At 44.8% G+C, this 70,797-nt stretch overlaps 2 protein-coding genes and 1 pseudogene across 5 annotated transcripts; 1 reads left to right on the forward strand and 2 right to left on the reverse strand.

Annotated features, from left to right (window-relative positions):
* Nucleotides 1–5,246: 5,246 nt before the first annotated feature.
* Nucleotides 5,247–30,658, forward strand: LOC114598598 (flavin-containing monooxygenase 1-like). Of its 4 annotated transcripts, XM_077928305.1 has the most exons (8): nucleotides 18,598–18,732; nucleotides 20,561–20,749; nucleotides 22,046–22,208; nucleotides 23,606–23,748; nucleotides 24,519–24,718; nucleotides 25,941–26,296; nucleotides 28,009–28,081; nucleotides 29,190–30,658. In XM_077928305.1, the coding sequence occupies exons 1-8, from the start codon at nucleotides 18,601–18,603 to the stop codon at nucleotides 29,530–29,532; spliced, it is 1,599 nt and encodes a 532-aa protein (XP_077784431.1). In that variant the 5' UTR covers nucleotides 18,598–18,600; the 3' UTR covers nucleotides 29,533–30,658. The 4 variants fall into 4 exon arrangements, with proteins under 4 accessions (XP_077784428.1, XP_077784430.1, XP_077784429.1 ...); XM_077928302.1 differs by lacking the exons at nucleotides 28,009–28,081; nucleotides 29,190–30,658 and adding an exon at nucleotides 5,247–5,401 and having other exon boundaries at nucleotides 18,596–18,732; nucleotides 25,941–26,340; XM_077928304.1 differs by lacking the exons at nucleotides 28,009–28,081; nucleotides 29,190–30,658 and adding an exon at nucleotides 5,515–5,662 and having other exon boundaries at nucleotides 18,596–18,732; nucleotides 25,941–26,340.
* On the reverse strand, nucleotides 21,124–21,566 carry LOC144327681 (mitochondrial import inner membrane translocase subunit Tim13 pseudogene; annotated as a pseudogene).
* Nucleotides 30,659–33,407: 2,749 nt separating the features above from the next.
* Nucleotides 33,408–42,981, reverse strand: LOC114598408 (complement factor H-related protein 3-like). The gene is made up of 3 exons (XM_077928107.1): nucleotides 42,914–42,981; nucleotides 36,575–36,789; nucleotides 33,408–33,717 (listed from the first exon to the last, which is right to left on the reverse strand). The coding sequence occupies exons 1-3, from the start codon at nucleotides 42,979–42,981 to the stop codon at nucleotides 33,455–33,457; spliced, it is 546 nt and encodes a 181-aa protein (XP_077784233.1). The 3' UTR covers nucleotides 33,408–33,454.
* Nucleotides 42,982–70,797: the final 27,816 nt, after the last annotated feature.

Here is a 70,797-nt window from a genome sequence, read left to right on the forward strand (position 1 = left end):
ACATCTGAAGGCAGCGCTGTTTAGGGAAGCTTTTAATATTTAATAGACTATTGTATTTTAATATTTTGTTGGAAGCCGCCCAGAGTGGCTGGGGAAACCCAGCCAGATGGGCAGGGTATAAGTAATAAATTTTTATTATATTATTATAGGGCTTGATATATGGGTTTTATTTATCTGATGTGTTATATCACAGTTTGAAAGGTAAAGGGTAAAGGGACCCCTGACCATTAGGTCCAGTTGCGGACGACTCTGGGGTTGCAGCGCTCATCTCGCTTTATTGTTACTGCAAATCAAGGTAACAAATGGTATAATTGATATGATATCCCAGTCTTCAAGGGCAAGACCAGAATGCATTTTCCATGTTTCTTGATCCTTTTATAACAGGTACGTGAGGAAGGAAGGGGAAAAGGGGGAGTTAAACAGCCTCTTCCCTCTCTTCAATTCCCCCCCCTCCATTTTCCCTTCAGCCATCCTCTGAAAAAAGATGTGGGGCTCAAATTTCATTTCATGCATTCAAATGCAGGTCTGGGTAGAAGTTTCTAGAGGACAATTGCCATTCTCTGATAGAAGTAAACTCTCATCAATACACTGACATTAGCATTACAGGTTGGACATGGGTTGTTGGGAGTCCTCTGCTGTCAACGTAAAGCTTAGTTCCCACCCTTAGATTGATATACCATATTTTTCGCTCTATAAGACGCACCAGACCACAAGACGCACCTAGTTTTTGGAGGAGGAAAACAAGAAAAAAATATTCTGAATCTCAGAAGCCAGAACAGCAAGAGGGATCGCTGCGCAGTGAAAGCAGCAATCCCTCTTGCTGTTCTGGCGTCTGGGATAGCTGCACAGCCTGCATTCACTCCATAAGACGCACACACATTTCCCCTTACTTTTTAGGAGGGAAAAAGTGAGTCTTATAGAGCAAAAAAATACGGTACTTTTGTCTTCCTTAGCTTACTAGAATAATGCAAAAGTAAATACTTCCATCAGTGAGTGATAAGTAACTTTAGAATCACTTTCTGAGAGGGGCCGGGGGGGGCAGAACAGTGTAGTTAGTCCAGTTTTTGTACATACTGAGGTACTATATTACAAAGGGCTTAGTACAAAGGTGTGTGGGTTTTCTTCCACTTAGAATTCTCCATTTTTGCCCATCGGTAACATTGCCAAACACCTCCTTTCAAAGCTAAAACCTGATAGTCCCACCCAGCTGGGAAACAAATTCTTGGCAGCTAAAGGAGCCTAGTTTGGGGCACTTGTGCATAAAAGAATGGCAGCCAATTCTTAGTTTTGCACCTGAGGAACTAAACATTCACATTCCAGAGATGTTGCTGTGTTAAAACTGTTGAAGCAAAACTAACAAAAGGTACCGCTGGCACCTTAAAGACAAACATCTGAAAATATCTCACCAGGCATTCTTAAAGCAACAATATCCACTCAATGAAGTGAAAAAGAAATATATCAGTGAGGTGAAACAGGTACTCAGGATGAATCACCTAGAATCAGAAGTGCCATAACTGTGTCTCCATGTTTCGCCATCTCCTTTTGCCTATATTTAGATCATCTGCCTCCTCTCACACATAACCATCTTTAAAGGTAGAAAGTAATTGGTATGAATCAGGGCCGGATTTAGGTTTGATGAGGCCCTAAGCTACTGAAGGTAATGGGGCCCTTTATATGTCCAGCTGTCCTTTGTCAACAACAAATTGTCACACACTTTTGTGCATCTTCCATCCCAATGTGTTTTATTCTCTCAGAATTGCGAGTTCTGGTCTGATTTATTTGTCTTAGTAAATACTGGGTATGCTCAGTTGCACCCACCTGGAGAGGGTGACTGGGGACAGCAGAGGACTTCAAGATGACAATGTGCATTGGCCTGTTTGTCTTGAGCTAAAACAGATTAGTAAATCACCTTTAACAGAACAGACAGTAATGAAAGAAAATAAGTGCAGGGCTTCTGTCCAATTGCAGTATTTTAAAAACAACGCATGTGGAACACCAACAGTGACATATCGTGAAATGTGACAGACTATGCCTGCTTCACAGCAGGCAGTTGTGATGTGAAGCAGGGGAGCAAGTCTGAATGTCCCCATGAAGACTAACTCAGGGAAATGATATTACATGCATGGGGAGCACCAAGAAGATCAATGTACACTCATGTCCATCTCCAGCATGAAAACTGCAGCTTTTCCTTTGAATTAAATTGCATAGACCAGAAGGTACTGGGGGAGGACATATGCTTAATTTTAGAATACACACATATGTACAACCCAACTAAATCTGATGGTATTAAATTATTTCCTGGTGGATCAGATTAGCTCTGTTAACAACAGGAAACGCTATAACAATGTTAGAAAGTGTGACATTTGGATTACTAAGACTAAGTACAATGACACAAAGAGAGCGACCGTGTGTGTTTTTAAATGGCCAAAAGGCATTTGACAGGGCTAGATGGTCTTTTCTGCTGGATGTATTCAAATATATGATGTTGGGACTAAATTGATTCAATGAATTTTTCTCATTTTCAACATTCCAAAAGCAAAGATTCTAGTAAATACAGTGGTACCCCGCAAGACGAACGCCTCGCGAGACGAAAAACTCGCAAAACGAAAGGTTTTTTCGTTTTCGAGTTGCCTCGCAAGACGAATTTCCCTATGGGCTTGCTTCGCAAAATGAAGCTTGCCCCGGGGACAGCGGGTCTTCTCTTTTGAAGCAAGGGGCGGCGGGGAGATCGCTTCTCCCCACCGCCCCTTGCTTCAAAAGAGGTCTGCCCCCGGACCTCTTTTGAAGCAAGGGGCTGCAGGGAGATCGCTTCTCCCGGTGCTCCGAAGCGGGGTGGGGGGGCGGGAACACCTGCCCCAGCCACCCCGCTTCGGAACGCTGCTCCGAAGTGGGGGGGGGGCGGGAACACCTGCCCCAGCCGCCGGGCTTCGTAGCGCTGCTGCGAAGCCGGGCGGGGGGCGGGAACACCTGCCCCAGCCACCCCGCTTCGGAACGCTGCTCCGAAGCGGGGTGGGGGGGCGGGAACACCTGCCCCCGCCCCCGGGCTTCGTAGCGCTGCTGCGAAGCCCGGCGGGGGGCGGGAACACCTGCCCCAGCCACCCCGCTTCGTAGCGCTGCTGCGAAGCCGGGTGGGGGGCGGGAACACCTGCCCCAGCCGCCGGGCTTCGTAGCGCTGCTGCGAAGCCGGGCGGGGGGCGGGAACACCTGCCCCAGCCACCCCGCTTCGGAACGCTGCTCCGAAGTGGGGGGGGGGCGGGAACACCTGCCCCAGCCGCCGGGCTTCGTAGCGCTGCTGCGAAGCCGGGCGGGGGGCGGGAACACCTGCCCCAGCCACCCCGCTTCGGAACGCTGCTCCGAAGCGGGGTGGGGGGGCGGGAACACCTGCCCCCGCCCCCGGGCTTCGTAGCGCTGCTGCGAAGCCCGGCGGGGGGCGGGAACACCTGCCCCAGCCACCCCGCTTCGTAGCGCTGCTGCGAAGCCGGGTGGGGGGCGGGAACACCTGCCCCAGCCGCCGGGCTTCGTAGCACTGCTGCGAAGCCGGGCGGGGGGCGGGAACACCTGCCCCAGCCACCCCGCTTCGGAACGCTGCTCCGAAGCGGGGTGGGGGGGGCGGGAACACTTGCCCCAGCCACCGGGCTTCGTAGCGCTGCTGCGAAGCCGGGCGGGGGGCGGGAACACCTGCCCCAGCCACCCCGCTTCGGAACGCTGCTCCGAAGCGGGGGGCGGGGGGCGGGAACACCTCCCCCAGCCGCCGGGCTTCGTAGCGCTGCTGCGAAGCCGGGCGGGGGGGGGGGGGCGGGAACACCTTCTGAAGGCGGGCGGGGGGCGAAAGTCTTTGTCCCCCCTGCCTGCCTTCCCAGGGGCTTTTAAATCGCCCCGGACAGCGGAGAAGTCCTCCGCTGTCCCGGGGCGATTTTAAAATGCCGCCCGCCAGCATTTTAAGATCGCCCGGACAGCGGAGAAGTCCTCCGCTGTCCCAGGGTTTTTTAAAATGCTGGGGGTGGGAAGAAAAGCCCTTGTCCCCCCCCCCCAGCCTTCAGAAGAGGTCCGGGGACAGTCTGTCCCCGGACCTGGTCTGAAGGCGGTTTCCCTACGAACGCATTAATTGATTTTCAATGCATTCCTATGGGAAACCGTGCATCGCAAGACGAAATAACCGCAAGACGAAGAGACTTGCGGAACGAATTAATTTCGTCTTGCGAGGCACCACTGTAGTAGTCAGAAAACGCCATACCTTTAGAAAACAAACACAACTGTATATAACGAAAAGTAAGATTATATGTATTGGGAAAATTTTGGGAAACAACACACAGGGTGAGTAATATGGAAATAAAAGAAAATGGGGATATGAGGGAAGTCCAGGGAGGAGTGGGGGAAATATGGAAAACTGTTAGAGAAATATTGTTAGAGGGTGTATACATGGAAAAAACATTTTTTTAAAAAAAAGAAAAGAAAGAGAAACATAACTCCAAAATTAATTGGGATTGCACAGCTGGTCACATGGTGCTTCGATCTTTATTTCAGGAAGGCTGGGATTCCTATGGTTATAAATGCAAGCCGGACTGGAGAAAAATTGGATTGGGTTTCTCTGTGAATAGTAATAAGCCAAATTCAAAATGATGCTGGAAGTGCTTATATGCATCTCTATCATCTTCAATTATTTTTTCCTCTTTAAATAGAAGCGTTCGGGACTATAGCCTGGGGAGAGGGAGGTGACCAGCAAACTTGTACCATTTCAGCACTGAAAATCTTGCCTCAGCTGCTACTTGCCACAGCTGTGGGGGAAACATGTCAACACCTCCATCTCCATCGCAGGTTTTGTTTGGCTGTCAGGGGTGAATATTTTCGCAGCATGGAGGTACGTACTAATGTTTCTAACGTCTATTCTTTAAGGTTCTGCACAAGTGGTTCTGCGCAAAAACCAGTTACAGAACTTGGCAGCTCCTGGGAATCAAGTAACTTGCAGGACTAGTTTGGAGATCACCCCTCCCAGCTAGACAAGTTGTTATTTAGATTTTAAGATGTCACAACAATATGTTTCGCAAGAGCAGCCTGCCCCTCTGGTTCTAAGCTCTGGTTAACGTGGTATTTGGTGTAGTCTTCCCATTGAAACCACAAGGAAACAACCTAAGTGATGCTAATTTTTATTTGTTTTTTTACACATGCCTTTCGTCATGTTAAATCTGGACAGTGATCAAAGGGTTCCCTTTCCACATCCCAACAAAGCCAGCCAACAGAGTCTGATTATGTAATGCTCTCCAGAAGGACTTTTGTGCATGAGGGATGTTATTCATATGCCTTTCAAAAGTTGATCGGCTAGGATCAGGAACAAATCCCTCCAGAGGTGCCTGGGAAAGCTTATGAAATTTCTGCATATTCCAGTGCAGGTTGTAAAGTTGAGGTAAGAGAGGGGTAACCTATTGCTCTTTCAGTGTAGACAGTTCAGAGGAGGAAAGTGAGCCTAGGACAGGGGTCTGCAACCCGCGGCTCCGGAGCCGCATGTGGCTCTTTTACACCTTTGCCGCGGCTCTGGGGCGGATACTAGCGAGGGGAGGAGGCGCATTGTGCGCCCCGACACTCCCCACTGTGGTGGGCGCTGTACTGGCTGTGACGTCGCATGGGGGCGGTGCGTGCGTTACGATCCTGTATATATAGCATTAAGGTAAGAAACAATATATGCAGTGTTATATTTGTTTTAAATGTCGCAATGGTTTTGCGGCTCCCAGTTTTTTTTTCTTCGGAAACAGGTCCAAGTGGCTCTTTTTGTCTTAAAGGTTGCAGACCCCTGGCCTAGGAGGAATATGGTCAAACGCTATGTATAAAGTTAGAGGCTGCATCCTCAGAGGTATAATGAAAATAGGGACCATAGTTGCCTTCTGAACAAGAAAAGCAGCCTTTTTTTGTCTCCAATTGCTGTCATAGGAAAAGGTCTCTTGTTCCAACATTGGCCGAAATGAGCCTAGCAGCCCATGCCAATCCCAAGGGAACTTTTTACTTTTTGAAATGGTTCTGGAAATTGGGAGAGTTCGGTGGGTGATACAGCAAGATTTTATTTGGGGGAAAGAGAGGTCCTGAGGGATAGAAAGACCTGTCCGTTTGGGTTCTCTCTCTGTTTCTCATTTTTCCAAACTTAAATCCAGCTCTCCACATTTCTGCAGGGTTTTGTGATTTAAAAAATCCTCATGATAATTCATTGTAATGCAATTTTCTCTTAATAAACACTGTTGTATGCAGTTTTGACTAATATGCACATTTCTGCAGGCATTTCCTCCTAATAGCATGCATTTTTGTTTGTTATGTTCACTGTTATGCACACTTTCCCCTAATGTATAATTTTTAAAAAAATATATAATTTGATTGGAAAAATGCATTGTAAAATTTGGGAAAGTGCACATTTCGGATGGCTGCATTTTGGTACAATATGTTTCCGAAAGTGAAAATCTGAAAAAATGCGGCTTTAAATGTAAACTGAATCAAATTTCTCCCCCTTTACTACCTGGAAGTAAATCCTGTTGAATGCAGTGGGAATTTCTTCTTACTCTTAAGTAGAAATGTACAAGATGAATGCATGTCTCCTCCTATTTCCATCTTGCATTCTCTTGCCTGAAGTTCTCCACAAATACATATGTCTGTATTTCTCCACTTTAAATTTAAAAATTAGGGTTTCAATTCATAGTTATGTTATTTAAATCTGTCCATTCTTTAGCTCTTGCTTAGCATTCACTTCTATCTCTAAGTTATGACGATTCCCTTCTGCTTTGCATCGTTCTCTTATGGCTCTCCTTTTTGCTAGTTGATTTTCAGTTAATCGATTCTCTGTTGCCTGACTCGTGCATTTCAGCATGCTTATGAATAACGCGTTGTGGTTTTAAGTTTCACACTCCCTTCCTACAGGTTTTCATCAATTTGTGTTCCATTGTTTTTCAAAGCCCATTTGAACAGGGCCGGTCTTTCTAAGTCAATGGCTTTCAACCAGTGTGCCGTGGCACCCTGGGGTGCCTTGAATGATGGTCAGGGGTGCCGCAGGCAAACACTAGCCTCTGTCCCACTTCCCTTCCCTCTCTCCGCTGATACCTTCTTGTGTTTCTTCCTCCCAATGGCTTGCATAGCTCTTGGTTGCAGCAGCCATGCCTACAAGCTCTGCATGCCAATGGTGCCTCTGGGGCTGCTCAGCCAGTCCACCAGCCCTTGCTGTTGGGAATGGTCAGACAAGTCCCAGGCCCCTTTGGGGCAGTGTGAAGAGGCACCTCTCTTGGGGGTGGGGGCTCAGAGACCAGGGACGGCAGCAGCGAACTCCCAAGGAGAAGGGAGAGGAGAGAGGCTGAGGGAACACCTGAAGGAGCACCTCCACCCCCATTGTTCTGCCCAGACACTGAGGTCCAGCGCTGAGGGCCTTCTGGCGGTTCCCTCCTTGCGAGAAGCAAAGCTACAGGGAACCAGACAGAGGGCCTTCTCGGTAGTGGCACCCGCCCTGTGGAACGCCCTCCCAGCAGATGTCAAAGAGAAAAACAACTACCAGACTTTTAGAAGACATCTGAAGGCAGCCCTGTTTAGGGAAGCTTTTAATGTTTAACAGACCACTGTATTTTAATACTCTGTTGGAAGCTGCCCAGATGGGCGGGGTATAAATAATAATAATAATAATAGGGGAGGGTGTTCGAAAAAGGGTGAGAGGCTGCCAGCTCTGCAGGCAAGGGATGGCATAACTGCGCTCCTGAGGGGTGCCTCAGAAAGAATGCAGTTGGTCAAGGGAGCGGTGGACTCAAAAAGTTTGGAAACCTCTGTTCTAAGTGTTTGTATAGCAGCTGTCCCCCCACCTGGTGCCCTCCAGATGGGACTACAACTCCCATCAGTCCTACCCAATGCCAGTTTGAGATAGGCTGTTGTATAGCATCTAGGTTTTTCTTACTGTTCCTATGATGATTATTACCATTACTACTGGAGATTGTGGGACGCGGGTGGCGCTGTGGGTTAAACCACAGAGCCTAGAACTTGCCTATCAGAAGGTCGGCAGTTCAAAATCCTGCGACGGGGTGAGCTCCTTTTGCTTTGTCCCAGCTCCTGCCAACCTAATAGTTCAAAAGCACGTCAAAAGTGCAAGTAGATCAATAGTTACCACTCCAGCGGGAAGGTAAACGGCATTTCCATGTGCTGCTCTGGTTCGCCAGAAGCGGCTTAGTCATGCTGGCCACATGACCCGGAAGCTCCTTCGGCCAATAAAGCAAGATGAGCGCCGCAACCCCAGAGTCGGTCACGACTGGACCTAATGGTCAGGGGCCCCTTTACCTTTACCAGAGATTGCAGAATCTAAGCACTTATTGCTACAGTTAAGCCAACTTTAACAACAGCAGTGCAGACAATGTTTGCCTTCCAAACCTGACATTTAAACGCACATGTATTCAAAAGATGTGTCTACTTCTAATACCATAGAAGCAGCATCAGGACTGAAGCAAAGTGGAGCCAAAATGAGAACTAGCGTGGTATAATGAATGACAAGTTTACACTTAGGACACTCAGAAATTAAATTTCAGCCTATGAAAACTCCTAATTCATGCAGTGACTCATAACCTACATAACAGGGTTGTTTAAGTTATCCCTCTGGAATAGAGTTGAAGGAATGTTAAGCTGGGTACACATCAAAAGGTTTGTGTTCTTTCTTCCGATGACACTTCCGCTTATTAAAGAATGTAGTAGATGAGTAGACACTGTAAATCTTTAATTAGAGGATAGGCGGGTCTGGTTGAACAAGGGCAGGCAATAGCACTGGTTGGAAAAAACAAGTACCATTGGCTTAAGCGGCGGCTGCTAGCCTGGTTCTTCTGAAATCAGGTGGCACTCTGCTCGTGACAACAGGATTACATTGAACGCATGCTCAGTTGAGACTATTGACATAGCTTGATGTGGACCGTAACATTTAAATGATGACTCTGAGAACTTCAAAAGACAGCTAAGAGAGAACCAACTGGTTTTCCACATCCTCCTTGTCCTCCCCCACTCTGGGGAAACCCATAGCAAAGACTTCTGGAAGTGTGCTGTTTAGCCAGGTAAGTCATGGGAAGAAGTCTGGAGAGGGTTGCACTGAGCTCACAGGTTGTACAGACAGCTATAGTTGCTGGGGCAGAAGGTCAGCTCGGCTCTGAATAAGACCTTCCTGACCTGATTTCTGGGTGAGGAGCCTTGATATGGTCTATGTCACTTTTATAAACAAATTATTTATGCTTTTCAGGTTTCTACATCTCACTAATTTTACAATCGTTTTAACGTTTCAAAACTTGACTTCCTTCTTTCCGCAGTTCCTTAAATTTATGTTTAATATTTTCTGCATATCCAAATTAACTCAATTTGCTCGTTTATTCATCTGCTTTCAATATCTATATCCTGCCAGTGTTCTTATCTGTTCACAATTTGTCTGTAAATATTCAATAAACCATTTCCATCATTTTATAAAAAGTTTGTTATCTTGATTTCTTCTTCTGGGAACTTTCACCATTTCTGCATATTCCGTAAGTTTATGTATCCATTCTTCCTTTGCTGGGACTTCTGCTTCTTTCCATTTGGGGGCAAGTAACGTTCTTGCCGCTATAGTAGCAAACATGAATAAGTTTCTATACAGTTTGAATAGTTTTGTCCCTATAATTCCCAATTTTTTAAACAAAAGAATGGAAATGGTTTACTGAATATTTAAACCAATAAGAACATCAAAGGACCTGTTGATGGCATTTTACCATTGTACTGTTGAGAGTGTATTAACTTATGGTCTGTGTGTGTGGTTTGGGAGCTGCACGGGGAAAAACAATGTTGTCCAGGGTTGTAAATACTGCGGAGAGAATAACTGGGTGCACTCTTCCCACATTGGATCAAATCTATGCTTCCAGGTGCCATAAGAAAGCTGCAGAGATAGTGCAGGACAGTACGCACCCCAGAAATGATCTCTTTCAGCTTCTGCCTTCTGGAAGAAGGTACAGGGTTATAAAGACTAGGACTAGCCGCCTGAGAAACAGTTTCTATTCAAATGCGATTTTGGTTTTAAACGCATTGTAAGGTAGTCTCTATGGGAGTAAATTGTATTTAATTATGGGGTATCAGAGTTTTTAGGGGGCTAACCAGGCTGGGATAACAGGCTTGCTGGTTTCTGAATGTCTGATGTAGATTTTCAATTTCGTTGTTCTGTATGGGACAATGACAATAAAGATTATCGTACTATCGTACTTATCGTACTTTCAACATGGGCAGGATTATTGTAATAACCTGCAGCTTCATAAGAGTATATATTTAAAGAGATTAAATAACTGAGCAAATTTACGGTAAGTTAATTTGGATACGCAGAAGGTATTAAAAATAAATTTAAGGAACCACAGAAAGAGGGGGAAGGAAGTCAAGCTTTGAAAGGTCAAAAGGATTGTAAAATTAGTGAAATGTATAAACTTGAAAAGTATAAATAATTCTTTTCTTCTTTTTTTTAAAGAGACAAGGCTGGTCTCGGAGGCGGTGTTGGGGACTCCCAGACTGCTGGTTATGGGGGACTTCAACATCCATAGCAACTGGCTTTGGGGTGGCTTACAACTTCATGGCTGTCGTAACGATCATGGGGCTGTCTCAACAGGTCATTGGCCCAATGCATGTGGCAGGCCACACTCTGGACCTAGTCTTCTCAACTGGGCAGGAAGAGGTTGATAGGAAAGTGTGCTTTATAGGAGTCCTACAGAATCAGGGAGGGACGTGGGTGGCACTGTGGGCAGTGGCGTAGCGTGGGGGGGCAGGGGGGCAGCCGCACCGGGCGCAACATCTGGGGGCGCGCGCTCGCCGCCTCCGGAGTCGCCGAAGAGCCTCGGGCGCAGGCTGTAGCAGAGCCCCATGTCTCGCGGAACCGACGAGCTGGCAGCGGCTCTCAGCGCTCGCCGCGGTCCCCGCACGTCAGGGCCGCGGAGGGCGCGCCAGGCAGCCCCTCCTCACAGCCTCGCCGCCGCCGCCGCTGCTGCAGCTGCTGGGCCATGTTGCATTTTCCTCGCCTCTCTGCCCTCCTCCTCCTCCAGGCAAGTGGCATCGTTTGGGCGCCAGCGGCAACTCGCCTCAGATCACCTGACACGGACCCGCCGCCGCCGTCATGGCTACCTTACCATAAATACCCCAGCCCAGGCAGCAGCAAGAAGAAGCTGGCAGCGGCAAGCAGGTTAGGGGTTAGGGGGCGCAAATTACTTGCCTTGCCCCGGGTTAGGGAGCGCAAATTACTTGCCTTGCCCCGGGTGCTGACAACCCACGCTACGCCGCTGACTGTGGGTTAAACCACAGAGCCTAGGACTTGCCGATCGGAAGGTCAGCGGTTCAAATCCCCACGACGGGGTGAGCTCCCATTGCTTGGTCCCTGCTCCTGCCAACCTAGCAGTTCCAAAGCATGCCAAAAAGTGCAAGTAGATAAATAGGTACCACTCCGGCGGGAAGGTAAACGGCGTTTCCGGGCGCTGCTCTGGTTCGCCAGAAGCGGCTTAGTCATGCTGGCCACATGACCCGGAAGCTGTACACTGGCTCCCTCGGCCAATAAAGCGAGATGAGCACACAACCCCAGAGTCTCATTGGCCCTGCTACCCTGTCTTTTAAAGTAAGCTCTGTAAGTCTGCAATGCTCCCAGGAGCATCCCCTGCTCTCACAAGGTCCCCTGCAGGCGCCTTTTGGTGCTGCTTGAACATACCTGTACTGTGGTTTTCCAGTCCTCCTTGCCACATTTCTCAAAACTTGTCGCTGTGCTGGCACTCACAGCTGGCTGGTCTTACAACCCACCCACTCCCCCTGCTTGTGAGAAATCAGGCTGCTTTTATTGTGTTACTTCCAGCTCCTGTTACCCAGGAATTTGCATCCTGGAGCTCGGAATTGGGGTGTGTGGGTGGGTGTGATCAAACTGGATATCAGCCAGAGAGTCATGTTACTGAAGGGTGGGTCTATAAATTGACTATGGTAAATAACAGTCTGGCACGATTACAGGTGCCACATACTACTTGTTCGGCATCTGCAAGATATCAATCATTTAGTGTGGGAGCACCTACACTGTGGAACTCCCCACCTATTGACACTGGCAGATGTCTTCACTACACTTTTCAGCTCCTGATGAAAACATTTTTGTTTAGACAAGTCTACCCAGGCATGTAGGGTGCTGAAGTATGTTTTAATCTGTTTGTTGCTGATTTTATCTGTTGAATGTTTCAAAGAACTGTCTTCACTAATGATTTTATTGTTTTATTTTTACTGTAAACCACACTGAGGGTTGTGGGGTTGTTGTTGTTTTACAATCTAGCAGTATATAACATTTTATGCAATGCTGATCTTAAGTCAAAAGTAAGCCCAACTGAGTTCAACACTTTATTTCCAAAAGTATGTACAGGATTGCACCTTACATTGATTACATAGCAATTTAACTCTTGTTGGCTAGTCTGGCATGTTGTAAGATTCAAAAAGCAATCATGTCTTTCTACAGCAGATGAAAGAGACCACAGCTTTAGTAATGAGTGTTTACTGACGTAACAAGCTTAACGATCCATATATATATATTACTTGGAACCTCGTGATTTCTGTATGCTGGGTCCTGATTCTGGTATGGAAATTTGTTGCTTGTTTTCAGAGCTGGCTATCTGTTCATTTCTTTTGTCTTTTTCTGCAATCTAAATTGATTATAAATATTAAAAATAATAGCAATGCACTTTGATGTACTTTTAATTGAAAGCATGCATTTTATGTGTACTCCCTCTAATACGTACACTTTTTGTTGTTGTTGGAGAACTGCAGGTTTCAAAGGATAGTTGTGGTTTCAATTAGGATTGTTTTCAGATGTGTGGAGTAAGTAGAGTCACATTCAAGTGTGAACTGAAGCAAAGCTATGTGCTTTCTAGCCACTCCAAACAGTTCTTTCCTGCGAAACGGAGAATAAATTTGGCCTGTATCACATGTAGCGCTAAGTAATGGGCCCTTCAGCACAAAGATTTGTGATTGTGCTATGGACTTTTTCTGCCTTCCTCCCCCCTTGTGTTCTGGGGGCTCCATCAACCTCTGGAGCAGATTTGGGGAGGGTGGGGTGCACATTAGGAAGAGGAGAGGGGGGGAGTCTCATTGTGCAAGTGGAAATACTTGCAATGATGGAACCATGTCGTCGTCAAGGCCATCTCACAAAATTCAGAGGATTGTGGATTCCGGAGTGGCTCCATGTTCTGATCCACAAGGTGCAGGAGTTCTGCAAGGGAAAAGTTGCCAAATGCAAGTAGAACCCTTTTAAGGATGAACAAACACCAGACATGGGGTAATCATGTTTATGGCTTTCCCACAAACCTTTTTCAGTTCTGTAGATACCTGCCTGGCCTTCTGAGATTCCTATCTTGAAGGGAGCAATTAGATCCCAAAGTTTGGAGGGAATATTTACTTTCTCTGTTGAGGAAGTTGATAAAATGCATATCTGCTGGCAGAAAGACCCCGGTGCCATGAGTACTTTGGCCAACCTACTTGACATATTTTAAAGTCCACAAGCTTGAATAGGTCACGCCCAAGAACTCAAGGATCTTCACTCAAGGCATTCTTTTGTGAAGGACATTCCATAAGGCTGGGAACAATCTATTTTCAACTGGACATGAAAAGTCTGTCAGCATTCAGGTGAAATAATTGGATGTTGAAATAGGACTTGCTTAAGAACAATGATGGTGGTAATTTCAGTAGAAGACAATATGGAAATGCCTGTCATTTCAGTCTCCAGAGCTGTCATATCAGGCAACCATTGTACAGATTCTACCCAATATGATAAGTGAGATAGAGGGACCAGAGGGAAATGATTATACAGACAGGTTATACAGCCTTTGTTATCTAGGAGAGAGAAGCAAGTTGCACCTGCTGAAATTTAGTGAGTTCTTAACTCTTAAAGCTCCAGGAGCCCTACCCTCCATGTCTTCTGTCCAACCTCTGCTCTTGGGCTGCTGGTGCATGCATGCCCTAATCCGACATTTATTCATTTCTAGCCCTCATGCTTACAGGATGGGAAACTATTAAAATTCAAAATACATGCCCCTGGAGCATCTGAAACCATGACCATGTAACTCTCCTCATTTGACTCTTTCACAAGCTCTTCCTTCCATTTTTCTGCCCAATCGGGGGGGGGGGGGTTTCTCCTGGTTTACAATGCCATGTTAGTGACTTATGTGATGTGGTAAGGTAAAGATAAAGGGACCCCTGACCATTAGGTCCAGTCATGGCCGACTCTGGGGTTGTGGCGCTCATCTCGCTTTACTGGCCGAGGGAGCCGGTGTACAGCTTCTGGGTCATGTGGCCAGCATGACTAAGCTGCTTCTGGCGAACCAGAGCAGCGCACAGAAATGCTGTTCACCTTCCTGCCACAGCAGTACCTATTTATCTACTTGCACTTCGTGCTTTCGAACTGCTAGGTTGGCAGGAGCATGGACCGAGCAACGGGAGCTCACCCCGTCACGGGGATTCGAACAGCCCTAGGCTCTGTGGTTTAACCCACAGCACCACCCGCTGATGTGGTAGCTGGATACAAACAGGCTTTTTTCTCCCACATCATCATGTCATTCACAGTCTCTTCCATCAGTGGCATTGCGGTTGCCCCATGCGCAATTGTTAGGGCCACAAAATTTCAACAACTAATGCTTCCTCAATATACCTGGGTGCTTGCATCACTGGGCTGTCGATAATGGCTTCTCCATGCAAGTGACCTCTCCAAACAGCAGAATGACTCTTCTTTTCTTTTCTCTGTGGCTGCAATCTCCTGGGTGATGCAGATGCCATTAGCCAGTTGAATGCATAAGCATACTCCACCTGTTCCACTGCCTCCTATTTCAGCATGGCCCCGGGCACTGGCAAACCACGCTATGCCACTGTCTTCCACATCAGGCTGTGTTTATCAATTAAGTGGGAAGCCAGCCAAGGCTGAGCATTGGCACAGCCTGTGCACATCTAGAGGCTGTTGGGCTCCGGCTCCCATCAGCCCCAACAAACATGGACAATGATCAGGGATGAAGGGAATTGGAACCTAACAACATATGGGGTATCCCTGCTCTATACTACTGGGAGATAGAAGCTGCAAATATTCAATTTTCAGCACATCACATTCACTTACATGACCAAACAATGCATGCTATGGGATGGGAAGCCCCTGACTACCACTTCTGGCCTGATCAGCAGGAACTCTTTTGCAACCAAAAATTCTGCCCGTGTGTAGTAATTACTCCAGAGCTTGGCAACAACAGCCAGAGCAATAGGTAAAAAGGAAAGGTACCCCTGACCGTTAGGTCCAGTCATGGACGACTCTGAGGTTGCACGCTCGTCTCACTCTATAGGCCGAGGGAGCTGACGTTTGTCCTCAGACAGCTTCCTGGTCATGTGGCCAGCATGACTAAGCTGCTTCTGGCGAGCCAGAGCAGCGCACGGAAACACCGTTTACCTTCCCACCAGAGCAGTACCTATTTATCTACTTGCACCTTGACGTGCTTTCGAACTGCCAGGTTGGCAGGAGCAATAGGAGCTCACCCCGTTGCGGGGATTCGAACCGCCGACCTTCTGATCGGCAAGCCCCAGCCTCTAGGTGGGGTGGGTGGGTGTGTACGCAAATGCATATGGGTCTTTGACCCAGGTGAAATAAAGCTTAGTTTTGCCTCTAGCAACAGCACCCTTAGTTATGTCACAGCAGAGTATTTAAAAATAACACTTTATGCTAAATCATAACAGGCCAGATTCAGGTAGGTAGTTGTGTTGGTCTGACGCAGTCAAAATAAATAAATAAATTTTAAAAAATTAGCACCTTAAAGGTAAAGGTAAAGGTACCCCTGCCCGTACGGGCCAGTCTTCCCAGACTCTAGGGTTGTGCGCTCATCTCACTCTATAGGCCGGGAGCCAGCGCTGTCCGCAGACACTTCCGGGTCACGTGGCCAGCGTGACAAGCTGCATCTGGCGAGCCAGCGCAGCACACGGAACGCCGTTTACCTTCCCGCTGGTAAGCGGTCCCTATTTATCTACTTGCACCCGGAGGTGCTTTCGAACTGCTAGGTTGGCAGGCGCTGGGACCGAACGACAGGAGCGCACCCCGCCGCGGGGATTCGAACCGCCGACCATGCAATCGGCAAGTCCTAGGCGCTGAAGTTTTACCCACAGCGCCACCCACGTCCCCTTAGAGCACCTTAGAGACCAACTAAGTTTATTCTGGGTAGAAGTTTTCGTGTGCACACACTTCTTCAGATACTAAATAGGCATCTGGGCCACTGTTTTCCATCTGAGCTAAGATAATAATAATTGCGCACTTTGTGGCTTGTGGGGTTGCAATCTGATCTGTACTTACAGATTGCAGTCAGCCTGTGGCACGAAGTGCTACTGGAATCCTTTCACAAACAGGGTTGTTAGGAGAAATTCAATTGAGTTCACATTTAGGGCTCATGTAGACTTCCTTTTGTGCTGTGTTTGCTTTTTCTGTTTGTTAAATTAGTTTTTATTGAGGGTTTTTTGTGTTACAAAGCAAACAGATAAACAGGGAGTGGTGCACCTGTGGTCTCCATTTTTAATTCATAGTCTTTTTCACAGTTCGTTTACGTTTGGTGAGAGGCACTTTTGTCTTAGACATCTTGCCGTTGGGGGAGAGGAGTGGGGGAAAGAGATGGGGGTCTTGTTCTTTCATTCTATTGCCTATTCTTAGTGTAGGGGGGTTGTGTCAGCATCACATGGGGAGGTCTTTTGTCTGTATATTTAAGGGTAAGGACAACCTTTTTCCAGCTTGGCTTGAGAAGACTTGCCATTTGCTTCCTTCCCTTGCCATGTTCGCCAAACTCAGTCCTCAGATTCTGAGCACAACCATGTTCTACCCTTATTCCTGTGCTAGTGGCAGCTAGACTGGTGACTGGGAGCGGCCGCCGAGACCATATAACACCGGTCTTGAAAGACCTACATTGGCTCCCAATACGTTTCCGAGCACAATTCAAAGTGTTGGTGCTGACCTTTAAAGCCCTAAACGACCTCGGTTCAGTATATCTGAAGGAGCGTCTCCACCCCCATCATTCGGCCCGGACACTGAGGTCCAGCTCCGAGGGTGGTTCCCTCACTGCGAGAAGCCAAGTTACAGGGAACCAGGCAGAGGGCCTTCTCGGTAGTGGCGCCCTCCCTGTGGAACGCCCTCCCACCAGATGTCAAAGAGAACAGCAACTACCAGACTTTTAGAAGACATCTGAAGACGCCTGTTTAGGGAGGCTTTTAATGTTTGATGTAGTACAGTATTTTAATATTTTTTTGGGAAGCCGCCCAGAGTGGCGGGGGAATTCCAGCCAGATGAGCGGGGTATAAATAATAAATTATTATTATATTATTATTATATTATTCAGTGCCCCAACCGCCACTGTTGACATCTGTCTCTTCAGAACATGTACATGGTTACAGATGCTCATTGTGTTCCTAATTTTTTCTTTCTTTACCCACTCGACGCCAAAAGCATACTTATTCCCAAGCAAATGGGTTTAGTAAACAACTACCAGACTTTGAGAAGACATCTGAAGGCAGCCCTGTTTAGGGAAGCTTTTAATGTTTAATAGACTATTGTATTTTAATATTCTCTTGGAAGCCGCCCAGAGTGGCTGTGGAAACCCCGCCAGAGGGGTGGGGTATAAATAACAAATTAATTATTATTATTATTATTATTATTATTATTATTATTATTATTATTATTACAGTGGACGCTCGGGTTGCGAACGTGATCCATGCGGGATGCATGTTCGCAACTTGCAGTGTCAGCAACCCACAGCAGTCCGTCTGTGCTTGCGCAGGTTGCGATTTGGCACTTCTGCACATGCGCAAAGCGTGATTTAGCGCTCCTGCGCATGCGCGACCGCTGAAACCAGGAAGTAACCCATTCCGGTACTTCCAGGTTTCGGTGGTCCGCAACCCGAGAAAATGGAACCTGTAGCGTCTGTAACCCGAGGTATGACTGTATTATTATTATAGTATCAGGGCAGCAGAAGCAAGCTCTGCAGTCCTACCTTGGTTCTCAAACAGAATGCGTTCCGGGAGTCCATTCGACTTCCGAAATGTTAGGAAACCAAGTCGTGGCTTCCGATTGACTGCAGAAGTGTCCTGCAGCCAATCGGAAGCTGTGGAAGCCCCACTGGACGTTCGGCTTCCGAGGCAAAGTTTGCAAACCGGAACACCTACTTCCGTGTTTGTGGTGTTCGAGTTCCAACTTGTTCGTGAACTAAGCTGTTCGAAAACCAAGGTATTTTATTTCTGCAGGACTATAGATGGTGCTATGATTTAAGTGAGCTTAAAATGTGAAACTGCACATGTTCAGAGTATTATTTTTTTTTAATCATAGTTGGCAAACAGCTTTTTTTGTTTTTAGTGTTTGCTGTAACATAACAGGAATGTAGAATGGACGGATGAGCCCCCCCCCCCCCCCGCGATAGGACCTTCCCCCCTGTAAGACCATTAAGTCTAACTGCACTATTGTGTACATATATTCAAGTATGTGTCAGGAAACAGACTTTAAAGGTGTAGCTTTAAAATCTAAATTCAGCAAAGCAAACTCACCCTTAAAAAACTTTCTTTCTGTGTTTCTGTTCTTTTCTCCCTCAAGAAACCATGGCCAAGAAAGTAGCGATTGTTGGGGCAGGAGTGAGTGGATTGGCCTCCATCAAATGTTGCCTGGATGAAGGACTGGAGCCCACCTGCTTCGAGAGGAGCGATGACATTGGGGGCGTGTGGCGATTCACGGTAAATTGAGGAGGGGCAATATGGCTTGATCTCTGACTAGGGTTGCTGAACTGAAGAAACTCACATTTGGGTTAAGCAGGGCTAGTCAGTCGTCAGTAATAATCCTATTCAAAATAAACAAACTAATTGAGCAAAATCCTCTGCAAATTGTGATGACTATTCAGCATGTGATTCCAAAATAGTAGCCAAATATTTAATATTTGCATTTGGCGTCTGTTAATTTTGGCGTCTGTTAATAAATCTATAAGCACTTGGATTTTGCAACACATTCAAAACCTGAACCAAAGTTTTGTACAGTTTTAAATTTTTGTGAATATTCTGCCCATTCGTTGGGTCCTCTGACAGAAACAAATTATGAACACTTTCTCTTCTACTTGCCTCTCCCCCCCCCCCCAAAAAAGCGTCCCAGTTCTGCAATACAGGCCACATCCTGACCACTAACAGGTGTAAACAAGTTCTAGACCTGCTGAAGCATGGAAATAAACCATATTCCAGCTGCAGGCTATCTTATTTATGAGCATCCTAACCACAAGCCATTCTAAATATAAATGTAAGCAGGTCTGCATTGTCTGCGGCTATCTAGCAGTTGCAGCATTTTGGCTTTTTGGTGAAAAAGCAACATTAGCATTCCTCACAGTGGTGCTTGATGGGATGGTTGGATCCTGGATGGGGTAACTGTGCCCCTGAAGGAGCAGGTGTGCAGCCTGGGAGTCATTTTGGACTCACAGCTGTCCATGCAGGCGCAGGTCAATTCTGTGTCCAGGGCAGCTGTTTACCAGCTCCATCTGGTACGCAGGATGAGACCCTCCCTGCCCACGGACTGTCTCGCCAGAGTGGTGCATGCTCTGGTTATCTCCCGCTTGGACTACTGCAATGTGCTGTATGTGGGGCTACCTTTGAAGGTGACCCGGAAACTGCAACTAATCCAGAATGTGGCAGCTAGACTGGTGACTGGGAGGGGCCACTGAAACCATATAACACTAGTCCTGAAAGACTTACATTGGCTCCCAGTACATTTCTGGGCACAATTCAAAGTGTTGGTGTTGACCTTTAAAGCCCTAAACGGCCTCGGTTCTGTATACCTGAAGGAGCGTCTCCACCCCCATCGTTCAGCCCAGACACTGAGATCCAGCGCCGAGGGCCTTCTGGTGGTTCCCTCCCTGCGAGAAGTGAGGAAGTGAGGTTACAGGGAACCAGGCAAAAGGCCTTATCGGTAGTGGCGCCCGCCCTGTGGAAAGCCCTCTCATCAGATGTCAAGGAAATAAACAGCTTTCAGAAGACATCTGAAGGCAGCCCTGTTTAGGGAAGCTTTTAATGGTTGATGTTTTATTGTGCTTTTAATTCTGTTGGAAGCCACCCAGAGTGCCAGCCAGATGGGCAGGGTATAAATAAAGAATTGTTATTCTTGTTATCGGAGAAATTTGAATTAAATGGGGAGAAAGTGCAGGCTGCCACTTAGATGAGGATGACAGGAAGAACATGCACACCTGAGGTGAATTGAATCCACTTTGAACTGCCTTGTGCACACATCCAGATGGGTGGATCTTCACCTGAATTCTGAGCATCCTCACCAAACCATAGTTCCCAGCATGTGGAGGGGGGCAAGGTTAAGTATGTCTATAGTTTGTGATCTTTTAGGACCACATTTGGTCCATACTTTTGAATATCTTGGCAATCTTGTAATACAGTATATACAACTTTTGGTATGTGAGGTGGATGAAAAGAAAGGCTCTATTTAACGGTGTTTCCAACACTTCCTGTTGATTTCTGCATAATAAGGCAATTGATAAATAATGAGAAATGTTTCTTGTGCTATTCTGTGGGCCAGGAGGATGTCGAAGAAGGAAGAGCCAGCCTCTACAGATCAGTGGTCAGTAACACCTGTAAAGAGATGTCGGCTTTTGCTGACTTTCCATACCCAGAAGATTTCCCCGTCTTCTTACCACATGCCAAGCTCCTGGAATATCTTAGGATGTATACAAAACATTTTGATCTTCAGAAGCACATTCAGTTCAAGGTAAGACCACCACCCCCAAAATGAACTGCTGAAATTAACATGTTAACATTTCAGAATATTTCTATGTAAGGACCTTGGTGAGAGCCAGTGTGGTGTAGTGGTTAAGAGTGGTAGACTCGTAATCTGGTGAACCGGGTTCGCGTCCCCGCTCCTCCACATGCAGCTGCTGGGTGACCTTGGGCCAGTCACACTTCTCTGAAGTCTCTCAGCCTCACTCACCTCACAGAGTGTTTGTTGTGGGGGAGGAAGGGAAAGGAGAATGTTAGCCGCTTTGAGACTCCTTCGGGTAGTGATAAAGTGGAGTATGAAATCCAAACTCCTCCTCCTCCTCCTCCTCCTCCTCCTCCTCTTCTTCTTCTTTTCTTCCCCCCCCCCACAGGTTTGTCATTTTATTTCCTGCCACCCAGACCAAAATCCTGCCCACCCTAATTAAACCACCTTGCTGGGAGGCCAGGATAAGTCCCTCGGCCAAGTCCATGGTGGGGCTCCTCAGAAACCCCACTGCCCCCCATCACATGTTGGCTCTCTCCCTCTGCAGCCGGGAGTTGTAGGCCCTCGAGATGGTGTTCCAGGCATCCATGTAGCGGTCCATGCACATCGCGACGCATTTCTACTCGGAGTTGTCGAGGGAGCTCCCAGGCTTCCCAATGCACTTCCGGAAACATTTGTCCGTCATCCTCTGCAGCAGCTCCTGCGCGTTGGCCACGGCGATCTGCACCTTGACCTGCTCCATCAGGGCCCCGGGGTCCAGGCGACCCCCCGACGCGAAGTCCCCGTTGCCCAACGCCATGGCCCGCGCCAGACCCCCTTCTTCTTCTTCTTCTTCTTCTTCTTCTTCTTCTTCTTCTTCTTCTTCTTCTTCGTTTTTTTTACAACTCAAAACCAAAGCATCTGAAACTCAGGCTGAGAAATTGCTAGGGTATGCAACAAACCTGGCTCGAATCATAGAATTGCAGAGTTGGAAGGGACCCAAAGACTCATCTTGTCTGACCCCTGAAAAGCAGGGATCACAACTAAAGGATCTCCATCAGATGAACATCTAACCTCTGTTTAAAAGCTTCCAATGAGGAAGACTCCTTCTACTGTCCAACAGCTCTTACTGTCAGAAAGTTCTTCCAGATGTTTAGTTGAAGACTCCAATCTTTCACCCTGCACTGCCCTAATCAGAGAAACATATTTGTTTCTAGTTCGAAAAGACGCCTATGACCTTAGTAAAGCCAGACTCCTAAATCTTGTTCTTATTTTCAAGTCCACTAGTTCCTTCTTGCAATTGGTTCTTTCCTTGAAATATTTCAGAGTACCGTGATCAGCGTAAGGAAGTGCCCCGACTTCTCTGCCACCGGCCAGTGGGACGTTGTCACGGAGACTGATGGGAAACAGAAATCCGCCATCTTTGATGCTGTCATGGTTTGCATTGGTTATCTTGCCGATCCCTCAGTGCCACTCAAGTCTTTCCCTGGTATAGCTGATCTGGAGTTTCTTTCTGTTTAGTGTTTGCTTTAAAAAGCTCTTGCATGCGTTCAGGAAGAAAAGCAACACATGCAGAAGCAAAGTGCATATTGTTTCCATGTATCCGAGGGTCCAAGGATGTGTTTGTCTTCCTAAAAGAGATAATTTGAAGTATAAATACAAGCAAAACTGCACATGTCCCTCTCGGGATGACAGTTCAAAGTGATTGATTACATTTCAGGATTTTTGAAGCACCATGTCCAACAAAAATGATTCCTGGATGCAGAAAATCAGCATGTTTCTTCCATGATAGCGTGAGGGGACCTTTCCCCCGCAAAAACCCGCTCTTTAAAGTTGAATTGGAGCAGACAGCAATCTCTGAATTGCAGTTTGCTCCAATTTAGCTTTAAAGAGCAGATTTTTTGGGGGGGGGGACAGCTCGGAGAGGGGGGAGCACTCAGACATGGAGCAGGGCAAAAGGCAAGTGTGGAAAAGCCCATCCAGGGGGTTGGCACATCCCTTCTGCCCAAGGGTGGCTCTGCTGTAATATAAATAATGTATGTTTAGCACCTTGTACACTAGACATGCACTGCATAAATACAAGGTGTGCAGCCTGGGAGTCATTTTGGACTCACAGCTGTCCATGGAGGCGCAGGTCAATTCTGTGTCCAGGGCAGCTGTTTATCAGCTCCATCTGGTACGCAGGCTGAGACCCTACCTCCCCACAGACTGCCTCCGCCAGAGTGGTGCATGCTCTAGTTATCTCTCGCTTGGACTACTGCAATGCGCTCTATGTGGGGCTACCTTTGAAGGTGACCCGGAAACTACAACTAATCCAGAATGTGGCAGCTAGACTGGTGACTGGGAGTGGCTGCTGAGACCACATAACACCGGTCTTGAAAGACGTACATTGGCTCCCAGTACATTTCTGGGCACAATTCAAAGTATTATCGCTGACCTTTAAAGCCCTAAATGGCCTCGGTCCAGTATACCTGAACGAGCGTCTCCACCCCCATCATTCAGCCCAGACACTGAGGTCCAGCTCTGAGGGCCTTTTGGCGGTTACCTCAATGAGGTTACAAGGAACCAGGCAGAGGGTCTTCTTGGTAGTGGTGCCCGCCCTGTGGAATGCCCTCCCAGCAGATGTCAAGGAGATAAGGAACTACACAACTTTTAGAAGACATCTGTTTTTATATGTGCTGAAAGCTGCCCAGAGTGGCTGAGGCAATCTAGTCGGACAGGCAGGGTATAAATAATTAAATTAAATTAAAAGCTGCAGTCATGGGCCCTTGTACTTGAGAGTAAACCTTACCCACGGGGTTGACTTCTGAACAAACATGCAGAGGACTGAGGTATAGGTGCTGTTTCAGTTATTATTTGCCGGGGCATGTCCTCATTTCCACACAGGTCTAGACAAGTTCAAGGGGCAGTATTTCCACAGCCGCTACTACAAAAGCCCCGAGGTCTTCAAGGATAAGACAGTCCTGGTGATTGGCATGGGGAATTCTGGAACCGACATCGCCGTGGAAGCAACTCAGACAGCTAAAAAGGTAGCGTCCCTCAGACCAGCTGCACGTTTTAAACTGGGCACCTTCACCCACCTTTTAAATACAGAATTGCTGTTCTTATTCAGGTTAGACATTTCTGAAGCTAACATTTTCCAGACACTGAAATACTCTTATTTTAGACAATTAAGCTTTGCAACTGGGTTATGTAAGTTTTTATTGCTGTAAGGAAAGCACAGCTTGAAAGCTCATCTGGAGATGTGGTGGCCCCACCTAGTGGGAAAGGTTGGGTATGGCACTGTAAATATTATTTGTTTCCGTAGTTAGTCCAGAGCATGGGTAGGCAAACTAAGGCCCGGGGGCCGGATCTGGCCCAATCACCTTCTCAATCTGGCCTAGGGATGGTCCGGGAATCAGTGTGTTTTTACATGAGTAGAATGTGTCCCTTTATTTAAAATGCATCTCTGGGTTATTTGTGGAGCATATGAATTCGTTCATTTTTTCCCCTTCAAAATATAGTCCGGCCCCCCACAAGGTCTGAGGGACAGTGGACCGGCCCCCTGCTGAAAAAGTTTGCTGACCCCTGCCCAAAAGGATCATCATCATTATTAAATCATTGCTGATTGGCATTTGCTGGATAGATGCCCGTTTCAGGCTTGGGATATGAACATCAGTAATGTCCTCTTCTGCTTTAGTTGGAATTCTCTGACATCTCCCTTGCTCCTTTCTCTAAGTACCAAACTTCCTTTTTTAAAAAAACAACAACACAAAACTGAGTCTACTCCATAAACTATACCAGGCTGTTTTCTTTCTAGGTGATGCTCAGCACAGAAAGAGGTGCTTGGGTGATAAGCCGTGTCTTTGACAATGGCTACCCGTGGGACATGGTGTTCCTAACCCGCTTTATGAACATTGTTCGAAACATCCTCCCCGGGCGCTTCACAGGATGGCTGATTGAGAACCGAGTGAGCCAGTGGTTTAACCACGCAAACTATGGCTTAATTCCAAAGGACAGGTACGTGGCGTCAACACAGGTTTGAAAGTGGGAAAGAAACAGAAATACAGTATATTCCCCCCCAAAAAAACAAAACGTAACCAAAAGCATTTTCTAAGAAATCTACGGAACCTCCTCTCCTGATATGCCCCGCAGAGGACCTTAAGGTCCATGAATAACCATAGTTTAGAGGTCCTGGGCCCTAAGGAAGTCAGAGCAAAGGAAGGGAGGAAGGCTGCTGGCAAAGCTGCACGGCTCCCCGCCCCCCACCCAGGGAGCAGCCCACCATGGGTGGCTCACTCCACCCCATGAGCTTCTCGCCCCCTGGGCAGCTCGCCCCGCCCCCATGGCCCCCGCTCCGCCTCTGGCCACAAGTTGTGGTGATGGCTTCTAGCTTGTCTGCCACATTCGTGGAGGATGAGCTATTGGCCATGAGAGGTACATGGAACCTCCAGGTTCAAGCGCAGTGTAGCTTTGAACAACAGGTGCAGGAGACAACAGGTGATGGGTGGTCGTCCTTATATGATGCTTATGGGCTTCCCAGGAGCATTTGGCTGCTGAAGGGACTGTAATAAAATGAAGGGCAGAGGAGGAAAGCGAGTAATGGGGAGAGGGGGCTACCACTCGTTTATGTACTGAGTTGAATAGGATCCAAACTGCAGCAGTCTGATTGGTCCTAGAACAATAGGATCCAAAAGGCAGCAGTCTGATTGGTCCTAGAACAATAGGATTCAGAATGCAGCAGTCTGATTGGTCCTAGAACAATGCAGCAGTATGATTGGTTGGCAGGAACTACCCAATCATGCTCCAGATAGAAGTGAATCCACAACCTGATTGGCTTACAGTATAATTCCGGAATTAGCCAATCATGTGCAGCCCATTGTGTAAATAATGTATATAAAGCAGATACTTTGAGGGGACTTTCATTCATTCCTCCTCACCACTATGAGCTGAATGAAGAGCATGAAATCACTTTGCGACTCTGAGTATATTTCACTGGCGACGAAGGTGGGATTCCGCTGAGCTGACTGCCACACACAGCACCGCAGCACCGCCACCTGCCGCACCTCTGCCTCGCACCCTGTATCCAGGCTTTAACCAGCATGGCAACAACCAATGCTTTTTTCTGGGGGTACTCAAAGGCATGCAGAATCAAAGCCATGGCAACAACACGCTGAACCTCTCTCTTTTGTCTGCAGCTTCCTTATTTGGCAATCTTTCCCATTCTTCCTCCTCCCTGTAGGACGGTGACGAGAGAGCCCATTTTGAATGACGAGCTTCCATCCTGCATCATCACTGGGAAGGTCTCTGTTAGGCCCGAGGTGAAGGAGTTCAGAGAAAACGCCGTTGTGTTTGTGAACGCTCCTGGGGCAGAAGAAGTGGACGTCGTCGTCTTCGCCACGGGATACAAAGCTTCTTTCCCTTTCATCGACGAGTCGATTGTCAAGGTGGAAAACCAGCAGGCTTCCTTGTACAAATACATCTTCCCCCCTCGGCTGGAGAAACCGACCCTCGCCTTCATCGGCTTCCTCAGGCCATTTGGGGCGGTGATGCCTGTTGTGGAAACTCAAGCGCGCTGGGTCACACGCATCTTTAATGGTAGGAAGGGGGAGATACCAGCACCCTAGGAGGCCAGGGGGTGCTTGGATGTGTGTGGAAATCCTGGGGAAGCTCAGCCTGTCATCTGGACCAGGCAGTTACTCTCGGTGCCATGGGTAGGGGGGACCTGTGGCCCTCCAGATGTTGTTGGACTCACCCTTTCATTGGCCCTAAGTAGCATAGCCAATGGCCAGAGGGGATGAGGATTTTAGGCCAAGAAACCTGGAGGGCACAGGTTTGTGCTGTGCCACCTTAGCTTTTGCCCAGCTCTTTCTAGGCACTGGTTTGGGCTTTAAAGCCCCATATCCAAGCACAGGCATCCCCAACCTTTGGCCCTCCAGATGTTTTGGACTACAACTCCCATGATCCCTAGCTAACAGGACCAGTGGTCAGGGATGAAGAGAATTGTAGTCCAAAACATCTGGAGGGCCAAAGGTTGGGGATGCCTCTCCAAGCACCACCACCACCACTTCTTCTTCTTCTTCTTCTTCTTCTTCTTCTTCTTCTTCTTCTTCTTCTTCTTCTTCTTCTTCTCCTTCTCCTCCTCCTCCTCCTCCTCCTCCTCCTCCTCCTCCTCCTCCTCCTCCTTCTCTTCTTCTTCCTAGCCAATTTCCCCAGGAAAACCTGCTTTTAAACACTCGATCAGAACAAACAAACATCTATTCAGGTTTTCTGCAGATTGCCATTTGCGCCCATTTAGCAGTAAAGAGCGGGTTTCCGCAGGGAAAGCTCTATTTATCTACTTGCACTGATTGGCAAGTCCTAGGCTCTGTGGTTTAACCCACAGCGCCACCCACATCCCTTCCATTATGTAGGGCAATAATCTTCAACTTGTTTTAGTGCAGCCTCCACCACGCTGCTGCTCCCTCCTCAGGGGTCAGCAAACTTTTTCAGCAGGGGGCCAGTACACTGTCCCTCAGACCTTGTGGGGGGCCGGACTATATTTTGAATGAAAAATGAACGAATTCCTATGCCCCACAAATAACCCAGAGATGCATTTTAAATAAAAGGACACATTCTACTCATGTCAAAACACGCTGATTCCTGGACCATCCGCGGGCCGGATTTAGAAGGCGATTGGGCCGGATCCGGCCTCTGGGACTTAGTTTGCCTACGCCTGCTCCAGATGCTTGGTGTAATAAGAGCACTGTTTCGCTAAAAACAACCCTACTTCCATAGGGCAATTGAAAGCCACCTTATGTTGGACCAAAGCATTGGTCCATTTAGTTCAGCATCATCAACACCAACCTTCGCCAAGTGGGTGCCCTCCAGTTGCTGGCTGGGGGTTGATGGGAGGTATAGTCCAAAACCTCTGGAGAGCACCCAGTAGGCGAAGGTTGGTGTTGATAATGCTGATCTAAATGGACCAATGGAGATGCTTGGGGGTGAATCTGGAACCTACTTTGAAGCATTTTGAGGGAAATAGACTAGCTTTCCTAGCCCAGTTTTGAGGCTAACCAGGATTCTCACCCCATTGGTGGACAATACCACGATTGTCTCTATGTGAAGGGGTCTCTCACACATGCAATGTGTTGTGTTTGAAACCCTGCTTCGTCTCACACCAGGCAGAAAGGGATGCTACTAACAATTGGACAGCCTGTACTTCTGCTTGGAAGGCACATGTTCAGTTTTCACCCCCCTGCAAAAAGAAAGTCCCTTTTGATGAACCTCAAAAAAAGGTGACTCACTGAAAAATCCTTCCTGTCTTCTAGGCTTGTGTAACTTGCCCTCAGTGACTGAAATGATGGAGGAGGTCAACGAAAAGAAGAAAAACAAGCTCAACTGGTAAGCTCCTACATATGACCTGACAACGGTGAGCCCAGACACTGAGTTCCAGGGCCGAGGGCCTTCTGGCGGTCCCCTCGCTGCGAGAAGCCAAGTTACAGGGAACCAGGCAGAGGGCCTTCTCAGTAGTGGCACCCGCCCTGTGGAATGCCCTCCCACCAGATTTCAAAGAGAAAAAGAACTACCAGACTTTTAGAATACATCTGAAGGCAGCCCTGTTTAGGGAAGCTTTTAATGTTTAATAGGTTATTGTATTTTAATATTCTGTTGGAAGCCACCCAGAGTGGCTGGAGAAACCCAACCAGATGGGCGGGGTATAAATAATAAATTTATTATTATTATTATTATTATTATTATTATTATTATTATTATTATTATTATTCATTGGTCAGATGGAGGTGCATGAGGATTGCCAGCTGATCAGAAAGAAAGCCTGAGATGTTCTTGTGCCTTCAGCTGCTGTTTGATCTTTAGAAAACAGGGGGTGGAGATTTTCACATTACAGACGTAACTATGTGAGTGTCTGCCCACTGTGCCACAGCTAAAGGCATGTTTGACAAAGCCTGTAACAGACCCAGCTACAGCTGCTGTGAGCTGGAGACTGGTGCTGTGGTCTGAACCACTGAGCCTCTTGGGCTTGCCGATCAGAAGGTTGGCGGTTTGAATCCCTGTGACTGGGTGAGCTCCTGTTGCTCGGTCCCTGCTCCTGCCAACCTAGCAGTGCGAAAGCACACCAGTGCAAGTAGAAAAATAGGCACCGCTCCAGTGGGAAGGTAAATGGTGTTTCCGTGCGCTCTGGTTTCCGTCACGGTGTTCCGTTGCACCAGAAGCAGTTTAGTCACATGACTTGGAAAGCTGTCTGTGGACAAACGCCAGCTCTCTCGGCCTGAAAGTGAGATGAGCACTGCAACCCCATAGTCGCCTTTGACTGGACTTAATCGTCCAGGGGTCCTTTGCCTTTTACCTTACAGCTGCTGTGCAGTTGGGTGGGAGAAAGGCAAAACCAATGAACACACAACAAGCACAAGGGCTTGTCCACACTTGTGTTATGTGCAGCTTCAAACCATTTCACTCCTCCCCATTTCCCCTTGTATATTGTTTCCTTCAGGTTTGGCTTGTCCTTTGACGAGGTTTTGAAAACAGATTGCCTTGTATACATGGACCAACTCGCTTCCTACATTGGCATAAAACCGAGTGTGCCAGCCCTCCTTCTCCAAGATCCAGAACTGGCCCTGAAGATCTTCTTCGGTCCCTGCTCCGCCTACCAATTCCGCCTGAGTGGACCAGGGAAGTGGGACGGGGCCAGAAACGCCATCATGACCCAGTGGGAGAGGACAGTGAAGCCCACAAGAATCCGAGTGGTGGAAGACTCTGGAAGTTTCCTCACATACCTGCTGAAAGTCCTTGCCATCTTTGCTATTTTTGTCGGGATTTTCTTCAGTTTCAATTAGTTCTGCCAGTTCAAAAGCATTATTACCTGTATCTTTCCAGATGCATATGTTCTGCCTACGTGATACTTCACCTTGCAGAAGGAAGAAAAGAAAGAAGGGCCTTTTCTTAAGTACATACTCAAATCTAAATGTGGACAATTAGACATTTTTATACCCGAGGGTTAAAAAAAATCAAAATGGAAGCACAAATCTTTGACACCCGAACATGAAAATGTGCTCTTGTTGGCGCACTATTTGCACGCTGCTGTGTGCAATGAACAAAGAAATCTGCTCTATATGCTTCACTATTATAAATGCACAGAATTATTATTTTGATATTCATTTACTCTGTACGACATAGTGCTCTTTATCAAAGTTATGCTGCTACTTACATTGAGGGCATAAGAAGACCCCTACTAGAGGAGATCAAAAGTCCATTTAGTCCAGAATTTGGCTTTCAACAGTGTCTCAGATACCTCTGGAAAACCCACCCTCAGGTCACAAAGGATTGCTGCCTTTCCAGCAAATGGTATTTATGCTGTCTCTGTGGTGAAGGTTTTCTTTAGGTATTCTGTTTAATAGTCCCTGGGTGCTTCCAGAGAACCTGTTTATTGAACATTCATTCTGATCTATTCATAGGGAGATTAGGCATCATTAGCTATTTAATGAGCATTCATTCTGATTTATTATTATTATTTTGAAGGTAGCTTAGATATTGTTACCTCAAAGCAAGTGTCACTGCACACTTTCCAGGGCATTCCCGACCACTTTCCTTATTGCAAAAAGTTTGATCTTTTGAGGAAGCAGGTATGTCATGCAAGACTTCCAAATCAACTTTCACCATGCGACCTGAATTTGCCAGTATGTGATCAAATCCCACCTGAAAATAGTGACAGTCTGGAAGTGCCCATTCACAGGCCTCTTCTCTATGAATTTGTCTAATCATTTTTTAAAGTCACCTGAAAGAACATCTTAAGAGAGTCAGGTGCATCCATCTTCTCCCACTAAGCTGAGGCTTGTCTGAGATTTGCACCTGAGTCCTCTTTCACCCAAACCAAAAATCATAGCCCTAGTGGATTCATAGCATTAGGACTTGTCAATTATACAGCTACAACTTTGCGACTTTGCTCTGCAAAAAAATAAAATAACGTATTTTATTATATAGTCAAAAGAATCATGCTTGTTTAAATTATATTGATATTTCTATCAATAAATGGCAATGAATAGAATTCAAAAGCTTGCTTTCCTTCTTCCCTGCTTTGACTGGACACCAGTAATTTTGTGGTTTATGTATCCTTTAGGAGTAGGAACCACAGGAACATGCCATTTAGAGACAACTAATTGGTTGCATATGTTAAGAAATTTCAAAGAAGGACTTCCTGATTTTATAAATATGTTTAAATTTCACAGCAAAGTATTTTATTGGATTTCATGGGGGATATCATACTTCATCCTTGACTCTTACATAAGCTGTTTTTTCTTTCAGCAGACTCATGTTTTTTGATAGGCCTGTCAAATATATATGAATTAAAATCACCATTGGCCACTGGTATAGCAGTGCCAGTTCTTTTTTACCAAACTATATTCTGTTATCCTGGAGAGAGAAAATAATACATTAAATCTATCTATTAAAAATGCTAAACATGATTAGCATTCCTGGATCCGGGAGTCTGGCACCCCACCCTGAACACATAACACAATCGTTTTCCAGGTATTTTTGGAGCTGGATGATTTTACCCAATACCAGGCATTCTGCTTGCACAGCAGCTGCACATTTAAAAAGTGTGAACTTTATTTGCTTTGCGAAGCCAGCTCCATTAGGGTGGCGCTGTGTGTTAAACCACAGAGCCTAGGACTTGCCAATCAGAATGTCGGCGGTTCAAATCCCCGTGACGGGGTGAGCTCCCGTTGCTCGGTCCATGCTCCTGCCAACCTAGCAGTTCGAAAGCACGTCAAAGTGCAAGTAGATAAATAGGTACCACTCTGGCGGGAAGGTAAACGGCGTTTCCGTGCGCTGCTCTGGTTCCCCAGAAGCAGCTTGGTCATGCTGGCCACATGACCTGGAAGCTGTACACCGGCTCCCTCAGCCAGTAAAGCGAGATGAGCGCCGAAACCCCCAGAGTCATCCATGACTGGATCTAATGGTCAGGGTTCCCTTTACCTTTTACCTTTAAGGGAAGAGAAAAATGAGCAAGTATTAAAGTCAGGCTGCACCGAAGAGATCTGCTGGGCAGGCACAGGTTAGAGAAAAAGGAGCCATATTTCTTTTGGGGGCTGAGGGGCAGGAAGTAAATGCATTTTGGGGGGATCTCCTGGGGAAAGCAAATGAGTGTGGAGGAGGTTCATTGCTTTGGGGGTTTCATGCTTGGAACTCAAACCCAGTCTCTGCAGTACAGTTTGCGGTTTTGGATAAATTACTTTCCTATTAGCTTTGTTTGTTTGCCTTCTGTAAAACAGACGCTTTGGCAGAAACATGAGAGGTTCATATCAAGGGAGTCTTCTACTCAGTTTGCTGCTTTGTAAACTGCCCTTTGTGAACTTATCTTCACATAGAACAACAATATATTTTCCAGTAGGGGTCATCTAAGAACTTCTGGGAAGACCACTTGCAGGAAATGAGGGGCAACAATGTGCAGAGGTCTACTGCTAGGGTTGCCATCTTTGGTCAGGCAAAATAAGGCATAGTTTGGGCAAAATATGGGGCAAGTCAGGAGGCAGGAATTGGGAGGCTAACCATTACTTTACCTCAGGCATAGGCCCTCCAGATGTTTTGGGACTACAACTCCCATCATCCCTGACCACTGGTCCTGTTAGCTAGAGATGATGGGAGTTGTAGTCTCAAAACATCTGAAGGGCCGAGTTTGCCTATGCCTGCTTTGTAAACTGCCCTTTGTGAACTTATTTTCACACAGATCAACAATATATTTTCCAGTAGGGGTCATCTAAGAACTTCTGGGAAGACCACTTGCAGGAATGACTTAAAAGCCATCCATTACAATTGTTTCCAGCACTGGTCAAGCTCATAGAGGAGACCTGACAAAATTTATGGATCTAAGTTAGCAATGCACATTCCTTTCAGTGACACACATCCTTCCCAACTGCTGAATTTCTGCTTGTCAGGAGAATGGCAACTGTGTGCCAAGTCTGAGTAAGCAAAGAGGGCATTAGGCGTGCATAGAAGAAGAAGAGGAGGAGTTTGGATTTGATATCCCGCTTTATCACTACCTGAAGGAGTCTCAAAGCGGCTAACAATCTCCTTTTCCCTTCCTCCCCCACAACAAACACTCTGTGAGGTGATTGAGGCTGAGAGACTTCAGAGAAGTGTGACTAGCCCAAGGTCACCCAGCAGCTGCATGTGGAGGAGCGCAGACGCGAACCCGGTTCACCAGATTATGAGTCTACTGCTCTTAACTACTACACCACACTGCTGCTGTATTTATGATACCAGCTGAGATTTTTTTTGGTGTGTGTGTGTGAATTATGGAACTATCTTGGGGAATATTATGAATCCATTCATTCAGAGTGAAAGAGCAACAAGAGATGCTTACTCCACAACGTGACGATTCTGATTCTTAGGAGCACTGAAGTTTAAATGGTCCTGGTGAATTTATTCTAAAGGCTGAGTAAGGAAGCGCTAACACACTTGTGGCATTTCATACCCAAATGTGGATTGTGTCATGGCTTAATTTGGGCTTTACTTGTGGCAGCAGAACTACTTTTTTCTCATTTTAATTCTGTCTAGGACTTTGAGAGAGAAAGGAGAAAACAGTGAAAGAAAGGGAAGGTGAGAGGAGAAAATAAGAGATAATGAACAACAAAGAAGATGAGAACAACTCTGGAAGATGAGAAAAATGGGTATAGATGGGGGGGGAATCGAAAATCTGCTGTAGAGCAAGAAAATTTCAAAGACATTTATTTTGTAATGCACATTGCTTTCTATAGCTTAACAAAAATCACAGCTATGTGTGTTGAATTTTCTGTAATTATGCTTTAACTGCAATGTACCTACAGGTATACATCTTGGGTAGTCCAACTTGCCCTCTCTACATTGGGCTCTGAAGGGAGGCGAGGATGGATCTTTCTGAAAGCCCCTTTTGCAGTCAAACTCTGTCACGTCTCCAGATGCGGAATAGATTTTATTAGCGTATTTCCACTTCAGCTGTATATTGTTTTGATTCATATCTTCTTCAGTTGCTGTACAAGGAGCTGTAGAAAGGCACAAATCATGTCATCTAAGAGATTAATTTGACAACGAGGAAGTCACTTGACCAAAACAAAAAAACAACTCTTTGGATTGTGTCCAAAGTTAGTCATACTCAATCAAACCTACTGAAATAAATTGAGATTGATAATGTGGTCCCATCAGTGGGTCTCCTCTGAGGAAAAATAAGTAAAGCTTGGGGCCTACTATACCTAAAAGTTCATTGACTTCTGTCAAATGAATAAATAAATAGCAATTTGAATATTTTCCCCATTAAAACCAATTGGGAGTCACAAGCTTTAGATTTTCTGAGTTGAGAACCAGTCAACATGAAGAAAGCATCAGTAGCAGTCCACATTTAATTGGGCGCTTTCTGAATTGGGGTCTAATACCAATATTATTATACATTATATAGCAGTATGTGGTTTACCAAGTTATTCAAGAAGACCTCAGCACTTTTTATTCCAACATGACCTTTTTGGTGGGGTGACAGAAAGGGCACTTGGTAGTGATTTTATTGACAGTCCTTCCATTGTCCCATCATTCCATAGGGAAACTAGGGGCTTCACAGCATTGGTAGGGAAATCCCCCAGAGCAAAGGGAATCTCTCGTGTTCTATAGGTTTCCATGGGCAGACCATCCCAATGATCCCCTACTCCCCCCTGCAGGGAAAACCTGCTACCACAAAGTCAACTTCACCAGGACATAATCCACCTGTGACAACCGCTCCCACCAATGGGACATTCACAATCTGCTTTAGGACAAACGTCAAATTGAAGGTATGACATAAGTCGGGCCCACATTGTACTGATAGACCCCTGCTGTTGTCGTGGCAGCTATGAGGTCCTTGAGTCAGTCTAGACTATGCAGCCTCAGCATGTAAATAAAGTCTCCAAGCACAAATATCACAAGGGCTGTCACGTGGGAGAGGGAACAAGCTTGTTTTTTTCTGCTCAAACCAATGGCTTCAAGTTACAAGAAAGGAGATTCTGACTAAACACCAGAAAAAAAACTTTCTGACAGTAAGAGCTGTTCCACCTCCCTCGGGAGGTTGTGGACTCTGCTTCCTTGAGGTTTTTAAGCAGATGTTGGATGGCCATCTGTCATGGATGCTTTAGCTGAGATTCCTGCATTGCAGGGGCTTAGACTAGATGACCCTTGGGATCCCTTTCAACTCTATGATTCTATGGAGTGCTTGGGGATTCTCCAGAACAACTCCCCAGATCATCTCCACTAGCTTAAACAGAGAGGCTGGTGAACATCAGATCAAACAGTACAACAACAGGATCTCTGTTGTGTGTCTCTGGCCCAACAGGAGGAACAACTCAACCCTGGCTCCCAGGTGGACTGGCTTCTTGGTGAGGAAGATAGCAGGTCAGCCCCCTCATCCCCGATCAAGTCATGGAGGAATGTTTTATTGTGGCCTATCAGGGCATTCAGTAACAGCAGAACAAGATGTGAGGGTTGCCAGTAATTATTAAGTAGTGGGTTGACAAAGCAGACGATACAGAGATTTCTCCAAGTGGTTCTTTATAGTAAGCTGGAACTGAACTGAACTGAGCAGCTCAGCCGGCCGGCCTTTATAGGCAGCCAGCTGTCAACATTCTAACAACAACACCCCAGGGTTTCCTGCCTAAATTAACTGATGTGGACCTGAGTGAAAACTATATACACAATACCCCTGGTGGCCAGGGTGAGCACTTCAATACATAACAATAATGACAGCCCAAATTTTGTCAGAAGAGGCAACAACCTTAAGATATCTCCTGTCCCTTCTCCTTATCTAGGGTAAAGAACAATATGGTATCCACAAGTGGTTATTGTTAATGTTCTTCTTAAACTATTGATTTTTGTCCAAAACATTACAGTGGTACCTTGGGTTACATACGCTTCAGGTTACAGACTACGCTAACTCAGAAACAGTACCTCGGGTTAAGAACTTTGCTTCAGGATGAGAACAGAAATCGTGCGGCGACAGCGGGAGGCCCCATTAGCTAAAGTGGTAGCTCAGGTTAAGAACAGTTTCAGGTTTAGAACGGACCTCCAGAACGAATTAAGTTCTTAACCTGAGGTACCACTGTACTACAGAAGTTTATAAGTACTCAGTTCCAATCACACACTCTTGCAGGAGATACTTTCCTGCAGACCACATGGGTATACAGTGGTACCTCAGGTTACAGACGCTTTAGGTTACAGACGCTTTAGGTTACAGACTCTGCTAACCCAGAAATAGTACCTCAGGTTAAGAACTTTGCTTCAGGATGAGAACAGAAATCGCGCTGTGGCAGCGCAGCAGCAGTGGGAGACCCCATTAGCTAAAGTGGTGCTTCAGGTTAAGAACAGTTTCAAGTTAAGAACGAACCTCCGGAACCAATTAAGTACGTAACCAGAGGTACCACTGTACAACGTGAAGTTTGAAGGCTTGTTATAGATATGATTAACCTTGAGGCCCATCTAATAGTTTGTTGATGTCCTAGCTGTTTGCAGGGAGAGGCATTGAGGGGAATTTGAATTCACAGCTGCGAGGAAAGTGGAAAGTCAGAGTCTGAGAGGAAAACCTTGCAAAGGGAAAGAGCTTGTGCATTCTGGGGGACTGTTAGACCACATGGCTGCCTATTTATTATTAGTAAAGGCATCCAGAGTTTGGTGGATGGCTCACTTTGCTTCATGAGAGAACTACCTGTAGTTCATGGGAGGAGCAGGGATGGAGGGTAACTAAAAGTGTGTAGTAAAGCAAAAACACATATAGTACAATGCCAACTGCTGGCACCACACTGGTGCCACTAGGTCACAGGTTTTTGAATTTATTGAATATCCTTCAATAGAACAGAAAAAGCAAAGATTTAGAGAAATTTCCTGTACCTATGCATGTTGGTGTATCTGTCCAATGCCCGTTGACACATCGTACATATTCATCTCCTTGCATATTGTAGAGAGCTTGGCACTTATACCGTACACGTGCCCCTGGCATATATTCCAAAGTTGCCAGGCCCAGAAAGTCTCCATTTTTAACAGGAGGTGGAGGACCACATTTTCCTGCAGCATCTGTCATGATGCATTGAAACAGAAAAAGGAATCTATTACATGGCACTTACTAGGATTACACATATGGCTGCGCACACAAGCATTTCTATAATTCAGCTTCTACATCAGGAAAAAAGAAAAGTATCACGCAAAGATTTAATTTAAAAAGGAAGAAAAGTTTTAATATACGTTTTATTGAGCTATGTATATCTGCTGGGTGAAATAATCAGTGAATTGTCTTTCTAATGTCTCTTCAAGTGTGGCTGACATTCCATCAGCACCTCCTTAGTTGGTCAAATAGACCAATCATTAAAACAACTAGAACCTATTTTGACATGGATGGGATCTCATTGGGGGGAGGAGCCGGCTGTCCTCTGAATTTTGCTCAGCTCTTCACTATCAAAATTTATCATATTCTGCTGTTTTTGAAAATCTCTTTCAGTATCTTGCAAGTGTCTATTTGTAAAAATTGATTCTGCAGAAGCATAGAAGTTTATAAAATGCTGGTTCCTGAAGGTCTTGTGTTTTCATAAACACCTCTGTTAGTTTCCTCCTTTCTGCCTGCGATGTCTGGAACTCCTGCCCCAAACATGCAATTTGGGGGTAGCCAGTGTGATGCTATCTAGATGTTGCTGGACTACAACTCCAATCAGTCCCAGAATGGCGAATGGTCAGGGGAGTTACAGTCCATCAACATCTTGAAGCAGTAAGTTTGCTGCAGTTGAATGGGGGTAATTCCACTGGTTCTAAAACCGCCTTTCCCATGAAGCATTTGGCTTTCTGCTTAGAAATGTCTGAAGTGGGATGGGATGAGGCAGGGTGCACCCCATCATTTTGGGCAGACATATTGAATATGACCTATTCATCTCTCTCTTTCTTGCCTTGTCCCCGTCCAGATTTTGTCCTGCATGTGGGTTTTCCAAAGCCATCCTGTTAGGTACTGTGCAAAGCACAGTAGATGAACCTTTAGTCTCATCCAGTATTTATGTTCCTACCTCTCCAATCTACTAAAGTTCAGTTTGTAAGCTCTTTCAGGAACGAACCTGTTCTTATTTTTCTGCATGGTCTCCCCTCCACCCCCACTCTTATGCTTAAAAGCACCTTATGCATTGATGGTGTAAAAAACCATAATATTATTCTTACTTATGAGGTTATAAGGGTTAGCCAAATGGTGGAACGAATGTCTAAATGATCCACAGCACATATAACAACACAACTCTCACCACCTCAAATGGCATACTTCAAGGTACACAGGTAGCTCCCAGTCATCTAGAGCTGAGTAATCCAGCTGAACAATTGACTCAACAATTTCCTAGAGAACAAGAGGGCACGTGTGTGTCTTGAGAATGCATCAAGTACTATAAATTCTACTTGAATTTATTATAGAAAGGTTGAGATATCTCAGTTCTTCTGTACTTATTACAGCTCAAGGGACACTGGCTACTAGTGCTGGAAAAGACAAAAATACTTCTAGTCTATCCTTTGCTATGGATCACAGTCATCTGGGAGGGAGACAGGAAACAGATCGGCATAGACAGTCTAGATCAACATGTGCCACAAACAGATGATTACATTGCAAATAGCTCAAATTGATTTAAATAAGCATCGCTAGCCACCTTGTGCTGCGGAAGACCAATTTGGTCTGCATGGATTTCTTCCCAATCACAATCGTGATGATTGGTCAATGAAGGAAAACTACCACCTCCAACTACACTTCAGTCTTGACTCCCTCTGGTATATTCCTCATAGCCCAGAGATTAGTAGAAGGTAAATAATAAATGACAGTCCAAGACTATGCAAGAATCCGCACAGTGCAAAATTTAACATACAACTTTATTTTTTTAAAAGGAAGAATGTTATTGTAATGGGAATTGTGGTTGCTTGTGTGTAAACTTCCCAACCGTTCCACGCTGGTTGTATAGCTAAACCTTTCCCTGGTTTGACAGCCCTCACAACACGACTGTCTCAATCACTGGCAGAATCCATCAGTGGGCGTTTCCCGAACTTCTTCCAACATAAGAATTCCTTGACAGCAAGTCTCTGCCTAGCTTCTCTGCGCGGGAGCCTTCTGCGCAGAGTGGGCGTGCCAAGCAGAGGTCCTGCACTCTCCCCGCTGATCTCACTGGAAGAGTCCCGGAGCCTCCCCTCCGAAGTACTCTCAGCCTCCCCTTTCTTCCTGGTGTCACCTTGATTTCCTTCCCCAGCGGAAGCTCTCTCTCTCTCCTTGCTAGTTCCCTCCCCTGCATCATTGGGGCGACTTCCCTCTCCGCTAGTCTCTGATGTCAGTTCCCTGACATCCACCTCCCTCCCAGGCCCTTCCCCCTCTCCCATCCGTCCCTGTGACTGTGAAGCAGGAAACCCCCGGAAGGAGCTACCCTCTTCCTCAGATGATTCCAACACCGCTCTCCACCTGCTACTGTCTCTTTCCGCTGCCCAATCTCCCTAGTCGGATTCCTCTCCTTCAGATCTCTCCCCTTCCTCCTCTTCGGAGGCGGGAAATCCCACAAACTCTTCTTCATCCTCCGTGTTGCCAAATTGCTCCTCCCAGAACCTCCCTAATGGCTTGGGCTTCCTTGGGAACCTGCGATGAAACTCCTCCTGCAGATACTCATCCCTGATCTCTTCCGCAGGAACCCAAGTGTTCTCCGATTCGGGCTCCCCCTCCCAAGCCACCAAATATTCCACCCGCCTCCCTCTCCACCTTGAATCGAGAATTTCAGCTGCATGACTACTGAGTTCCCTTTCCTCCACCTGTGGATGCATGGGTGTTTCTCTTTCTTGTCCCAGAAATTCCCTCCCTTCCCTGTACGGTGAGAGTAAGGACCTGTGGAACACCGGGTGCAGTTTCATGTTGGTGGTCAATTTGAGTCTAAAGGTCACAGGATTCACCTGTTGTGTTACCTCGAAAGGTCCCAATCGTCTTGGCCGTAATTTCTTACACCCCCCTTTGAACGGTAACCCTTGGGTAGAAAACCACACCTGGTCCCCCACTCTTATAGTTTCCCCTTCTCTGTGGTGCTTGTCTGCCTGCCTCTTGTACGCTTCCTTCGCCCTCTCCAGGTTAACCTTAAGTTGTTGGTGTAAAGCCTCCATTTCTTCCACAAATTGTTCGGCCGCCTGTACACTCCACCTTCCCTCCCCCTCCCCTGGGAAGGCCCTGGGGTGACACCCGTAATTGGCCATGAATGGACTCATCCCCGTGGACACATGTTCCGCGTTATTGTATGCAAATTCAGCCAGCGCTAGTTTGTCCACCCAATCGTTCTCCCTTTCGTTGACATAGCAGCGAAGGTACTGTTGAAGTATGCTATTAGCTCTTTCTGCTTGTCCGTTGGTCTCTGGGTGTCTGGCCGTCGAGAAGCTCACCTCTATGTCCAGCAGGCTCATGAGCTTCCTCCAGAATCTGGAAGTAAATTGTCTGCCTCTGTCGGACAAAACCCTCAAGGGGGCGCCATGCAACCTGAAGACATGATCTACAAACAGCCTAGCTGTTTCCTCTGCTGTCACTGCATGCGAGCAAGCAATAAAATGGCACATTTTGGTCATCAAGTCAACTACCACCATGACTGCTGTTTTCCCCCTGGACTTGGGTAAATCGGTCATAAAATCAATGGATACCACCTCCCATGGTCTTTCCGGTGTGGGTAAGGGTTCCAGTAACCCCGCGGGTGCTGCCCTCTCCCCTTTAGCCCGCTGGCAGCGTTCGCACCCCCGTACGTATTCCCGCACATCTTCCCTCACCCTTGGCCACCAGAACTGCCTGGTGACAAGCAACATGGTTTTGTGTTGACCGAAATGTCCCGCCGTGGGGTTGTCATGTAGTTGTTTGAGTATTCTTCTCCTCAAGTCCCCTTCGGGTATGTACAATGCTCCCTTATAGTACAGAGCCCCCTCCTTTACCTCAACGCCCCCCCCCCTGATTTTCTTCTGCGTCTCGGATCTCCCTGATTTTAGTTTGGGCGTGCTGGTCATCCCTCGTCAACCCAGCTAGTTCTTGTCTCCCTATCAACACTCCCACACACACCCATCGGTCCTCGGGTATCACATGTCGTACTTCCGGCGCTTCCTCTCCTTCCAAGTACTCCGGTTTACGGGAGAGGGCGTCTGCTCTGACGTTTTCCTTCCCCGGCACGTACCTAATCTCAATAAAGAACTTGGAAAACTCCTGTGCCCATCGCACCTGTCTTTGGTTGAGGACTCGTGCAGTCCTCCAATATTCCAGGTTCTTATGGTCCGTGCACACCTGGATCTTGTGCTGCGCACCTATTTGAAAATGTCTCCAGCGGCGAAAGGCTTCATGAATTGCAAGCAGTTCCCGGTCATACACCGTGTAGTTCTGTTCTGACTTGTTCAGCTTCCTTGAAAAGAAAGCGCACAGCTTCCACTCTGACCGATTTCCCGGCTGGAGCAGTACGGCTCCCACCGCTCTGTCTGACGCGTCTGTCTCCAGCCTCATCGGCTTCTGCAGATCCACGTGTAAGAGTTGCTCTTCCGAAGCGAACGCCCTCTTTAGCTTTTCAAAGGACTGTTGAGCCTCTTCTGTCCATTCAAACTTCTTCTTGCTGCTGAGACAATCGGTTATGGGTGCCGTTAAGTGGGCGAAGTTCTTGATAAACTTCCTATAGAAGTTTCCAAACCCCAGGAACCTCTGCACGTCCTTCCGGTTCTTGGGAGTCTTCCATTCTAGCACTGCCTGCACCTTGCCTGGGTCCATGGCTAAGCCTTTGTCCGACAACCTGTAACCCAGGAACTCCACCTCTCGGGCGTGGAATTGGCATTTCTCCAGTTTGACCCACAGCTGGTGCTCCTGCAGCCTTTTCAGCACTTCCCTGACGTCCTTAACATGCTGCTCTTCGTTCTCCGAGTAGATTAGCACGTCGTCTAAGAAAGCCACGCAATTCTTGTACAGCAGGGACCCCAGCACGTGGTGCATGAAAGCTTGAAAGCAGCTTGAGCCTGATTGTAATCCGAAGGGCATAACTAAGTACTCAAAGGCCCCCAGAGGGGTGAACATGGTGGTTTTCCATTCATCCCCCTCCCTCATCCTTATCAAATTGTACGCCCCCCGAAGGTCCAACTTGGTAAAGACCTTCCCTTTCCTTACCCTGGCCAAAATATCGTCAATTCTGGGCATTGGGAAGTTCACTGGTTCCGACACAAGGTTCAACGCCCTGTAATCTATGACCAATCTGGGCTCTTTAGAGTCTCTCTTGTCCACAAAGAACACTGGACTGCCCCCCACCGCCCTTGATTCTCGTATGAAACCCCTCTTCAGGTTCTTGTCAATAAACTTCCGCAACTCCTGTATCTCCCTGTCCGACATGGCGTACAGCTTACCCACTGGCAGCTGAGCCCCTGGGAGTAGGTTGATCTGACAGTCAAAGGGCCTGTGAGGGGGTAGTCTATCCGCCTCCTTCTCACTGAAGACTTCTTCTAGGTCTGCATACTGAGGTGGTACTCTTCCCTTTTCCCCTACCGCCATCCCTGCCACCCTGGCTACTGCCATCCTCGGGGTCCCCCCCCCCCATGGCAGTGCTCAACGCAGTGAGCTGACCCAAAGGTGACTGTCCGCTGGTGCCATCCCACTACTGGATCGTGCAGTGCCAGCCAACTCATTCCCAGTATGATTGGTGGTCCTGCTAGTGTGGCTACGTGAAAGGCAATTGTCTCAGTGTGTCTGGAGACCCTCATTTTCATGGGAGGGGTCTGGTGGGTCACTCCCCCCCCCCAGGAGTTCTCTCCCATCAATGGTCGTTACTTGCAAGGGGTGTTCTAGAGGCACCACCTGGAGCTGGTGTTCCAGTGCAAAACTCTTGCTAAAGAAGTTACAAGAGCTGCCTGAATCCAGCAGCGCCTTCACTTTAATTGGGTGTCCATTGGGGAGTTCTAGTACCACCTCTATGGCTATGGCTGCTCGGGGAGGGTCTGGTTTGGGCACTTTTACTGGTTGCTCGCCTGGCTGCTGTGCCCGCTCTCCTGCAGCCAAGCATTGCCGTTTCCCTGCTCTTTATCTCTTTCCTCCTCACCCCCAACTGCTCCCACCATTCCTTGCCATGACTTTTTCTGAGGGCAGACTCTGGCAAAATGTCCCGGCTGCTGGCAGAGAAAACACTTCTTAGTCGTTTCCCCCTCCTTTTTGCGAACCTCGCTGGAGTTTGAAACCCCGCGCGCACGTACTCCTCCAATCTCCATTGGTTCCGCGGGCGGCACAGGTTGCTCCGGCACGTCCGGAATGCGGTTGTCATACCAACGCTCTGCTCTCCCTTCCCGCCTTTCTAGAGCGCGCGCCTCTTAGCGTACTCCCACAGCAAGCGCCATTTTGGTCAGCTGGTCCATCGATTCCGGACGGGGCGAGCGGGAAAGTTCATCTTTTACCCAAGGGGATAAGCCTTCCTCAAATAACATTTGCACTGGTGCTGAACCCAGTTCCCAACCAAGTTTATGGATCAGCATCGCAAATCGCGACCAGTACTCTCTCACTGATTGGTTCCCTTGTTTGCACCCCATCAGTTCTTTGCGCGTCACGCTCTGCTCCACATAACTCGAGAACATATGGCCCATGGAGTAAAAAAATTTCACAAATCCTTCAAAGCAGCATTCTCCGACGCCATTAAGGGTCTGACCCAATCTCTGGCACCCCCTTCCAGATGCCCCACCACAAAAGCGACCCTCCCCCCATCGTCTACAAAGTCATCATCCTGCAGGTCCAGCGCGTACTGCACTTCTGTCTTAAATGAATTATAATCTCTGGGATTGCCCCCAAACTTCTGCACTAGTCCCGGTACCTTCCTTGCGATGGGGGTGGGCTTCCCCTGGGCATCCTGAGTCCGCCTTTCATCCAGCCGCACCACTAGTAGGGCCAGTTGCTGCTCCAAATCTCTGTTTCTCTCCTCCAGAGCTGGTCCTCCTCTGGCCCCCTCTCCAGCGCCTGCTCCTCCGGTTTGACTCATGATGCTGCCCCTGCTGCTCTGCGCACAAGCAACTTAGAGGACTGACGGATTGCTGTCATGGGAATTGGGGTTGCTTGTGCGTAAACTCCAAACTGCTCCAAGCTGGTTGTATAGCTAAACCTTTCCCTGGTTTGACAGCCCTTACAACGCGACTGTCTCAATCACTGGCATAATCCATCAGTGGGCGTTTCCTAAAGTTCTTCCAACATAAGAATTCCTTGACTCCAAGTCTCCGCCTAGATTCTCTGCGCGGAAGCTTTTTGCACAGAGTGGGCGTGCCAAGCAGAGGTCCTGTGCTCTCCCCGCTGATCTCACTGGAAGAGTCTTGGAGCCTTCCCTCCAAAGTACTATCAGCCTCCCCTTTCTTCCTGGTGTCCCCTTGATTTCCTTCCCCAACGGAAGCTCTTTCTCTTTCCTTGCTGGTTCCCTCCCCTGCATCATTGGGGCGACTTCCCTCTCCTCTAGTCTCTGATGGCAGTTCCCTGACAGCTCCACTGAGAGGTTTGGCGGTCGAAACAGAAGGCTTTTTATCACAGGAAAAGAAATCAGCCCTCGACAACTTAACCGGCAGAAAAAGATTTTTTTTGAAAAAATCGCCAAGCCCCGGGATCACAATTTCATCAAAAATCTGACTTTCAGCAATTCACTCAAAAATGGTGCCAAACGGTTGCAAATGCTCCCCTGAGAGGTTTGGCGGTCGAAACAGAAGGCTTTTTTTTTTTAACACAGGAAAAGCAAACAGCCCTCGACAACTTAACCGGCAGAAAAAGATTTTTTTGAAAAAATCCCTAGGCCCAGGGGGTCAAAATTTCCTCAAAAATCTAACGTTCTCTAACTGACTCAAAAATGGTGCCAAACGGTTGCAAATGATCCCCTGAAAGGGTTGGAGGTCGAAACATAAGGCTTTTTATCAGAGGAAAAGAAATCAGCCCTGGACAACTTAACCGGCAGAAAAAGATTTTTTTGAAAAAATCCCTAAGCCCCAGGGTCACAATTTCATCAAAAATCTGACTTTCGGCATTCACTCAAAAATGGTGCCAAACGGTTGCAAATGCTGCCCTGAGAGGTTTGGCGGTCGAAACAGAAGGCTTTTTATCACAGGAAAAGCAATCAGCCCTCGACAACTTAACCGGCAGAAAAAGAGTTTTTTGAAAAAATCCCTAGGCCCAGGGGGTCAAAATTTCCTCAAAAATCTAACGTTCTCTAACTGACTCAAAAATGGTGCCAAACGGTTGCAAATGCTGCCCTGAGAGGTTTGGCGGTCGAAACAGAAGGCTTTTTATCACAGGAAAAGCAATCAGCCCTCGACAACTTAACCGGCAGAAAAAGAGTTTTTTGAAAAAATCCCTAAGCCCCGGGGTCACAATTTCATCAAAAATCTAACTTTCGGCAATTCACTCAAAAATGGTGCCAAACGGTTGCAAATGCTCCCCTGAGAGGTTTGGCGGTCGAAACAGAAGGCTTTTTATCACAGGAAAAGCAATCAGCCCTCGACAACTTAACCGGCAGAAAAAGATTTTTTTGAAAAAATCCCTAGGCCCAGGGGGTCAAAATTTCCTCAAAAATCTAACGTTCTCTAACTGACTCAAAAATGGTGCCAATCGGTTGCAAATGATCCCCTGAAAGGGTTGGCGGTTGAAACAGAAGGCTTTTTATCACAGGAAAAGAAATCAGCCCTCGACAACTTAACCGGCAGGAAAAGATTTTTTTGAAAAAATCCCTAAGCCCCGGGGTCACAATTTCCTCAAAAATCTGACTTTCGGCAATTCACTCAAAAATGGTGCCAAACGGGACTTCCGGGTTGGCGCGACTGGCTAATGGCGGATTCCCTCCGAGCTCCGGAGGGAATCGGCTCAGCAGGGGATCGGGTCTTACCGTGCCGGCGACACGGGGGCCCTCAAAAACCACGGACACGGAGGCCGTGGACATGGTGACTCGGCGGGCACCGTAAGCGCCCCCCGACTCGTGAAAGAGCCTTTTTAAAGGCTACGGATCGGGTGCCAGGGAGCGGCGTGGTGCTGTGAGTCTTCCGCTCCCCCTGCCGAGCGAAGCCGCATGCCATTCTTCAGTCAGCGCTGACTTCTTCCTGCTAAATTTGGACTTAAAAGCAAGAGCAACAACCCGTGAGTAATTTGAAAATTGGATTATAAATTTTTTGGTTTGGATTTGGTACGAACGGGGGAGCCGGAAAAAAAGGGAAGTCCGTCTCCTCCATATTGTTAACAGTGCAAAGCAAGGACCTGTCAACTAAAGTTGCGGGAAAAACTTGTGTGATTGGATAAAAGATATAAACCTCACGGATTTAAAAGAACTAAGCTAAGGTGCTGGAGGACAAGAGATTACTTTGTTTGAATAAAGTACCACCCTACTCAAGCCCGGGAGCAACCCGAGTTAAGAGCCTGCTGAGACATAGATACTTTTGACAGCTGTCAAACTAGCTGTCAAAGCTGAAAGAACTGAAAATTGAAACTTTAACCGACTAAATCATTACAAAATATTGCAAATAAGGAAAGATTGTTACAAACAAATTTGACTTTTGGATCGGAGAGGGAAAGATTACTAAGTAACCAGAATCCCTCTAGAGGGGATTCTTGGACATTGCAAGAATGGAACTAAAACAAGGAATACAGGAAATACGTGCTGGCTTGGAGAAGCTGACCTCCCTCGTGGGAAAATTGTTACAGATGAATGAGAAAGGCCTTGTTTTGTCTACGAGCCCACCAAACCCGAAGCTATCTGAAAACACACTAACTGACTTGGAAAGGGACTCGCTGTTCAAAACACAGGCAGCTGGACTAGGAAAAGAACCTAAGATTGAGGAGGAAAAGACACCTGCCAAGCAAGAGGAGCTGAAGGAAGTGAAGGCCGAGACACTACATAAGAGAGAAGAGAGACTGAGACCTGCTAAGAAGAAACCTAAACTGACCAAGGTGAAAACAGGACTATTTGGGACATATAGACTTATGAAACAGCGTTGGAATACTGGTTACAAGCAAGCAGGCCCAGCTGAAAGAACCACGGCCAGCATTGAGAAAATAATTCTTCGATCCTGGGAGCTAAGTATGAGAGACTTTCAAAGAAATCGGCTGAAAGGAATTGTGAGAGATTTGCGTGCCTCGGATGTGAGATCACCAGGCTAAAAAGATGGACTAAATGTACTTTGATTAAGGATTGAAACCGGGGGGAGAAGGGTGGGATTTAACAGTCCGAAGGGGGCTTGGAATTTTCTTCTTTTTTTTATTTTCTATAGAATAAAGATTAGCATTATAAGAATGGGGAATCCGTGGGAGGGAAATAGTGGCAATTTTAGGAAAGGTATCTCTTTTTTAGATCTATGCTTATATCTTTGTTTGTTCTTTCATTTTTATATAGAGGGTTAAGGTATATACGCTAATAAAATGTTAGAGTACAATAATGAACTAAAGTATAACTTCATAACTAAAATGAATCTAATTAAATTAGGGTTAAGTAATTTTAATAAAATAAGGTACAGGATGTTTAGGGGAAAAACTTGCTAGATTAAATAAACTGGAGTTGGAAAACAATAGGAGGAGATGTGGGGAAGTTGTGAAAAGAAGTTATTGAAAATAAGCGTGAAGAGGTGAATCTCTTTTTCTTTTTCTTTTTCTCTGTGTGTTGTATGTTTTTATGTTTTTGAGTTTTGATTTTTTGTCTTTTTTTTACTTTATGTAACCTTTTTGGAAAATTAATAAAGATTATTTAAAAAAAAAAATGGTGCCAAACGGTTGCAAATGCTCCCTTGAGAGTTTGGACGGTCGAAACAGAAAGCTTTTTATCACAGGAAAAGAAATCAGCCCTCGACAACTTACCCGGCAGAAAAAGTTTTTTTTGTAAAAATCCCTAAGCCCCGGGGTCACAATTTCATGAAAAATCTGACTTTAGGCAATTCACTCAAAAATGGTGCCAAACGGTTGCAAATGCTCCCTTGACAGGTTTGGTGGTCAAAACAGAAGTCTTTTTATCACAGGAAAAGAAATCAGCCCTTGACAACTTACCCGGCAGAAAAAGTTTTTTTTGTAAAAATCCCTAAGCCCCGGCCGGGGTCACAATTTCATCAAAAATCTGACTTTCGGCAATTCACTCAAAAATGGTGCCAAACGGTTGCAAATGCTCCCTTGAGAGGTTTGGCGGTCGAAATAGAAGTCTTTTCATCACAGGAAAAGAAATCAGCCCTCAACAACTTAACTGGCAGAAAAACATCTTTTTCATAAAACCCCTAAGCCCCGGGGTCACAATTTCATAAAAAATCTGACTTACGGCAATTTACTCAAAAATGGTGCCAAACGGTTGCAAATGCTCCCGTGAGAGGTTTGGCGGTCGAAACAGAAGTGTTTTTATCACAGGAAAAGAAATCAGCCCTCGACAAATTAACCGGGAGAAAAACATTTTTTATGAAAAAATCCCCAAGCCCCGGGGTCACAATTTCATCAAAAATCTGACTTTCGGCAATTCACTCAAAAATGGTCCAAAACGGTTGCAAATGCTCCCCTAAGCGGTTTGGCGATTGAAACATAAGGCTTTTTATCACAGGAAAAGAAATCAGCCCTCGACAACTTAACCAGCAGAAAAGTTGTTTTTTAAAAAAAATCCCTAAGCCCCGGGGTCACAATTTCATCAAAAATGTGACTTTCGGCAATTCACTCAAAAATGGTGCCAAACGGTTGCAAATGCTCCCCTGAGAGGTTTGGCGGTCGAAACAGAAGTGTTTTTATCACAGGAAAAGAAATCAGCCCTCGACAACTTAACCGGCAGAAAAACATTTTTATGAAAAAATCCCCAAGCCCCGGGGTCACAATTTCATCAAAAATCTGACTTTCGGCAATTAACTAAAAAATGGTGCCAAACATTTGCAAATGCTGCCCTGAGAGGTTTGGCGGTCGAAACAGAAGTCTTTTTACCACAGGAAAAGAAATCAGCCCTCGACAACTTAACTGGCAGAAAAAGATTTTTATGAAAAAATCCCTAAGCCCCGGGGTCACAATTTAATCCAAAATCTGACTTTGGGCTATACACTCAAAAATGGTCCAAAACGGTTGCAAATGCTCCCCTAAGCGGTTTGGCGGTCGAAACAGAAGTCTTTTTACCACAGGAAAAGAAATCAGCCCTCGACAACTTAACCGGCAGAAAAAGATTTTTATGAAAAAATCCCTAAGCCCCGGGGTCACAATTTAATCCAAAATCTGACTTTGGGCTATTCACTCAAAAATGGTTCAAAACGGTTGCAAATGCTCCCCTAAGCGGTTTGGCGGTCGAAACATAAGGCTTTTTATCACAGGAATAGAAATCAGCCCTCGACAACTTAACCGGCAGAAAAACATTTTTATGAAAAAATCCCCAAGCCCCGGGGTCACAATTTCAATAAAAATCTGAGTTTTGGCAATTCACTCAAAAATGGTGCCAAACGGTTGCAAATGCTCCCCTGAGAGGTTTGGCGGTCGAAAGAAAAGACTTTTTATCACAGGACAAGAAATCAGCCCTCGACAAGTGAACCGGCAGAAAAATAATTTTTTGAAAAAATCCCTAAGCCCCGGGGTCACAATTTCATCAAAAATCTGACTTTCGGCAATTAACTAAAAAATGGTGCCAAACGGTTGCAAATGCTGCCCTGAGAGGTTTGGCGGTCGAAACAGAAGTCTTTTTACCACAGGAAAAGAAATCAGCCCTCGACAACTTAACCGGCAGAAAAACATTTTTATGAAAAAATCCCCAAGCCCCGGGGTCACAATTTCATCAAAAATCTGACTTTCGGCAATTAACTAAAAAATGGTGCCAAACATTTGCAAATGCTAATCCAAAACGGTTGCAAATGCTCCCCTAAGCGGTTTGGCGGTCGAAACAGAAGTCTTTTTATCAGAGGAAAAGAAATCAGCCCTCGACAACTTAACCAGCAGAAAAGGTTATTTTTTAAAAAAATCCCCAAGCCCCGGGGTCACAATTTCATCAAAAATCTGACTTTCGGCAATTAACTAAAAAATGGTGCCAAACATTTGCAAATGCTGCCCTGAGAGGTTTGGCGGTCGAAACAGAAGTCTTTTTACCACAGGAAAAGAAATCAGCCCTCGACAACTTAACCGGCAGAAAAACATTTTTATGAAAAAATCCCCAAGCCCCGGGGTCACAATTTCATCAAAAATCTGACTTTCGGCAATTAACTAAAAAATGGTGCCAAACATTTGCAAATGCTGCCCTGAGAGGTTTGGCGGTCGAAACAGAAGTCTTTTTACCACAGGAAAAGAAATCAGCCCTCAACAACTTAACTGGCAGAAAAAGATTTTTATGAAAAAATCCCTAAGCCCCGGGGTCACAATTTCATCAAAAATCTGACTTTGGGCTATTCACTCAAAAATGGTCCAAAACGGTTGCAAATGCTCCCCTAAGCGGTTTGGCGGTCGAAACAGAAGTCTTTTTACCAGAGGAAAAGAAATCAGCCCTCGACAACTTAACTGGTAGAAAAAGATTTTTATGAAAAAATCCCTAATCCCCGGGGTCACAATTTAATCCAAAATCTGACTTTGGGCTATTCACTCAAAAATGGTCCAAAACGGTTGCAAATGCTGCCCTGAGAGGTTTGGCGGTCGAAAAAGAAGTCTTTTTATCACAGGAAAAGAAATCAGCCCTCGACAACTTAACCAGCAGAAAAGGTTTTTTTTAAAAAACATCCCTAAGCCCCGGGGTCACAATTTCATCAAAAATGTGACTTTCGGCAAATAACTAAAAAATGGTGCCAAACGGTTGCAAATGCTCCCCTGAGAGGTTTGGCGGTCGAAACAGAAGTGTTTTTATCACAGGAAAAGAAATCAGCCCTCGACAACTTAACCGGCAGAAAAACATTTTTATGAAAAAATCCCCAAGCCCCGGGGTCACAATTTCATCAAAAATCTGACTTTCGGCAATTAACTAAAAAATGGTGCCAAACATTTGCAAATGCTGCCCTGAGAGGTTTGGCGGTCGAAACAGAAGTCTTTTTACCAGAGGAAAAGAAATCAGCCCTCGACAACTTAACTGGCAGAAAAAGATTTTTATGAAAAAATCCCTAAGCCCCGGGGTCACAATTTAATCCAAAATCTGACTTTGGGCATTCACTCAAAAATGGTCCAAAACGGTTGCAAATGCTCCCCTAAGCGGTTTGGCGGTCGAAACAGAAGTCTTTTTATCACAGGAAAAGAAATCAGCCCTCGACAACTTAACCGGCAGAAAAAGATTTTTATGAAAAAATCCCTAAGCCCCGGGGTCACTATTTCGTGAAAAATCGGACTTTCGGCAATTCTCTCAAAAATGGTGCCAAACGGTTGCAAATGCTCCCCTGAGAGGTTTGGCAGTCGAAATAGAAGTCTTTTCATCACAGGAAAAGAAATCAGCCCTCGACAACTTAACTGGCAGAAAAAGATTTTTATGAAAAAATCCCTAAGCTCCGGGGTCACAATTTAATCCAAAATCTGACTTTGGGCTATTCACTCAAAAATGGTCCAAAACGGTTGCAAATGCTCCCCTAAGCGGTTTGGCGGTCGAAACAGAAGTCTTTTTATCACAGGAAAAGAAATCAGCCCTCGACAACTTAACCGGCAGAAAAAGATTTTTATGAAAAAATCCCTAAGCCCCGGGGTCACAATTTCATCAAAAATCTGACTTTGGGCTATTCACTCAAAAATGGTCCAAAACGGTTGCAAATGCTCCCCTAAGCGGTTTGGCGGTCGAAACATAAGGCTTTTTATCACAGGAATAGAAATCAGCCCTCGACAACTTAACCAGCAGAAAAGGTTTTTTTTAAAAAAAAATCCCCAAGCCCCGGGGTCACAATTTCATCAAAAATGTGACTTTCGACAATTCACTTAAAAATGGTGCCAAACGGTTGCAAATGCTCCCCTGAGAGGTTTGGCGGTCGAAACAGAAGGCTTTTTATCACAGGAAAAGCAATCAGCCCTCGACAACTTAACTGGCAGAAAAAGAATTTTTTGAAAAAATCCCTAAGCCCCGGGGTCACAATTTCAAGAAAAATCTGAGTTTTGGCAATTCACTCAAAAATGGTGCCAAACGGTTGCAAATGCTCCCCTGAGAGGTTTGGCGGTCGAAATAAAAGACTTTTTATCACAGGACAAGAAATCAGCCCTCGACAAGTGAACCGGCAGAAAAAGATTTTTTTCATAAAACCCCTAAGCCCCGGGGTCACAATTTAATCCACAATCTGACTTTCGGCTATTCACTCAAAAATGGTGCCAAACGGTTGCAAATGCTCCCCTGAGAGGTTTGGCGGTCGAAACAGAAGTCTTTTTATCACAGGAAAAGAAATCAGCCCTCGACAACTTAACCGGCAGAAAAAGATTTTTATGAAAAAAATCCCCAAGCCCCGGGGTCACAATTTAATCCAAAATCTGACTTTCGGCTATTCACTCAAAAATGGTCCAAACCGGTTGCAAATGCTCCCCTAAGCGGTTTGGCGGTCGAAACATAAGGCTTTTTATCACAGGAATAGAAATCAGCGCTCGACAACTTAACCAGCAGAAAAGGTTTTTTTTAAAAAAAATCCCTAAGCCCCGGGGTCACAATTTCATCAAAAATGTGACTTTCGGCAATTCACTCAAAAATGGTGCCAAACGGTTGCACATGCTCCCCTGAGAGGTTTGGCGGTCGAAACAGAAGTCTTTTTATCACAGGAAAAGAAATCAGCCCTCGACAACTTAACTGGCAGAAAAATATTTTTTTGAACAAATCCCTAAGCCCCGGGGTCACTATTTCGTGAAAAATCGGACTTTCATCAATTCTCTCAAAAATGGTGCCAAACGGTTGCAAATGCTCCCCTGAGAGGTTTGGCGGTCGAAATAGAAGTCTTTTCATCACAGGAAAAGAAATCAGCCCTCGACAACTTAACTGGCAGAAAAAGATTTTTTTCATAAAACCCCTAAACCCCGGGGTCACAATTTCATCAAAAATCTTTCTTACGGCAATTTACTCAAAAATGGTGCCAAACGGTTGCAAATGCTCCCGTGAGAGGTTTGGCGGTGGAAACAGACAGCTTTTTATCACAGGAAAAGAAATCAGCCCTCGAAAACTTAGCCGGCAGAAAAAGATTTTTTTAAAAAAATCCCTAAGCCCCGGGGTCAGAATTTCATCAAAAATCTGACTTTCGGCAATTCACTCAAAAATGTTGCCAAACGGTTGCACATGATCCCGTGAGTGGTTTGGCGGTCGAAACAGAAGTCTTTTTATCACAGGAAAAGAAATCAGCCCTCGACAACTTAACCGGCAGAAAAACATTTTTATGAAAAAATCCCCAAGCCCTGGGGTCACAATTTCATCAAAAATCTGACTTTCGGCAATTAACTAAAAAATGGTGCCAAACATTTGCAAATGCTGCCCTGAGAGGTTTGGCGGTCGAAACAGAAGTCTTTTTACCAGAGGAAAAGAAATCAGCCCCCGACAACTTAACTGGCAGAAAAAGATTTTTATGAAAAAATCCCTAAGCCCCGGGGACACAATTTCATCAAAAATCTGACTTTCGGCAATTCACTCAAAAACGGTGCCAAACGGATGCAAATGCTCCCCTAAGCGGTTTGGCGGTCGAAACAGAAGGCTTTTTATCACAGGAAAAGAAATCAGCCCTCGACAACTAAATCGGCAGAAAAAGATTTTTATGAAAAAATCCTAAGGCCCGGGGTCACAATTTCATAAAAAATCTGACTTTCGGCAATTCACTCAAAAATGGTGCCAAACGGTTGCAAATGCTCCCCTGAGAGGTTTGGCGGTCTTAACAGAAGGATTTTAATCACAGGAAAAGAAATCAGCCCTCGACAACTGAACCGGCAGAAAAAGATTTTTTTGAAAAAATCCTAAGGCCCGGGGTGACAATTTCATAAAAAATTTGACTTTGGGCAATTCACTCAAAAACGGTGCCAAACGGTTGCAAATGCTCCCCTGAGAGGTTTGTCGGTCGAAACAGAAGGATTTTAATCACAGGAAAAGAAATCAGCCCTCGACAACTGAACCGGAAGAAAAAGATTTTTTTGAAAAAATCCTAAGCCCCGGGGTCAGAATTTCATAAAAAATCTGACTTTCGGCAATTCACTCAAAAATGGTGCCAAACGGTTGCAAATGCTCCCGTGAAAGGTTTCGCGGTCGAAACAGAAGGATTTTAATCACAGGAAAAGAAATCAGCCCTCGACAACTTAACCGGCAGAAAAACATTTTTATGAAAAAATCCCCAAGCCCCGGGGTCACAATTTCATCAAAAATCTGACTTTCGGCAATTAACTAAAAAATGGTGCCAAACGGTTGCAAATGCTCCCCTGAGAGGTTTGGCGGTCGAAACAGAAGTCTTTTTATCACAGGAAAAGAAATCAGCCCTCGACAACTTAACCGGCAGAAAAACATTTTTATGAAAAAATCCCCAAGCCCCGGGGTCACAATTTCATCAAAAATCTGACTTTTGGCAATTAACTAAAAAATGGTGCCAAACATTTGCAAATGCTGCCCTGAGAGGTTTGGCGGTCGAAACAGAAGTCTTTTTACCAGAGGAAAAGAAATCAGCCCCCGACAACTTAACTGGCAGAAAAAGATTTTTATGAAAAAATCCCTAAGCCCCGGGGACACAATTTCATCAAAAATCTGACTTTCGGCAATTCACTCAAAAACGGTGCCAAACGGATGCAAATGCTCCCCTAAGCGGTTTGGCGGTCGAAACAGAAGGCTTTTTATCACAGGAAAAGAAATCAGCCCTCGACAACTAAATCGGCAGAAAAAGATTTTTATGAAAAAATCCTAAGCCCCGGGGTGACAATTTCATAAAAAAATGTGACTTTCGGCAATTCACTCAAAAATGGTGCCAAACGGTTGCAAATGCTCCCCTGAAAGGTTTAGCGGTCGAAAGAGAAGGCTTTTAATCACAGGAAAAGAAATCAGCCCTCGAAAACTGAACCGGCAGAAAAAGATTTTTTTGAAAAAATCCTAAGCCCCGGGGTCACAATTTCATAAAAAAATCTGACTTTTGGCAATTCACTCAAAAATGGTGCCAAACGGTTGCAAATGCTCTCCTGAGAGGTTTGGCGGTCGAAAGAGAAGGCTTTTTATCACAGGAAAAGAAATCAGCCCTCGACAACTGAACCGGCAGAAAAAGATCTTTTTGAAAAAACCCTAAGCCCCGGGGTCAGAATTTCATAAAATATCTGACTTTCGGCAATTCACTCAAAAATGGTGCCAAACGGTTGCAAATGCTCCCGTGAAAGGTTTCACGGTCGAAACAGAAGGATTTTAATCACAGGAAAAGAAATCAGCCCTCGACAACTTAACCGGCAGAAAAATATTTTTTTGAAAAAATCCTAAGGCCCGGGGTCACAATTTCATAAAAAATCTGACTTTCGGCAATTCACTCAAAAATGGTGCCAAACGGTTGCAAATGCTCCCCTGAGAGGTTTGGCGGTCTTAACAGAAGGATTTTAATCACAGGAAAAGAAATCAGCCCTCGACAACTGAACCGGCAGAAAAAGATTTTTTTGAAAAAATCCTAAGGCCCGGGGTGACAATTTCATAAAAAATTTGACTTTGGGAAATTCACTCAAAAACGGTGCCAAACGGTTGCAAATGCTCCCCTGAGAGGTTTGTCGGTCGAAACAGAAGGATTTTAATCACAGGAAAAGAAATCAGCCCTCGACAACTGAACCGGAAGAAAAAGATTTTTTTGAAAAAATCCTAAGCCCCGGGGTCAGAATTTCATAAAAAATCTGACTTTCGGCAATTCACTCAAAAATGGTGCCAAACGGTTGCCAATGCTCCCGTGAAAGGTTTCGCGGTCGAAACAGAAGGATTTTAATCACAGGAAAAGAAATCAGCCCTCGACAACTTAACCGGCAGAAAAAGATTTTTTTGAAAAAATCCTAAGGCCCGGGGTCACAATTTCATAAAAAATCTGACTTTCGGCAATTCACTCAAAAATGGTGCCAAACGGTTGCAAATGCTCCCCTGAGAGGTTTGGCGGTCTTAACAGAAGGCTTTTTATCACAGGAAAAGAAATCAGCCCTCGACAACTTAAGAAGAAGAAAAAGATTTTTTTAAAAAAATCCGTAAGCCCCGGGGACACAATTTCATAAAAAATCTGACTTTCGGCAATTCACTCAAAAATGGTGCCAAACGGTTGCAAATGCTCCCATGAAAGGTTTCGCGGTCAAAACAGAAGGATTTTAATCACAGGAAAAGAAATTAGCCATCGACAACTGAACCAGAAGAAAAAGATTTTTTTGAAAAAATCCTAAGCCCCGGGGTGACAATTTCATAAAAAATTTGACTTTGGGCAATTCACTCAAAAACGGTGCCAAACGGTTGCAAATGCTCCCCTGAGAGGTTTGTCGGTCTAAACAGAAGGATTTTAATCACAGGAAAAGAAATCAGCCCTCGACAACTGAACCGGAAGAAAAAGATTTTTTTGAAAAAAACCCTAAGCCCCGGGGTGACAATTTCATAAAAAATTTGACTTTGGGCAATTCACTCAAAAATGGTGCCAAACGGTTGCAAATGCTCGCCTGAAAGGTTTGGCGCTCGAAACAGAAGGCTTTTTATCACAGGAAAAGAAATCAGCCCTCGACAACTTAAGAAGAAGAAAAAGATTTTTTTGCAAAAAACCCTAAGCCCCGGGGTCACAATTTCATAAAAAATCTGACTTTCGGTAATTCACTCAAAAATGGTGCCAAACGGTTGCAAATGCTCCCGTGAAAGGTTTCGCGGTCAAAACAGAAGGATTTTAATCACAGGAAAAGAAATCAGCCCTCGACAACTTAACCGGCAGAAAAAGATTTTTTTGAAAAAAACCCTAAGCCCCGGGGTAACAATTTCATCAAAAATCTGACTTTCAGCAATTCACTCAAAAATGGTGCCAAACGGTTGCAAATGCTCCCCTGAGAGGTTTGGCAATCGAAACAGAAGGATTTTAATCACAGGAAAAGAAATCAGCCCTCGACAACTTAACCGGCAGAAAAAGATTTTATTAAAAAATCCTAAGCCCCGGGGTCACAATTTCATAAAAAATCTGACTTTCGGCAATTCACTCAAAAATGGTACCAAACGGTTCCAAATGCTCCCCTGCAAGGTTTGGCGGTCGAAACAGATGGCTTTTTATCACAGGAAAAGAAATCAGCCCTCGACAACTTAAGAGGTAGAAAAAGATTTTTTTGAAAAAATCCTAAGCCCCGGGGTCACAATTTCATAAAATATCTGACTTTCGGCAATTCACTAAAAAATGGTGCCAAACGGTTCGAATTGATCCCCTAAAAGGTTTGGAAATCGAAACAGAAGGCATTTAATCACAGGAAAAGAAATCAGCCCCCGACAACTTGAGAGGCAGAAAAAGATAGTCACAATTTCATATAAAATCTGGCTTTCGGCAATTCACTCAAAAATGGTGCCAAACGGTTGCAAATGCTCCCCTGAAAGGTTTCGCGGTCGAAACAGAAGGATTTTAATCACAGGAAAAGAAATCAGCCCTCGACAACTTAACCGGCAGAAAAATATTTTTTTGAAAAAATCCCAAGCCCCGGGGTCACAATTTCATAAAAAATCTGACTTTCGGCAATTCACTCAAAAATGGTGCCAAACAGTTGCAAATGCTCGCCTGAAAGATTTGGCGGTCGAAACAGATGGCTTTTTATTACAGGACATGAAATCAGCCCTCGACAACTTAAGAGGCAGAAAAAGATTTTTTTGAAAAAATCCGTAAGCCCCGGTGTCACAATTTCATAAAAAATCTGACTTTCGGCAATTCACTCAAAAATGGTGCCAAACGGTTGCAAATGCTCCCATGAAAGGTTTCGCGGTCAAAACAGAAGGATTTTAATCACAGGAATAGAAATTAGCCCTAGACAACTTAACCGGCAGAAAAAGATTTTTTTGAAAAAATCCTAAGCCACAAGGTTTGGTCACAATTTCATCAAAAATCTGACTTTCGGCAATTCACTCAAAAGCGGTGCCAAACGGTTGCAAATGCTCCCGTGAAAGGTTTCGCGGTCAAAACAGAAGGATTTTAATCACAGGAAAAGAAATCAGCCCTCGACAACTTAACCGGCAGAAAAAGATTTTTTTGAAAAAATCCTAAGCCCCGGGGTAACAATTTCATCAAAAATCTGACTTTCAGCAATTTACTCAAAAATGGTGCCAAACGGTTGCAAATGCTCCCCTGAGAGGTTTGACAATCGAAACAAAAGGCTTTTTATCACAGGAAAAGAAATGAGCCCTCGACAACTTAAGAAGAAGAAAAAGATTTTATTAAAAAAATCCGTAAGCCCCGGGGTCACAATTTCATAAAAAATCTGACTTTCGGCAATTCACTCAAAAATGGTGCCAAACGGTTGCAAATGCTCCCCGAAGAGGTTTGGCAATCGAAACAGAAGGATTTTAATCACAGGAAAAGAAATCAGCCCTCGACAACTTAACCGGCAGAAAAAGATTTTATTAAAAAATCCTAAGCCCCGGGGTCACAATTTCATAAAAAATCTGACTTTCGGCAATTCACTCAAAAATGGTACCAAACGGTTCCAAATGCTCCCCTGCAAGGTTTGGCGGTCGAAACAGATGGCTTTTTATCACAGGAAAAGAAATCAGCCCTCGACAACTTAAGAGGTAGAAAAAGATTTTTTTGAAAAAATCCTAAGCCCCGGGGTCACAATTTCATAAAATATCTGACTTTCGGCAATTCACTAAAAAATGGTGCCAAACGGTTCGAATTGATCCCCTAAAAGGTTTGGAAATCGAAACAGAAGGCATTTAATCACAGGAAAAGAAATCAGCCCCCGACAACTTGAGAGGCAGAAAAAGATAGTCACAATTTCATATAAAATCTGGCTTTCGGCAATTCACTCAAAAATGGTGCCAAACGGTTGCAAATGCTCCCCTGAAAGGTTTCGCGGTCGAAACAGAAGGATTTTAATCACAGGAAAAGAAATCAGCCCTCGACAACTTAACCGGCAGAAAAATATTTTTTTGAAAAAATCCCAAGCCCCGGGGTCACAATTTCATAAAAAATCTGACTTTCGGCAATTCACTCAAAAATGGTGCCAAACAGTTGCAAATGCTCGCCTGAAAGATTTGGCGGTCGAAACAGATGGCTTTTTATTACAGGACATGAAATCAGCCCTCGACAACTTAAGAGGCAGAAAAAGATTTTTTTGAAAAAATCCTAAGCCACAAGGTTTGGTCACAATTTCATCAAAAATCTGACTTTCGGCAATTCACTCAAAAACGGTGCCAAACGGTTGCAAATGCTCCCGTGAAAGGTTTCGCGGTCAAAACAGAAGGATTTTAATCACAGGGAAAGAAATCAGCCCTCGACAACTTAACCGGCAGAAAAAGATTTTTTTGAAAAAATCCTAAGCCCCGGGGTAACAATTTCATCAAAAATCTGACTTTCAGCAATTTACTCAAAAATGGTGCCAAACGGTTGCAAATGCTCCCCTGAGAGGTTTGACAATCGAAACAAAAGGCTTTTTATCACAGGAAAAGAAATGAGCCCTCGACAACTTAAGAAGAAGAAAAAGATTTTATTAAAAAAATCCGTAAGCCCCGGGGTCACAATTTCATAAAAAATCTGACTTTCGGCAATTCACTCAAAAATGGTGCCAAACGGTTGCAAATGCTCCCCGAAGAGGTTTGGCTGTCTTAACAGAAGGATTTTAATCACAGGAAAAGAAATCAGCCCTCGACAACTTAACCGGCAGAAAAAGATTTTTTTGACAAAATCCTAAGACCCGGGGTCACAATTTCATCAAAAATCTGACTTTCGGCAATTCACTCAAAAATGGTGCGAAATGGTTACAAATGCTCCCCTGAAAGTTTTGGCGGTCGAAACAGATGGCTTTTTATCACAGGAAAAGAAATCAGCCCTCGACAACTTAAGAGGCAGAAAAAGATAGTCATAATTTCATAAAAAATCTGGCTTTTGGCAATTCACTCAAAAATGGTGCGAAACGGTTGCAAATGCTCCCCTGAGAGGTTTGGCGGTCGAAACAGAAGGATTTTAATCACAGGAAAAGGAATCAGCCCTCGACAACTGAACCGGCAGAAAAATATTTTTTTGAAAAAATCCTAAGACCCGGGGTCACAATTTCATCAAAAATCTGACTTTTGGCAATTCACTCAAAAATGGTGCCAAACGGTTCCAAATGCTCCCTGGAAAGGTGTGGCGGTCGAAACAGATGGCTTTTTATCACAGGAAAAGAAATAAGCCCTCGACAACTTAAGAGGCAGAAAAAGATTTTTTTTAAAAAATCCTTAAGCCCCGGGGTCACAATTTCATAAAAAATCTGACTTTCAGCAATTCACTCAAAAATGGTGCCAAACGGTTACAAATGCTCCCCTGAAAGTTTTGGCGGTCGAAACAGATGGCTTTTTATCACAGGAAAAGAAATAAGCCCTCGACAACTTAAGAGGCAGAAAAAGATTTTTTTTAAAAAATCCTTAAGCCCCGGGGTCACAATTTCATCAAAAATCTGACTTTCGGCAATTCACTCCAAAATGGTGCCAAACGGTTCCAAATGCTCCCCTGCAAGGTTTGGCGGTCGAAACAGATGGCTTTTTATCACAGGAAAAGAAATCAGCCCTCGACAACTTAAGAGGTAGAAAAAGATTTTATTAAAAAAATCCGTAAGCCCTGGGGTCACAATTTCATAAAAAATCTGACTTTCGGCAATTCACTCAAAAATGGTGCCAAACGGTTACAAATGCTCCCCTGAAAGGTTTGGCGGTCGAAACAGATGGCTTTTTATCACAGGAAAAGAAATCAGCCCTCGACAACTTAAGAGGTAGAAAAAGATTTTTTTGAAAAAATCCTAAGCCCCGGGGTCACAATTTCATAAAATATCTGACTTTCGGCAATTCACTAAAAAATGGTGCCAAACGGTTCGAATTGATCCCCTAAAAGGTTTGGAAATCGAAACAGAAGGCATTTAATCACAGGAAAAGAAATCAGCCCCCGACAACTTGAGAGGCAGAAAAAGATAGTCACAATTTCATATAAAATCTGGCTTTCGGCAATTCACTCAAAAATGGTGCCAAACGGTTGCAAATGCTCCCCTGAAAGGTTTCGCGGTCGAAACAGAAGGATTTTAATCACAGGAAAAGAAATCAGCCCTCGACAACTTAACCGGCAGAAAAATATTTTTTTGAAAAAATCCCAAGCCCCGGGGTCACAATTTCATAAAAAATCTGACTTTCGGCAATTCACTCAAAAATGGTGCCAAACAGTTGCAAATGCTCGCCTGAAAGATTTGGCGGTCGAAACAGATGGCTTTTTATTACAGGACATGAAATCAGCCCTCGACAACTTAAGAGGCAGAAAAAGATTTTTTTGAAAAAATCCTAAGCCACAAGGTTTGGTCACAATTTCATCAAAAATCTGACTTTCGGCAATTCACTCAAAAACGGTGCCAAACGGTTGCAAATGCTCCCGTGAAAGGTTTCGCGGTCAAAACAGAAGGATTTTAATCACAGGGAAAGAAATCAGCCCTCGACAACTTAACCGGCAGAAAAAGATTTTTTTGAAAAAATCCTAAGCCCCGGGGTAACAATTTCATCAAAAATCTGACTTTCAGCAATTTACTCAAAAATGGTGCCAAACGGTTGCAAATGCTCCCCTGAGAGGTTTGACAATCGAAACAAAAGGCTTTTTATCACAGGAAAAGAAATGAGCCCTCGACAACTTAAGAAGAAGAAAAAGATTTTATTAAAAAAATCCGTAAGCCCCGGGGTCACAATTTCATAAAAAATCTGACTTTCGGCAATTCACTCAAAAATGGTGCCAAACGGTTGCAAATGCTCCCCGAAGAGGTTTGGCTGTCTTAACAGAAGGATTTTAATCACAGGAAAAGAAATCAGCCCTCGACAACTTAACCGGCAGAAAAAGATTTTTTTGAAAAAATCCTAAGACCCGGGGTCACAATTTCATCAAAAATCTGACTTTCGGCAATTCACTCAAAAATGGTGCGAAATGGTTACAAATGCTCCCCTGAAAGTTTTGGCGGTCGAAACAGATGGCTTTTTATCACAGGAAAAGAAATCAGCCCTCGACAACTTAAGAGGCAGAAAAAGATTTTTTAAGAAAAATCCGTAAGCCCCGGGGACACAATTTCATAAAAAATCTGACTTTCGGCAATTCACTCAAAAATGGTGCCAAACGGTTGCAAATGCTCCCGTGAAAGGTTTTGCGGTCGAAACAGAAGGATTTTAATCACAGGAAAAGAAATCAGCCCTCGACAACTAAATCGGCAGAAAAAGATTTTTTTGAAAAAATCCTAAGCCCCGGGGTCACAATTTCATAAAAAAATCTGACTTCCGGCAATTCACTCAAAAATGGTGCCAAACGGTTGCAAATGCTCCCATGAAAGGTTTCGCGGTCAAAACAGAAGGATTTTAATCTCAGGAAAAGAAATTAGCCCTCGACAACTTAAGAGGCAGAAATAGATAGTCATAATTTCATAAAAAATCTGGCTTTTGGCAATTCACTCAAAAATGGTGCGAAACGGTTGCAAATGCTCCCCTGAGAGGTTTGGCGGTCGAAACAGAAGGATTTTATTCACAGGAAAAGAAATCAGCCCTCGACAACTGAACCGGCAGAAAAATATTTTTTTGAAAAAATCCTAAGACCCGGGGTCACAATTTCATCAAAAATCTGACTTTTGGCAATTCACTCAAAAATGGTGCCAAACGGTTCCAAATGCTCCCTGGAAAGGTGTGGCGGTCGAAACAGATGGCTTTTTATCACAGGAAAAGAAATAAGCCCTCGACAACTTAAGAGGCAGAAAAAGATTTTTTTTTAAAAATCCTTAAGCCCCGGGGTCACAATTTCATAAAAAATCTGACTTTCAGCAATTCACTCAAAAATGGTGCCAAACGGTTACAAATGCTCCCCTGAAAGTTTTGGCGGTCGAAACAGATGGCTTTTTATCACAGGAAAAGAAATCAGCCCTCGACAACTTAAGAGGCAGAAAAAGATTTTTTTAAAAAAATCCGTAAGCCCCGGGGTCACAATTTCATCAAAAATCTGACTTTCGGCAATTCACTCCAAAATGGTGCCAAACGGTTCCAAATGCTCCCCTGCAAGGTTTGGCGGTCGAAACAGATGGCTTTTTATCACAGGAAAAGAAATCAGCCCTCGACAACTTAAGAGGTAGAAAAAGATTTTATTAAAAAAATCCGTAAGCCCTGGGGTCACAATTTCATAAAAAATCTGACTTTCGGCAATTCACTCAAAAATGGTGCCAAACGGTTACAAATGCTCCCCTGAAAGGTTTCGCGGTCGAAACAGAAGGATTATATTCACAGAAAAAGAAATCAGCCCTCGACAACTTAACCGGCAGAAAAAGATTTTTTTGAAAAAATCCTAAGCCCCGGGGTCAAAATTTCATAAAAAATCTGACTTTCGGCAATTCACTCAAAAATGGTGCCAAACTTTTGCAAATGCTCCCCTGAGTGGTTTGGCGGTCGAAACAAAAGGCTTTTTATCACAGGAAAAGAAATGAGCCCTCGACAACTTAAGAAGAAGAAAAAGATTTTTTTGAAAAAAACCCTAAGCCCCGGGGTCACAATCTCATAAAAAATCTGACTTTCGGCAATTCACTCAAAAATGGTGCCAAACAGTTGCATATGCTCCCGTGAAAGGTTTCGCGGTCGAAACAGAAGGATTTTAATCTCAGGAAAAGAAATCAGCCCTCGACAAGTTAACCGGCAGAAAAATATTTTTTTGAAAAAATCCTAAGACCCGGGGTCACAATTTCATCAAAAATCTGACTTTCGGCAATTCACTCAAAAATGGTGCCAAACGGTTCCAAATGCTCCCTTGAAAGGTGTGGCGGTCGAAACAGATGGCTTTTTATCACAGGAAAAGAAATAAGCCCTCGACAACTTAAGAGGCAGAAAAAGATTTTTTTAAAAAAATCCTTAAGCCCCGGGGTCACAATTTCATAAAAAATCTGACTTTCAGCAATTCACTCAAAAATGGTGCCAAACGGTTACAAATGCTCCCCTGAAAGTTTTGGCGGTCGAAACAGATGGCTTTTTATAACAGGAAAAGAAATCAGCCCTCGACAACTTAAGAGGCAGAAAAAGATTTTTTTTTAAAAAATCCGTAAGCCCCGGGGTCACAATTTCATAAAAAATCTGACTTTCGGCAATTCACTCAAAAATGGTGCCAAACGGTTGCAAATGCTCCCGTGAAAGGTTTTGCGGTCGAAACAGAAGGATTTTAATCACAGGAAAAGAAATCAGCCCTCGACAACTTAACCGGCAGAAAAAGATTTTTTTGAAAAAATCCTAAGCCCCGGGGTCACAATTTCATAAAAAATCTGACTTTCGGCAATTCACTCAAAAATGGTGCCAAACTTTTGCAAATGCTCCCCTGAGTGGTTTGGCGGTCGAAACAAAAGGCTTTTTATCACAGGAAAAGAAATGAGCCCTCGACAACTTAAGAAGAAGAAAAAGATTTTTTTGAAAAAAACCCTAAGCCCCGGGGTCACAATTTCATAAAAAATCTGACTTTCGGCAATTCACTCAAAAATGGTGCCAAACGGTTGCAAATGCTCCCGTGAAAGGTTTCGCGGTCGAAACAGAAGGATTTTAATCTCAGGAAAAGAAATCAGCCCTCGACAAGTTAACCGGCAGAAAAATATTTTTTTGAAAAAATCCTAAGACCCGGGGTCACAATTTCATCAAAAATCTGACTTTCGGCAATTCACTCAAAAATGGTGCCAAACGGTTCCAAATGCTCCCTTGAAAGGTGTGGCGGTCGAAACAGATGGCTTTTTATCACAGGAAAAGAAATAAGCCCTCGACAACTTAAGAGGCAGAAAAAGATTTTTTTAAAAAAATCCTTAAGCCCCGGGGTCACAATTTCATAAAAAATCTGACTTTCAGCAATTCACTCAAAAATGGGGCCCAACGGTTACAAATGCTCCCCTGAAAGTTTTGGCGCTCGAAACAGATGGCTTTTTATCACAGGAAAAGAAATCAGCCCTCGACAACTTAACCGGCAGAAATAGATTTTTTTAAAAAAATCCGTAAGCCCCGGGGTCACAATTTCATAAAAAATCTGACTTTCGGCAATTCACTCAAAAATGGTGCCAAACGGTTGCAAATGCTCCCGTGAAAGGTTTTGCGGTCGAAACAGAAGGATTTTAATCACAGGAAAAGAAATCAGCCCTCGACAACTTAACCAGCAGAAATAGATTTTTTTGAAAAAATCCTAAGCCCCGGGGTCACAATTTCATAAAAAAATCTGACTTCCGGCAATTCACTCAAAAATGGTGCCAAACGGTTGCAAATGCTCCCATGAAAGGTTTCGCGGTCAAAACAGAAGGATTTTAATCTCAGGAAAAGAAATTAGCCCTCGACAACTTAAGAGGCAGAAATAGATAGTCATAATTTCATAAAAAATCTGGCTTTTGGCAATTCACTCAAAAATGGTGCGAAACGGTTGCAAATGCTCCCCTGAGAGGTTTGGCGGTCGAAACAGAAGGATTTTAATCACAGGAAAAGGAATCAGCCCTCGACAACTGAACCGGCAGAAAAATATTTTTTTGAAAAAATCCTAAGACCCGGGGTCACAATTTCATCAAAAATCTGACTTTTGGCAATTCACTCAAAAATGGTGCCAAACGGTTCCAAATGCTCCCTGGAAAGGTGTGGCGGTCGAAAGAGATGGCTTTTTATCACAGGAAAAGAAATAAGCCCTCGACAACTTAAGAGGCAGAAAAAGATTTTTTTAAAAAAATCCTTAAGCCCCGGGGTCACAATTTCATAAAAAATCTGACTTTCAGCAATTCACTCAAAAATGGTGCCAAACGGTTACAAATGCTCCCCTGAAAGTTTTGGCGGTCGAAACAGATGGCTTTTTATCACAGGAAAAGAAATCAGCCCTCGACAACTTAAGAGGCAGAAAAAGATTTTTTTAAAAAAATCCGTAAGCCCCGGGGTCACAATTTCATCAAAAATCTGACTTTCGGCAATTCACTCCAAAATGGTGCCAAACGGTTCCAAATGCTCCCCTGCAAGGTTTGGCGGTCGAAACAGATGGCTTTTTATCACAGGAAAAGAAATCAGCCCTCGACAACTTAAGAGGTAGAAAAAGATTTTATTAAAAAAATCCGTAAGCCCTGGGGTCACAATTTCATAAAAAATCTGACTTTCGGCAATTCACTCAAAAATGGTGCCAAACGGTTACAAATGCTCCCCTGAAAGGTTTCGCGGTCGAAACAGAAGGATTATATTCACAGAAAAAGAAATCAGCCCTCGACAACTTAACCGGCAGAAAAAGATTTTTTTGAAAAAATCCTAAGCCCCGGGGTCACAATTTCATAAAAAATCTGACTTTCGGCAATTCACTCAAAAATGGTGCCAAACTTTTGCAAATGCTCCCCTGAGTGGTTTGGCGGTCGAAACAAAAGGCTTTTTATCACAGGAAAAGAAATGAGCCCTCGACAACTTAAGAAGAAGAAAAAGATTTTTTTGAAAAAAACCCTAAGCCCCGGGGTCACAATCTCATAAAAAATCTGACTTTCGGCAATTCACTCAAAAATGGTGCCAAACAGTTGCAAATGCTCCCGTGAAAGGTTTCGCGGTCGAAACAGAAGGATTTTAATCTCAGGAAAAGAAATCAGCCCTCGACAAGTTAACCGGCAGAAAAACATTTTTATGAAAAAATCCCCAAGCCCCGGGGTCACAATTTCATCAAAAATCTGACTTTCGGCAATTCACTCAAAAATGGTGCCAAACGGTTCCAAATGCTCCCTTGAAAGGTGTGGCGGTCGAAACAGATGGCTTTTTATCACAGGAAAAGAAATCAGCCCTCGACAACTTAAGAGGCAGAAAAAGATTTTTTTAAAAAAATCCTTAAGCCCCGGGGTCACAATTTCATAAAAAATCTGACTTTCAGCAATTCACTCAAAAATGGTGCCAAACGGTTACAAATGCTCCCCTGAAAGTTTTGGCGGTCGAAACAGATGGCTTTTTATAACAGGAAAAGAAATCAGCCCTCGACAACTTAAGAGGCAGAAAAAGATTTTTTTTAAAAAATCCGTAAGCCCCGGGGTCACAATTTCATAAAAAATCTGACTTTCGGCAATTCACTCAAAAATGGTGCCAAACGGTTGCAAATGCTCCCGTGAAAGGTTTTGCGGTCGAAACAGAAGGATTTTAATCACAGGAAAAGAAATCAGCCCTCGACAACTTAACCGGCAGAAAAAGATTTTTTTGAAAAAATCCTAAGCCCCGGGGTCACAATTTCATAAAAAATCTGACTTTCGGCAATTCACTCAAAAATGGTGCCAAACTTTTGCAAATGCTCCCCTGAGTGGTTTGGCGGTCGAAACAAAAGGCTTTTTATCACAGGAAAAGAAATGAGCCCTCGACAACTTAAGAAGAAGAAAAAGATTTTTTTGAAAAAAACCCTAAGCCCCGGGGTCACAATTTCATAAAAAATCTGACTTTCGGCAATTCACTCAAAAATGGTGCCAAACGGTTGCAAATGCTCCCGTGAAAGGTTTCGCGGTCGAAACAGAAGGATTTTAATCTCAGGAAAAGAAATCAGCCCTCGACAAGTTAACCGGCAGAAAAATATTTTTTTGAAAAAATCCTAAGACCCGGGGTCACAATTTCATCAAAAATCTGACTTTCGGCAATTCACTCAAAAATGGTGCCAAACGGTTCCAAATGCTCCCTTGAAAGGTGTGGCGGTCGAAACAGATGGCTTTTTATCACAGGAAAAGAAATAAGCCCTCGACAACTTAAGAGGCAGAAAAAGATTTTTTTTAAAAAATCCTTAAGCCCCGGGGTCACAATTTCATAAAAAATCTGACTTTCAGCAATTCACTCAAAAATGGTGCCAAACGGTTACAAATGCTCCCCTGAAAGTTTTGGCGGTCGAAACAGATGGCTTTTTATCACAGGAAAAGAAATCAGCCCTCGACAACTTAAACGGCAGAAATAGATTTTTTTAAAAAAATCCGTAAGCCCCGGGGTCACAATTTCATCAAAAATCTGACTTTCGGCAATTCACTCAAAAACGGTGCCAAACGGTTGCAAATGCTCCCCTGAGAGGTTTGGCAAACGAAACAGAAGGATTTTAATCACAGGAAAAGAAATCAGCCCCCGACAACTTAAGAGGCAGAAATAGATAGTCACAATTTCATAAAAAATCTGGCTTTCGGCAATTCACTCAAAAATGGTGCGAAACGGTTGCAAATGCTCCCCTGAGAGGTTTGGTGGTCGAAACAGAAGGATTTTAATCACAGGAAAAGAAATGAGCCCTCGACAACTGAACATGCAGAAAAAGAATTTTTTGAAAAAATCCTAAGCCCCGGGGTCAGAATTTCATAAAAAATCTGACTTTCGGCAATTCACTCAAAAATGGTGCCAAACGGTTGCAAATGCTCCCGTGAAAGGTTTCGCGGTCGAAACAGAAGGATTTTAATCTCAGGAAAAGAAATCAGCCCTCGACAAGTTAACCGGCAGAAAAATATTTTTTTGAAAAAATCCTAAGACCCGGGGTCACAATTTCATCAAAAATCTGACTTTCGGCAATTCACTCAAAAATGGTGCCAAACGGTTCCAAATGCTCCCTTGAAAGGTGTGGCGGTCGAAACAGATGGCTTTTTATCACAGGAAAAGAAATAAGCCCTCGACAACTTAAGAGGCAGAAAAAGATTTTTTTAAAAAAATCCTTAAGCCCCGGGGTCACAATTTCATAAAAAATCTGACTTTCAGCAATTCACTCAAAAATGGTGCCAAACGGTTACAAATGCTCCCCTGAAAGTTTTGGCGGTCGAAACAGATGGCTTTTTATCACAGGAAAAGAAATCAGCCCTCGACAACTTAACCGGCAGAAATAGATTTTTTTAAAAAAATCCGTAAGCCCCGGGGTCACAATTTCATAAAAAATCTGACTTTCGGCAATTCACTCAAAAATGGTGCCAAACTTTTGCAAATGCTCCCCTGAGTGGTTTGGCGGTCGAAACAAAAGGCTTTTTATCACAGGAAAAGAAATGAGCCCTCGACAACTTAAGAAGAAGAAAAAGATTTTTTTGAAAAAAACCCTAAGCCCCGGGGTCACAATTTCATAAAAAATCTGACTTTCGGCAATTCACTCAAAAATGGTGCCAAACGGTTGCAAATGCTCCCGTGAAAGGTTTCGCGGTCGAAACAGAAGGATTTTAATCTCAGGAAAAGAAATCAGCCCTCGACAAGTTAACCGGCAGAAAAATATTTTTTTGAAAAAATCCTAAGACCCGGGGTCACAATTTCATCAAAAATCTGACTTTCGGCAATTCACTCAAAAATGGTGCCAAACGGTTCCAAATGCTCCCTTGAAAGGTGTGGCGGTCGAAACAGATGGCTTTTTATCACAGGAAAAGAAATAAGCCCTCGACAACTTAAGAGGCAGAAAAAGATTTTTTTTAAAAAATCCTTAAGCCCCGGGGTCACAATTTCATAAAAAATCTGACTTTCAGCAATTCACTCAAAAATGGTGCCAAACGGTTACAAATGCTCCCCTGAAAGTTTTGGCGGTCGAAACAGATGGCTTTTTATCACAGGAAAAGAAATCAGCCCTCGACAACTTAAACGGCAGAAATAGATTTTTTTAAAAAAATCCGTAAGCCCCGGGGTCACAATTTCATCAAAAATCTGACTTTCGGCAATTCACTCAAAAACGGTGCCAAACGGTTGCAAATGCTCCCCTGAGAGGTTTGGCAAACGGAACAGAAGGATTTTAATCACAGGAAAAGAAATCAGCCCCCGACAACTTAAGAGGCAGAAATAGATAGTCACAATTTCATAAAAAATCTGGCTTTCGGCAATTCACTCAAAAATGGTGCGAAACGGTTGCAAATGCTCCCGTGAAAGGTTTTGCGGTTGAAACAGAAGGATTTTAATCACAGGAAAAGAAATCAGCCCTCGACAACTTAACCGGCAGAAATAGATTTTTTTGAAAAAATCCTAAGCCCCGGGGTCACAATTTCATAAAAAATCTGACTTTCGGCAATTCACTCAAAAATGGTGCCAAACGGTTGCAAATGCTCCCGTGAAAGGTTTTGCGGTTGAAACAGAAGGATTTTAATCACAGGAAAAGAAATCAGCCCTCGACAACTTAACCGGCAGAAATAGATTTTTTTGAAAAAATCCTAAGCCCCGGGGTCACAATTTCATAAAAAATCTGACTTTCGGCAATTCACTCAAAAACGGTGCCAAACGGTTGCAAATGCTCCCCTGAGAGGTTTGGCAAACGAAACAGAAGGATTTTAATCACAGGAAAAGAAATCAGCCCCCGACAACTTAAGAGGCAGAAATAGATAGTCACAATTTCATAAAAAATCTGGCTTTCGGCAATTCACTCAAAAATGGTGCGAAACGGTTGCAAATGCTCCCCTGAGAGGTTTGGCGGTCGAAACAGAAGGATTTTAATCACAGGAAAAGAAATCAGCCCTCGACAACTGAACATGCAGAAAAAGAATTTTTTGAAAAAATCCTAACCCCGGGGTCACAATATCATAAAAAATCTGACTTTCGGCAATTCACTCAGAAATGGTGCCAAACTTTTGCAAATGCTCGCCTGAAAGGTTTGGCGGTCGAAACAAAAGGCTTTTTATCAAAGGAAAAGAAATGAGCCCTCGACAGCTAAACGGCGTCTGTCCAGTATACCTGAAGGAGCGTCTCCACCCCTATCATTCTGCCCGGACGCTGAGTTCCAGCGCCGAGGGCCTTCTGGCAGTTCCCTCATTGCGAGAAGCAAAGCTACAGGGAACCAGGCAGAGGGCCTTTTCGGTATTGGCGCCCGTCCTGTGGAACGCCCTTCCAGCAGATGTCAAAGCGATAAACAACTACCTGACATTCAGAAGACATCTTAAGGCAGCCCTGTTCAGGGAAGTTTTTAACGTGTGATTTTATTGTATTTTTGGTTTTTATGGAAGCCGCCCAGAGTGGCTGGGGAGGCCCAGCCAGATGGGCGGGGTATAAATAATAAATTATTATTATTATTATTATTACTACTAAATGTCAGGTAGCTGTTTATCTCTTTGACATCTGGTGGGAGGGGGTTCCACAGGGCAGGCACCACTACCCTGTAACTTGGCTTCT

Source organism: Podarcis muralis, chromosome 5 (genome assembly GCF_964188315.1).
Source record: "Podarcis muralis chromosome 5, rPodMur119.hap1.1, whole genome shotgun sequence".
NCBI lineage: Eukaryota > Metazoa > Chordata > Lepidosauria > Squamata > Lacertidae > Podarcis > Podarcis muralis.

Excerpts from the sequence above, each read along its gene's own strand:
- LOC114598598 (XM_077928305.1), top strand. The coding sequence starts at position 18,601 with ATGGCCAAGAAAGTAGCGATTGTTGGGGCAGGAGTGAGTGGATTGGCC. Across the intron at positions 23,749-24,518 it reads CAACTCAGACAGCTAAAAAG|GTGATGCTCAGCACAGAAAG; the intron begins GTAGCGTCCCTC and ends TTTTCTTTCTAG. Across the intron at positions 28,082-29,189 it reads AAGAAAAACAAGCTCAACTG|GTTTGGCTTGTCCTTTGACG; the intron begins GTAAGCTCCTAC and ends TGTTTCCTTCAG.
- LOC114598408 (XM_077928107.1), bottom strand. The coding sequence starts at position 42,981 with ATGACAACCGCATTCCGGACGTGCCGGAGCAACCTGTGCCGCCCGCGG. Across the intron at positions 36,790-42,913 it reads AACCAATGGAGATTGGAGGA|ATTCCTTTTTCTGTTTCAAT; the intron begins GTACGTGCGCGC and ends GCCATGTAATAG. Across the intron at positions 33,718-36,574 it reads AGATACACCAACATGCATAG|CTCCTTGTACAGCAACTGAA; the intron begins GTACAGGAAATT and ends GCCTTTCTACAG.